This window comes from Gobio gobio (genome assembly GCF_949357685.1).
Source record: "Gobio gobio genome assembly, chromosome: 13".
NCBI lineage: Eukaryota > Metazoa > Chordata > Actinopteri > Cypriniformes > Gobionidae > Gobio > Gobio gobio.
Window position 1 is genome coordinate 48,920,856 of NC_137106.1, and position 72,089 is coordinate 48,992,944.

General features: G+C 39.1%; 1 protein-coding gene across 4 annotated transcripts; it reads right to left on the bottom strand.

Moving 5' to 3' along the window:
• Nucleotides 1–1,174: 1,174 nt before the first annotated feature.
• Nucleotides 1,175–60,606, bottom strand: ddhd1a (DDHD domain containing 1a). 4 transcript variants are annotated; one of them, XM_079833462.1, is made up of 15 exons: nt 60,453–60,569; nt 59,430–59,983; nt 45,781–45,957; nt 42,526–42,621; nt 29,000–29,128; nt 27,072–27,219; nt 24,536–24,645; nt 24,145–24,251; nt 20,869–21,131; nt 19,410–19,485; nt 19,180–19,329; nt 19,027–19,091; nt 10,934–11,100; nt 5,515–5,688; nt 1,175–1,477 (listed from the first exon to the last, which is right to left on the bottom strand). In XM_079833462.1, exons 2-15 carry the CDS (start codon nt 59,929–59,931, stop codon nt 1,299–1,301), a joined length of 2,343 nt encoding a protein of 780 aa, XP_079689588.1. In that variant the 5' UTR covers nt 59,932–59,983; nt 60,453–60,569; the 3' UTR covers nt 1,175–1,298. The 4 variants fall into 4 exon arrangements, with proteins under 4 accessions (XP_079689588.1, XP_079689589.1, XP_079689586.1 ...); XM_079833463.1 differs by lacking the exon at nt 42,526–42,621 and having other exon boundaries at nt 60,453–60,606; XM_079833460.1 differs by lacking the exon at nt 60,453–60,569 and having other exon boundaries at nt 59,430–60,154.
• Between the last annotated feature and the right edge of the window lie 11,483 nt (nt 60,607–72,089).

A 72,089-nucleotide genomic window follows, 5' to 3' on the forward strand; every position in this document is an offset into this window, starting at 1 on the left:
ATGGATAGATGATAGATAGATAATGGATGGGTGGATGGATGATAGATGGATAGATGATGGATGGGTGGATGGATGATGGATGATAGATGGATAGATGATAGATAGATGATGGATGGGTGGATGGATGATAGATGGATAGATGATGGATGGGTGGATGGATGATGGATGATAGATGGATAGATGATAGATAGATGATGGATGGGTGGATGGATGATAGATGGATAGATGATGGATGGGTGGATGGATGATGGATGATAGATGGATAGATGATAGATAGATGATGGATGGGTGGATGGATGATGGGTGGATGGATGATGGATGATAGATGATAGATAGATGATGGATGATAGATGGATGGATGATAGATGGATAGATGATGGATGGGTGGATGGATGATGGGTGGATGGATGATAGATGATAGATAGATGGATGGATGATGGGTGGATGATAGATGGATGGATGATAGATGGATAGATGATGGATGGGTGGATGGATGATGGGTGGATGGATGATGGGTGGATGGATGATGGGTGGATGGATGATAGATGATAGATAGATGGATGGATGATGGGTGGATGATAGATGGATGGATGATAGATGGATAGATGATGGATGGGTGGATGGATGATGGGTGGATGGATGATAGATGATAGATAGATAGCTGATGGGTGGATGGATGATAGATGGATAGATGATAGATAGATGATGGATGATAGATGGATGGATGATAATTTTGAGTTATTTTCCCCCAAAACAAGACACAATCTTTAGCTTGTCTAGTAAATGCTTCTTAATGTAAGATTTTTTAGATATTTGGACTGAAAACAAGAAAAAAACACTAAGTAAGAAAAGCATTTTTTGCAGTGCAGCCATCCACAATCATTCATAATCATGTGCGTCAGTCTCATAAATACATCTATTTGTGAGGGCTAACACAACAGTGCTAACGACAAACATTCAGTTAAACGTGTTATTGCATTAAACAGATGTTGAAAATGAAAGTACGCATTTAAAGAATGGGCGTATAATGTCCCGCTGACTACTCAAACACACTGATTTGACCCCTGCGTGTGTGTGTGTGTGTGTGTGTGTGTGTGTGTGTGTGCTGCATACGGCCTACGGCTCAGGGGAGATCTTTGGACTTACATTATATTAAAAAAATATGACATTTCTTAACCAGTGCGGCAGGTTTGCATAGTCCGGCCTGTGCGTACGGGAAGGCTTTGGAGAAACTCAGAGGCACAAGTGTTGTTTAAAGTGTGCAGAGTGTAGGCGTGGGTCAGTCTTTACTGCCTGTGCTACAGGGGCTTGGGGTTTCCTGCCTGCTCTGTGCTCTGCTGTCTGTATATGAATGTCAGGAGGAACAGGGCCACATCGTGCGAGGTCCAATAGGCCGTGTGCGAGGTCACGGCCGACCAATAGCGGCTCTCCACCAAACCCTCCCGAAGTTCAAAGTCCATGCGATGCTCCATCTCAACTGTGACAAACACAACACACACAATCATTACAACAGCAGGAAGAAAGTCATGATGGCAAAACTGTCAACTGAAATTCAATGGTTTGCGGTCAGTGAGACGCTCTTACGCTCACCAGTCGTGTTTATTTGATCAAAAACACAGTTTATGTGTTTATACACTGATCAGGCATTACATTATGACCGGTTAAGTGAATAGCACTGATGATCTCTTCATCACCTGTTAGTGGGTGGGATATATTAGGCAGCAAGTGAATATTTTGTCCTCAGAGTTGATGTGTTAGAAGCAGGAAAAATGGGCAAGCGTAAGGATTTGAGCGAGTTTTGCCAGATTGTGATGGCGAGACGACTGGGTCAGAGCATCTCCAGAACTGCAGCTCTTGTGGGGTTTTCCCGCTCTGCAGTGGTCAGTCTCTATCAAAAGTGCTCCAAGGAAGGACCAGTGGAGAACCGGCCACAGGGTCATGAAGGACCAGTGGAGAACCGGCCACAGGGTCATGACGGACCAGTGGAGAACCAGCCACAGGGTCACGGAGGACCAGTAGAGAACCGGCCACAGGGTCATGAAGGACCAGTGGAGAACCGGCCACACGGTCATGGAGGACCAGTGGAGAACCGGCCACAGGGTCATGGAGGACCAGTGGAGAACCGGCCACAGGGTCATGAAGGACCAGTGGAGAACCGGCCACACGGTCATGGAGGACCAGTGGAGAACCGGCCACAGGGTCATGGAGGACCAGTGGAGAACCGGCCACACGGTCATGGAGGACCAGTGGAGAACCGGCCACAGGGTCATGAAGGACCAGTGGAGAACCGGCCACAGGGTCATGAAGGACCAGTGGAGAACCGGCCACAGGGTCATGGAGGAACAGTGGAGAACCGGCCACAGGGTCATGAAGGACCAGTGGAGAACCGGCCACAGGGTCATGGAGGACCAGTCGAGAACCGGCCACAGGGTCATGAAGGACCAGTGGAGAACCGGCCACAGGGTCATGGAGGACCAGTGGAGAACCGGCCACAGGGTCATGAAGGACCAGTGGAGAACCGGCCACAGGGTCATGGAGGAACAGTGGAGAACCGGCCACAGGGTCATGAAGGACCAGTGGAGAACCGGCCACAGGGTCATGGAGGACCAGTGGAGAACCGGCCACACGGTCATGGAGGACCAGTGGAGAACCGGCCACAGGGTCATGAAGGACCAGTGGAGAACCGGCCACAGGGTCATGAAGGACCAGTGGAGAACCGGCCACAGGGTCATGAAGGACCAGTGGAGAACCGGCCACAGGGTCATGGAGGACCAGTGGAGAACCGGCCACAGGGTCATGGAGGACCAGTGGAGAACCGGCCACAGGGTCATGAAGGACCAGTGGAGAACCGGCCACAGGGTCATGAAGGACCAGTGGAGAACCGGCCACAGGGTCATGAAGGACCAGTGGAGAACCGGCCACAGGGTCATGGAGGACCAGTGGAGAACCGGCCACAGGGTCATGAAGGACCAGTGGAGAACCGGCCACAGGGTCATGAAGGACCAGTGGAGAACCGGCCACAGGGTCATGGAGGACCAGTGGAGAACCGGCCACAGGGTCATGGAGGACCAGTGGAGAACCGGCCACACGGTCATGAAGGACCAGTGGAGAACCGGCCACAGGGTCATGGAGGACCAGTGGAGAACCGGCCACACGGTCATGGAGGACCAGTGGAGAACCGGCCACACGGTCATGAAGGACCAGTGGAGAACCGGCCACAGGGTCATGGAGGACCAGTGGAGAACCGGCCACAGGGTCATGGAGGACCAGTGGAGAACCGGCCACACGGTCATGAAGGACCAGTGGAGAACCGGCCACAGGGTCATGAAGGACCAGTGGAGAACCGGCCACACGGTCATGAAGGACCAGTGGAGAACCGGCCACAGGGTCATGGAGGACCAGTGGAGAACCGGCCACACGGTCATGGAGGACCAGTGGAGAACCGGCCACAGGGTCAGGGAGGACCAGTGGAGAACCGGCCACAGGGTCATGAAGGACCAGTGGAGAACCGGCCACAGGGTCATGAAGGACCAGTGGAGAACCGGCCACAGGGTCATGGAGGACCAGTGGAGAACCGGCCACAGGGTCATGGAGGACCAGTGGAGAACCGGCCACAGGGTCATGAAGGACCAGTGGAGAACCGGCCACAGGGTCATGGAGGACCAGTGGAGAACCGGCCACAGGGTCATGGAGGACCAGTGGAGAACCGGCCACAGGGTCATGGAGGACCAGTGGAGAACCGGCCACAGGGTCATGGAGGACCAGTGGAGAACCGGCCACAGGGTCATGGAGGACCAGTGGAGAACCGGCCACAGGGTCATGGAGGACCAGTGGAGGACCAGTGGAGAACCGGCCACAGGGTCATGGAGGACCAGTGGAGAACCGGCCACAGGGTCATGAAGGACCAGTGGAGAACCGGCCACAGGGTCATGAAGGACCAGTGGAGAACCGGCCACAGGGTCATGAAGGACCAGTGGAGAACCGGCCACAGGGTCATGGAGGACCAGTGGAGAACCGGCCACAGGGTCATGGAGGACCAGTGGAGAACCGGCCACAGGGTCATGAAGGACCAGTGGAGAACCGGCCACAGGGTCATGAAGGACCAGTGGAGAACCGGCCACAGGGTCATGAAGGACCAGTGGAGAACCGGCCACAGGGTCATGAAGGACCAGTGGAGAACCGGCCACAGGGTCATGAAGGACCAGTGGAGAACCGGCCACAGGGTCATGAAGGACCAGTGGAGAACCGGCCACAGGGTCATGAAGGACCAGTGGAGAACCGGCCACAGGGTCATGGAGGACCAGTGGAGAACCGGCCACAGGGTCATGAAGGACCAGTGGAGAACCGGCCACAGGGTCATGAAGGACCAGTGGAGAACCGGCCACAGGGTCATGGGCGGCCGAGGCTCATTGATGCCTGTGTGGTCCGATCAAACAGACGAGCTACTGGAGCTCAAACTGCTCAAGAAGTTAATGCTGGTTCTGATAGAAAGGTGTCAGAATACACAGAGCATCTCAGTTTGTTGTGTATGGGGTGGCACAGCCGCTGACCAGTGCCCATGCTGACCCCTGACTCCGCCCAAAGCACCAACAGTGGCACATGAGCATCAGAACTGGACCACGGAGCAATGGAAGAAGGTGCTGGTCTGATGATCACGTGTTCTTCTACATCACGTGGATGGCCGGGTGTGTGTGTGTCGCTTACCTGGGGAACACATGGCACCAGGTGCACTATGGGAAGAAGGCGTGGCGGTGGAGGCAGTGATGCTTTGGGCAATGTTCTGCTGGGAAACCTTGGGTCCTCCATCATGTGGATGTGGACTTTGACACGTCCCACCTACCTAAGCATTGTTGAGCCCATGTCCAGCCTTTCATGGAGACTGTATTCTCTGTGGCTGTGGCTCTTTCAGCAGATAATGCGCCGCCACAAAGCACAAATGCTTCAGGAATGGTTTGAGGAGCACAACAACGAGTTTGAGGCGTTGACTCTGCCTCCAAATTCCCCAGATCTCAATCCAAACGAGCATCTGTGGGATGTGCTGAACAAACAAGTCCGATCCAAGGAGGCCCTTACAGGACTTAAAGGATCTGCTGCTAACATACCAGATACAACAGCACACCTTCAGGGGTCTAGTGGAGTCCATGCCTCGACGGGTCAGGGCGGTTTTGGAAGCAAAAGGGGGACAACACAATATTAGGTCATAATGTTATGCCTGATCAGTGTATAGTAAAGTGTAATGTGTTCCTGTGATCAAAGCTGAATTTTCAGTATCATTACTCCAGTCTTCAGTGTCACATGATCCTTCAGAAATCATTTTCTGCTCAAGAAACATGTATGATTATAATGTTCTATATTTTTGTGGAAACGGTGATGCATTAGAATATACTTACTTTTCTGTCACTTTTGATCAATTCAATGCATCCTTGCTGGATAAAAGCATTCATTTCTTTCACACTATAGCGTATACTTCATCATCTCAACACATTAAAGACACAAAGCGTGGGCTGTACACACCTGCTGCATCGAATAAAGAGGAGGAAGATGACGGAGATATGGCTGAATATGAAAAAGTGCTTTGGCTGTCCTCGCTGTCACACATCCCAGAATCCCCGATGGATGGCAGGCTGGGCGAGCGAGAGAAGCGGGAGAATAAAATGCCGCCGATGCCCTTGCCAATACTCGCAGCACCTGCACAAACACCAGGTCAAAGGTTAGCGGACAACGCCGGGTCATTCAGATTATTACTGTGTGCCATTTACAATGTTAGTCAAAGTCACAGCTTCTCTCTCTAATCCCTTTATTACCGCTGCCTACAAACCCCCCATGAAATTAAAATGGACTATTCTTATTATTTATGGAAAATTGCAGTATTTATTATCAATGATTTATCGGTGCACATCATGTGCCTCATAATCTTGAATCAGAGTAACTTCCCCCTCTTCAGCTCATCTCTGATGATGAGGGCGGGGCAACCTGTCACTCAAATGAGATCCACAAACCACAACCATCCAATCAACTCCCCACAGACAAAATCAAGCCCCGCCTACAGTTGTTCTTGTTCCAGACGCTTTAGATAAAGTGTATTTGGCAATAAAGATGAAGTGTCAAAGGCAGATGCATACACTGGGCCTCATTTACAAAACGAGTGTATGACCGAAAACTGGCCGTTATCATGCAAAACCTGTGGGGATTCGATCAAATCTCACCTCAGGTCTTTTTAGGCTAGCATTTTTAGGCTAGCATGAATTTACATGCAGCATTGTAGCCTAAATCTGGCGGAGAATTGAAATGAGAGCATTTTGATTATTTTCCTGGGCCTGTATTCATAAAGATTCTAAGAGTCCTCTCGGAAAACTCCTAATTTAGCTTAAAAACTTTTACGTAGGAGTCTTAGCTTAAGAGCTATTCGGGACCGATCTGAGAGCAACTCTGAGCAAGGAAAATACAAAAACGCTTTCTACGGGGCGATAGTGTCAGATACAAGGTAATGGAGCCTTTTATACATTGTCGTGTTTGTTTAGAAATAAACAATGGACGAATGGAGTCTTTAAACGCCTCAGATGTAAAGTTATTCGCTGTCAAAGTGAGGCCAAAATGAATGGGAGTCAATGGGATGCTAACAGCAGGTGATGGCTTGGTTAGCAATGGCTGCCCCTATGGTAGGTACGCTTTCCTGGTGCTGGATTACCCCCTTGCCGAATATCCAGAAGTTAAAGCCGGAGTAAGAACTATCTTGAGTTTTGTTGGTGGTCTTGATGTTGTGGCTCTCCTCTCCACGGGATTCGGGAAAAGTTTGATTTTCCAGCCCGCTCCGTTAGTGGTGAAGGAGTTGGCTAAGGCGAACGCTAGCGATGCTAAGGCAAACGCATGCCATACGTCATGACCAAACGTTAGCGATTGGTTATGGCAGATCCAGAGCAGCTCTGGGCAGATCCAATTGTTTTAAACTTCAACAGAGTTCCCGCCTTCAGAGAAGTGAACGCTTGTCAATGGAGACGCTGAAGAAATGAAATACGAGAGTCTGGTAAGATCAAGCTAGTCTGTGATGTAACTAGGGATGAAACGATTACCGGTTTCACGATAAAATTTAGTGACGGTTAGTAATATTGTTTAAAATTGAATTATCATTAAAACCGCGTGTGATTATCAGGATTTTGAAAACTGGCGGTAAATCTTGTCCAGTCAGCGTCAGTCTGACGCAGCGCAGCTGTTTTCTGAATGAGAAGAAATGGCAGAAGGCAGTGACAGCACTCGGGGGATTGTTCAGCCTCTAAAAGGACCAAATCTGAGGTGTGGTCATATTTTGGCTTTTACAAAAGTCCTGAGGGAAACTTAATGGAAGATGGTCACCCTGTCTGCAGAACATGCCAGAAGAAAGTCGCTGTAATAGGGGAACGCTTCAAAACTGCGAACACAAGGCAAGTGGACTTTGACCTCAATACCAAAACTACGTCTGGGAAATAATAACGTGAAGTGAACGAACAAGTTCAGATAAAACTAGGGCGACATTAAGGGATAATAATCAGGGCTTGACATTAACAACCGCCATTTGCGGGTGTAACGTTATTTATACGGTTGAACTTATTATAGTCTTCTCAAAAGCCATCTGTTATAATCGCGTTGCGCATTATAACCACTCACACGTGTTTCTATTGACTTTATGGAATGCAATGTCTCATAATCAGAGGCTTTCAGATTAGCAGAGTTTTGTTCAGTGTGCTCGCCGCTCTCACGCTGAAATCTACACTAAAAGCAGAGATAAACGTGGGTTGTATGCAGGAGATTCACTCATCATACAGTGATCGACTGTTTTTGTTCTATTTCAGCAGCGAGAATAGTTTCAAACAAACACAGCAGAACCACAGAGCATCTGATATGACTGCCATAACGCTGGCGAATTTAGGGACCGTCTCTAAAGTTACACACAACATTGGTAACGTTATACAGGTTTCTAACTTCAATAGCATTTGAAGAGAATGACTTTGTCATCGAAACTGACTGTAAAGTGTTCATTTAGGTGTCAGGTATGATGCACACATTTTGATATTTAATCAAATAAACTGTCAAATCATTTGAAAATATGGATATGCATTATTTCACTAGGATACTGTTTGGGTTCTTACACAAAATATGCTAGATTTAAATGCATCATTGCTGAACACTGATGAGAATATTGCTTGAGAATATATTTACAGAGATAATATTAGAGATTATATTTATGCGTTGCTATTGACGACGGCCATTATAAGGAAGGAAATCCCACAGAATCGAATCTAGCTTAAAGTGCATAGAGCTGCTTGATTTATTTGTTGTTTGTTTATTTTCAAATATAAAACTTGTTGAAATGTTTTAAGTGTGTGCATCTGTTCTTTTTGAACACTTTCATCTCATTTGAACAAAACCGTGATAATATTGATAACCGTGACAATTTGGGTCGCTATAATAGTGATGTGAAATTTCCAAACCGTTTCATTCCTAGATGTGACCCATTAAAAATACCACAAATGATTTTTTCAAATTAAATGGTCCGCCTTTAAAGGTCCCATGGCATGACATTTTCATTTTATGAGGTTTTTCAACATTAATATGAGTTCCCCTAGCCTGAATATTGTCCCCAAGTGGATAGAAATGTTGATCGGTGTAAACCCGAGTTCTGGCTGTCTTTCTCTGCCTTTGAGAAAATGACAGGCCCGACGAGCCAATCCTGAAGTCTCCTGGTTTGATGTCCAAGCAGGAACGGTTTCCTCCCTTTCCTCCACCCAGAGAATCTGGCACGCCCATGCAAACGCTCGAGAGATCATGGCTTGTGAACGAGTGAACGCTGGCAGTTTCTCAGTGTTTGGATGTACAAATGAAAACAGAAGTCTTTTTTCAGTTCCTTCTGATCTGTGATCAGTAATTTCTTATGTGTAGCTAATTATTTATTATTCGTGCACACGCAGCGGCTTCTCTCTCTCCTGACAGAACAGTGTTTTCTATCTTGTGAGTCAGTGTTTTTGTACGTCCTCGTCGCGTCTATCTGTTCTTAAATGTGCATACAGTCATGAGTTTCTGCTCAACATCGGCAGAGTCACATCTGTAGAGATAAACCTCACACACGCCGAAGCTCGGCCTTCAACATCCCCGACCCCCAGTACTGCATCTGCCCACAGCGGAGGCACCAAACGCGGCGTGAGATTAAGCAGAAGGAGGGTAAGCGTGAGGGTTTCCGGCTAGGCTAGCCAGCTTTCCCCACAATAAACTGGATTACATTCGATTACTGCTGTTGTGTCTTTGTTTGCGCTGTGTAAGTTACTCAATGCGCGTCAATGACGCTATTCATATGATTGGAACATATCTAAAAAATAATGCTATCAACACTTACTCGTAACTCGTTCATCTCGCTGTAATGGTACATTGCGTGTGTTACAAAGTTGGTAATAATGATGAAGACGGACTCGGCGTGACTGGGACTCGTGTTTATTCAGAACTCTCAGATACAAACACAATAAACTCGCGCTGACTGACAGCGCTCTCATAACTCAGTAGTTACTATAAATAACTTTGTTAGCAATCGCTCCGTCTCCATGATGTCCGGTTCGCGAACGAATCATTCTTTTGAATCGGTTCTTTTTAGTGAACCGAACCAGTTCACCAAATCGGACTGAATCGTTCTAAACGGTTCGCGTCTCGAGTCAGCGCTGATCCATAATTTACTAAAGTTACTAACTTTCTGACATGAGTGACAGTCCCTCCGACTAGAAATAGACTAATAACCTGAAGTATATGCTGTAACTAAAACAGTTCACTGAACTGAGACTGACAGAACTGATGTGAAGTGAACTCGGGTCCATCGTCTCTCTGGCAGCAGCTCGTGCGTCGTAGACCTCGTTAAACCACGCCCCCTCCGCTCATTTCAAATGCAAAGATGTCAGCCAATCACAACAGTGGGCGTTTTTACTGAAGTCTCACAGCAGACACGCCTCTTGAAGCAGGGCAGTCAGCCAAAGGGCAAACATTACTATTGAAAAAATGCCTTTTATTTCTAAATTATGACATTTTATGATGTAAAAATCATACTAACAATATAAGTACACCTCAGGAAACATTATAAAATAATAGAAAAATGCCATGCCATGGGACCTTTAAAATCAGCCTGGAAGCGCCCAAGCAAACACATTTTTGCACATGTGAAGGACGTTTTACGTGGGAATTGAAACATGAGGAAAGCACAAAGCCTTGTTTGCATAATAGCAACCAAATGTTACGTGGCAGATATAGAAACATACAGCATTCTTGCCGAATGAGAGGTGAGCCCTTTGCCGTTTCAGTTTCGCTTTAAATACACTAATCTTGGCTTGATGTTTGTATGTTGTTTATAATGAATGCCACTATAGCCTAATTTGTGTTTTCTTTTATAGTTTAATGTATAATTTATAGCTATTTTTCATTCTTGTTCTGTTCTGAATGACGTCGAATTTAAAGGATTTGTTGTGGAGTGAGGGGAAAACAGCTTGGGCTATAGTGTTTATAATGTTTAGTTTTATTACCGGTATTTAATATACATATAAATGAATGCAATTGTTTGCAATTACGAGGTTAACAGTTGTTTTTGGAGTAAGATCAGTTTGTCTTTCATGAGATACTTCCTCTTCTTGTGCCGGGTTACGTTTCTCCATGTCCTAAAGGCTTGAAAACCGTGAATTTTTAAGGGTGTGAATTCAAATGACGATAGTTTTCAGCCGCCACATTTATGAATGTGTGATGGGATTGTACGGTGGTATACGAATGTTTCATGAATCACACGTGAACCCTGTTGTGAGATGATTTCTGCGCTCGTTAGATTGATAAATGAGGCCCATTGTCTAAAAACGAAACATCAGGAATCGTGGTGGGAGGATAGAGTGAATCAGATCCTGCAAGAGAAGCTTATTCATGCCCTTGTCAGATGTACCGAGTATGCTGGCCTTGCCCAGGTTGGTGATGGACTCTCCGTAGTGTCTGCTGGCCAGGACAGGTGAGGTGCTGGGACCATTCTCTGAGTCGGACACCACGTCCTTACAGACGTTTATATATGTGGGTCTGATCTCATCATATGGAGTGGAGTTGATGGTGTTACACCTTCAAAACAACATCAAAATCAACATTCAAAATCGTATCAGGGAATCCCAACATACAGAATTATTGCAAATGTGATTCTCAACCGGGGGTCTGGGCCCACAGCAAACTTCCAAACATATTTACATTAATAATAATAATAATATAAATGCACTTCTGGTCAAAAGATTGGAATAATTATGATTTCTGCTCACCAAGGCTGTAAAAACTTGTCTGGCTATCACCAGCCCAAGCTCAATTTAAGATTGAACATTAGTCTGCTCTGTATTTTCTACTGCACAAGAGGCGTGATAAACGAGCATAATTCAAATGACTCTGTATGCAAATGGTTAGTCCTTCAACCAATCAGACCACAAGAGGCGTGATCAACGACCCATCGCTTCTCTATCCGTCATCGTGTTAAACCCGCCAATAGCGCGCCAGGTGGATAAGCCAGTCTGTGATTGGTTCCCGCAAAAGTGTAACAGAAGGAGTAGAAATGAATGTACAGGTTTCCAGACTGAGTTACAGGCCGAAATCAAATCGCCGGCAGATCAGGCTGGGTTTACCCAGTCTATGTAAAAACAGTAATATTGTGGGAAAAAAAATATTACCATTTTAAATAACTATGTGAATATATTGTAAAATGTAATTTTCTGCATCATTACTCCAGTCTTCAGTGTCCCATGATCCTTCAGAAATCATTCTAATATGATGATACGCATTAAGGCGAGACATGGCACGTGAAAACATTGTTTTTTCATGCAGTGGTCAATTTTGAGATTTTGGTCCAATTTGCTCCCTTAAAATGTCAACAAAAATTATGTCAACATTGCACATTGGGTCGAAAGTTTACTTGATAAAGTTTTAAATATGGATATTTTTCTTACACAAACGCATCGATTCGCTTCAGAAGGCCTTTATTAACACCCCAGAGCCGTGTGGAGCAGTTATATGATGGACAGATGCACTTTTGATGGACTTCAAAAACAGAGCAACTATGAATCCAATTCTAATGCTTGGATTAGCCTGGACTTTTGTAATATAACTCAGATTTTATTCGTCTGAAAGAAGAATGTCATAAACACCTCGGATGACTTGAGGGTGAGTAAATTATGGGCTAATTTTCATTTTTGGGTGAACTATCCCTTTAAGGTGGTTATTTCATTATAGTTTGTCAACTTGCGCCTTTAGATTTCCACCAGAAATCACCAAAAGTTAGCATTCTAACCCGAGCTCTCATGCCGTCTCCATTCACAGAAACATGTCACGCCTGGTCTCATTGTAAAGCTCTCAGTCTCATACACAGCCCAAATATGGGCATTTCCTTTGTAAAATAACCAACCGCAAAAGTTTGCCGGGGAATCTACAGCCGAAAAACACATCTGGTTGGTCATTCCGACTACGTGATTGGTTCTCACGCTTCCTTGTTTATTCTACGCCTGAGAGAAAATGCGAAAACGCTGATATCAGCTCATAAACGTTCACAGAAAAGACGGCAACAGCTTGCAAGAGCTAGTAAAAAGAAAGTAAACAACAAAAATTTTAGACGAATTAGATTCAGTTATAGATGGACACACAGCAAACAGGGACAGTTCATCTGCTGTTGTTGTGGTAGTTCTCTTCAGCTTAAGGCTATTGCTATTAATAATTTATTCATTTATCAATTTCCATGTGTTTTAAATATTATACACTACTGATATTAATGAACTGGGGGTTTCAATAGAAATGTATGAAATTATACAATATAAAACTTTAAAGGTCGTTTTCTCAGAATGAGTTTTTTCCTCACACTCAGAGTCAGATTCTCCACTTCAGTAGCACCAACTCTTCCAGTCTTCCATACTCTGAAGGCTTTTACAGGGGGATTTGTTGATATATCATCCTATCCTGAGTTATAGGTCCTTTTACTTAAAGGATTTTATAAAGGCTATTGTCAGGATTCTCTAATTTACTAAAGCACAAAATAAGATACCCAGAATCCCCTCTGTAAAAGCCCTCTCATCTAATATGTCAACAAATACAACCAAGAATTTTAAACCGGGTCCTTTCCAATGTCCAGATTTTGTTTTTGGAAATGTATGCAAATGAGGCCTTATATGACTCTCATTTGCATACATTTCCAAAAACAAAATCTGGAAATGAACTATTAACTCACACAAAACTTGTTTTTTCTTATGTTTATGCCAGTAACAAACTGGAGACGTTTCACAGTGATATCTTAAATATATTAAAATCCATATTCACAATAAAGACATTTATAATGTTAGAAAAGATTTCTAAATCAAATAAATGCTGTTCTTTTGAACTTTCTATTCATCAAACAATCCTGAAGAAAATGTACAAAAATATTAAGCAGCAAAAACAGTTTTCAACATTAATAATAAGAACCATTATTCATGATTGATCAGCAATAATAACTGATAATAGTTGCGTATCAAATCCTCATATTAGAATGGGTTCTGAAGGATCATGTGACACTGAAGACGGGAGTAATGATGCTGAAAATTCCAGATCACAGGAATAAATTACATTTGAGAAAATATTCACGTAGAAAACCGTTATTTTACATTGTAATAACATTTCAAATATTTGCTTTTACGGTATCTTCGATCAAACAAATGCAGCCTTGATGAACTTCAAAAATATTTAAAAAATCATAATTATTCCAAACTTTTGACCAGTAATCTATATTCAAAACTCGCAAGAATACAAACTTTTTTCTCTTTAAATACAGTCATGGCCAAAAGTGTTGGCAATCCCCTGAAATTTTTCCAGAAAATGAAGTATTTGTCATAGAAAAGTATTGAAATTACATGTTTTGCTATACACATGTTTATTTTCTTTGTGTGTATTGGAACGACACAAACAAACAGGAAAAAAAGCTAATTTCACATAATTTCACACAAAACTCCAAACATGGGCCGGACAGAATTATTGTCACCCTTTTAAGATTGTGGATAAGTTTGTTTCAAGCATGTGATGCTCCTTTAAACTCAGCTGGGGCAATATATAAATCACACCTGAAAGCAGATAAAAAGGACAGAATTGAAGTTGCCACACTAAGCATGGAGAACAGAAAGATGAGAAGAGAACTGTCTTGAGGACTTGAGAACCAAAATTGTGTGAAAATATCAACAATCTCAAGGTTACAAGTCCATCTCCAGAGATCTAGATGTTCCTTTGTCCACAGTGCGCAACATGATCAAGAAGTTTGCAACCCATTGCACTGTAGCTAATCTCCCTGGACGTGGACGGAAGAGAAGATTTGATGAAAGGTTGCAACGCAGGATAGTCCGGATGGTGGATAAGCAGCCCCAAACAAGTTCCAAAGAAATTCAAGCTGTCCTGGAAAGGAAACGCTATGGCAGGAGACCCAGGAGGACCCCACTGCTGACACAGAGACATAAAAAAGCAAGACTACAGTTTGCCAAAATGTACGTGAGTAAGCCAAAATCCTTCTGGGAAAACCCCAAGATAGAGCTTTTTGGTAAAGCACATCAATCTACTTGTTTACCGAAAACAGAATGAAGCCTAGAAAGAAAAGAACACAGTACCTACAGTCAAATATGGTGGAGGTTCAAAGATGTTTTGGTGGTTGTTTTGCTGCCTCTGGCACTGGGTGCATTGAATGTGTGCAAGGCATCATGAAATCTGAGGATTACCAAAGGATTTTGGGTCGCAATGTAGGGCCCAATGTCAGAAATCTGGGTTTGCGTCCGAGATCATGAGTCTTCCAGCAGGACAATGACCCCATACTTCAAAAAGCACCCAGAAATGGATGGCAACAAAGCGCTGGAGAGTTCTGAAGTGGCCAGCAAAAGTCCAGATCTAAATCCCATCGAACACCTGTGGAGAGATCTTAAAATTGCTGTCGGGAAAAGGCGCCCTTCCAATATGAGAGACCTGGAGCAGTTTGCAAAAGAAGAGTTCTGGGTGAGAGGTGTAAGAAGCTTATTGATGGTTACAGGAAGCGATTGATTGATTCAGTTATTTTTTCCAAAGGGTGTGCAACCAAATATTAAGGTAAGGGTGCCAATGATTTTGTCCGGCCAATTTTTGGAGTTTTATGTGGAATTATGTCACATTAGCTTTTTTTCCTGTGTTTTTTTTTTGTGTCGTTCCAATACACACAAAGGAAATAAACATGTGTATAGCAAAACATGTGTAATTGCAATACTTTTCTGTGAGAAATACTTCATTTTCTGGAAAAATATCAACACTTTTGGCCATAACTGTAACTAGTTTTCATGTAAGCACGGTTCAACTAAATTGTAGTTAATTAATTTAAAACATCAAGTTTCATCCGTTTCTGTTATAACAAAGTTAAAAATTACAGCAGAAATACAGATAATATCTTCATATTTAGTGTTGGACAACGAGACAAAAAGATTGAGAAGCACTTCTTTAAACAATTCTATAATTAGGACAAAAAGAGAAGAAATATAGAGTACCATTTATGCATAAGCATGCAAATAAATCTTCCTGACTAGTAGAAGGGTGCTTTCACATCTCTAGCTCGGTTCATTTTGTCGGAACCAAGGGCAAACAATTATACATTGTAGCATTTTTCAGCTTTTTCGGTTCCTTTTCACACCACACTGTTGCTTTGGTCCGAACCAGTTGAAACGAACCAAAATGCGGTCACATGACAACATCCACATCACTCATTGGCCATGGCGTATTTCCTAAACTGCGACAGCGCGGGCTGGTTTTGTCCCTGGCCATAATCTATTACATAGTTTGTATACACCACAATATGCAAACAATACATTTCTATAATGAAGCGCGGCTGAGGCTTGAAAAACAGCGCTTTAATGCCCTGCAAACGGCGAGCACATCGCTCGTCACTTCAGGCGAAGATCGCACTGTTCTTGTGAGTCTTCGAAAGTTGGGACCTAATATGGTCATCAGACCAAATGTCTATGAGGCTCCGCACCTCCTCATTAGGGCTCAAACGATTAGTTGACATTGTCGACAAATATCTTTGTTGTCGAGTCGTCGTTTGATCTCGTGACCTAATGTAAGGGCCTGCAATATCGCGATTTGACCGCTCCGGCGCTGTAGCGCTAGAGTGTAATGCAGCCCTTACAAATAATCAAGTATAAAAAAATCAAGTGTCTAATCCAAATCCAAGTCTGAGAGAAACAACATGAGAGTGAGTAATATGGGATGATTTTAGCCTGATCTAAGCTCTACAAGAAAGCATGTCAAAATGACTATTCTCAAACTGTAAATGTTTGCTTCTGCATTTACTCTATGGGATGATTTTAGACTCAAAATGATTAATAAATGCACACACACACTTATCCATGAACTTGGTAAATGTTGCAGACACGTTTTACTATCCAAAAACAAATGCCTTTTAACTTGTGTGTGCAAAATACAGAATTACATGAATATGCAGCGATTTGTACAAATAGAGACATAGTTGTGAACACAAAACTTCGATAAGTGTGTGTGCAATTATTAATCATTTTGAGTCTAAAATCATCCCATAGAGTAAATGCAGAACCAAACATCTATTAGTTTGAGAATAGTCATTTTGACATGCTTTCTTGTAGAGCTTAGATCAGGCTAAAAAAATAAAATAATCAAGGCCGACCCGAGCATGTGCACGTTGTGTCCGAGCCCGGCCCGACACATTAACTATAATTATGAGCCTGAGCCCGATTTAAACCCGACCATTTTTTAATACGTGGGCGTTCTGATGAGAACGAGCCTGTAATGAGTGAAGCGGACCGGTGATGTTCAGCTCAATGCCTCATTAGGGCTGAAACGATTAGTCGACATTGACAACAAATATCTTTGTTGTCGAGGAGTCGTTTGATCTCATGTGACCTAATGAAAGGGCCTGCAATATCGCGATTTGACCGCTCCGGCGCTGTAGCGCTAGAGTGTAATGCAGCCCTAACATATGTTGCAGTAGAAGAAAACTGAATGACAGAGTGCAAACAAATCTGAACTAGCAAGATGTGGGAACGTTTCACAAAACTTTAAACTAAGGCTGAGTCTCATCAGCTCCTGGTTCAGTAGTCAGGGCACTGATCAGGGATCAGCCCATTGACTCGTGTCCTGATCAGTGCCCTGAGACCACTGATCCAGGAGCTGATTGAGACGTGCAAGGCCAAACTTTTCACGGGAGCACAATGTGCATGTTGGAGCACTTAAAGAGGAAAAAACTAACTAATAACTAGCAGGAAATCTCTTTATTAGACAATGCAATACTACTAATAATTGTAATAATATTAACAATAATAATATAATTACAGTAATGTGATGATTTATTTAGCATAGAATAAAGTTTGATCGAGCTTGGAGTCAGGACTGTTTTTATTATTATAACACTATTAGGTATTATAGTCTCATCACTTGCCTGTATTTTGTTCCATATGCATGAAGACTCACAAGAGGCGATGTTAGGAAGAAAATCATGTCAGGTACTTTTTCATATTGTTAATTCAAAGGTGAATGAGAATCTGTCAGCTCAATTGTCATGTAAGAGATTCATATTATGTAATTTTGTCTGCAATGTCATTTGCAGATTAATATTTTTACCATTCTTTGCGTCCTGAAGTAAATGTCCTCTTTTTTTGTTTTTTAGTTCTAAGAAAAGCTGTGGGGCCTGTTATTGTTTTACAAATGAAGCTCTTAATACTGCTGCCAAGAGATCTATTTTTTTGTTGTTGTCTGTAATGCAGCTAATTTTTGTTTATTATTATTTATTTTTTCAATTGAAAGAGAACAGAATATTTAAACGATGCTTAGAGAGCATCTGTGTGTGATTTGAGTTCTGAGAACTTGGCTCAAAGTTAATTAAAACAACCATTTCAAAAGCTGAAGTGATTTTCTTTTTTATATATTATAGTTAGAATATGTATAACTCAATATTTTAACAAATTGGAAAAGCGGAATAATCGGTAAAAACTTACTGATTAGTCGTTGATGGAAGCGTCAATAATCGACGATTAGGCGATTAATCGTTCTAATAATCGTTAGATTAATCGATTATTAAAATAATCGTTTGTTGCAGCCCTACTCCTCACTACTCCAAGTTTGTCCGCGAGCTGCCATGCTAAAGTGCAAACTGTCAACAAACACTTCCTCAACCCATAATGCACAGCGCAGCTGACTACGGCAGCTGGTTTAGTCCAAAAATTATCAGTACTTTTTGCAGTTGGGTCTGTTCGAGGTCGGATCATGTTCTCACCACAAATGAACCGCTCCAGAGTTCGTTTGAAAGCGTACTGAGTAGGGCTGCACAATATATCGAAATTATCGAAATATCGCAAATGTACATATCGCAATATGCATATCGCAAGGGCATGCAATATCTTTATGATTTTAATAGGCTACTTCAACATTGTGAAAAGTGTACGTTTTAGGTCGACGCATATATCAGAGAATACACTGAGCACACGACTGTTACTTATGTGACTTGCTTGACGTCAAAGAGTTATTAAACGCAATAACTTGCGAAAAACAGCTCCTTGCAGTCTCGCGCTGTCTGACACACACGCCGAAACGTGTGCACAAGCCGTTCTTTTTTTCGTGTCTTGTTACACACTCGAACGGTCAAATACACACACAGTTATGTCTTGATGAGTATTCATGTAAACACAGTCGGTTATGCTTTAAGTGAAGGATATCAGTTGGGGAAAGAAATAGATTTTACACACTTAAAGCAATATCATATTGCATATCGAATATCGCATTATTTAACAGGGATATCGCATATCGCATTTTTCTTCAATATCGCACAGCCCTAGTACTGAGACCACCTCAAGGAGCTCTCGTGTGCTTGTTTGGTCCGCTTTTGCTGCTTTCACACCTGACCAAACGAACCGCACCAAAGGGGAAAACAAACTCCAGTACGATTCAACCCAACTAAATGAGGCAGGTGTGAAAGCACCCTAAACTACACCTAAACAACAACATATCAAGACTCACCAGTGTATCTGGACAGGAGCGATGTTGCTATAGTGCTTTAAAACAAGAGGCTCCAGCCGATAGGCCTGCAGACAGTGAAATATACAATCACAAAGAATGCCAAATCAGTCCCCATGAACAGAGTGCAATGTAGTGAAGTCATCTCTCTCTCACCACGGGATCTGTCGGGTGGAAGATGTTGAAGAGGCGGCGGCAGATGGATTTGGGCATGATGTGGTCCTGGTCACCGGTGTTTCCGGGCCGAATCCCTCTCAAAGCCAGGAACACAGCCAGAGGAGAGCCCATGCAGAAGAAGTTCTCCACCTGCAGGCATGGAGGCTTTATTATATGGAGGCACGGATGTGTTATTTGAGCTGATCACCGTGTTAATGTCACTACATCACCTTGAACTTTAGCGTAGGGAAGGGTGCAGCTGTCGATGCCTTCAGGCCCTGAAGCTGATCTTGCAGTTCTTGTAACCTGTCACAGACACTGATTAACACTTTTTCTGAAGAGTGAGTCTATGCAAAATGCGAATGATTATCTCCTTGTCATCATAGTTTTCATCAGGGCTGCACGATTAATCGTGATTCGGCTTATGTGCGATTATAAAAGCGCAAAGACTGCGATTTTAATGAAATAAATAAATGTCCAGTGTGTCAGAGCTGATCTGTGATCAGGAGGAAACGCTGCTCCGTCTGAATGACTGAGTTTGAGTCGATTATATCCTGCGTTTGAAAAAGCCACACGTGTCAAACATCTTCACAAACTAGTGATGTGAAGCGTTCATAAACCTGTTCAACAAAATACATTTAATAACTCACTTCATATCGTCAGTCGAGTGTTTGAGAGCTGATGTGGCTTCTTATCACAGAATGTCAATCAGCACTGAATACTTTATTATTATGAAAATACCCGAGAAGGCTTAAAGTACTCAAACACACCTTATATTGATGCAGTCGTGTTTATTGTCTTCATGTTTAATCAGTCAAAGCGTTTCTTCTTTTTATTCAGCTACAGCGCTAGCTTCACTTTGCCCTCAGCCTAAACGATTTGCCAGGGAACAAATTATAGATTCATGAGACCAAAGATCGGCCGTTACATCTACACAAGACGAATTATAGCTCGAGTCACACCACAGAGACATCAGAGCCAGCGGCAGACGGCAGAAGGACTAGCCGAGGAAAGGCTGCTCTCGCCGGGGTTAATGAGCGCTGAGCGCCGCTGATCCACTGGAGCTCACAACTCCGAAAACGGCAGATCAAATGTTCAAATAGGCGCGCTTTTTTATAAATAAACCACAGATTTGAGCTTTAAACAACTACATTATTTCCTGAAAAAGTCTTAAAACTACGTTTTGTCACACATTAACAGTAGATTTGAACAAAAAAGACGTGTAAACACAGAACCTGTCAGCCATTTCTCCACGAGACGAGCCGGCCGGCAGAAGCCCCTCACATGACGCAAATTCGCATCTGTTGTGAAGTGAATGTCACACGCGAATGAAGCGAGTAAACTCCAAATGTTCAAGCGCCCAACTTTGCACGAACAACGCAAATTATTCGCGTCATTCACATTCGGTGTGAACGCTACATTAGATTATTTTTATTTAGCAATAATAATAAATCATAATAATTATTATTAGTCATATTAATATATAAACACAAAATGTTATATACACACACACACACACACACATTTCATTTGTAAAAAAATCACAATTTTACCCAGAATAATCGCAATTCGATATTTTCCCCAAATCGTGCAGCCCCAGTTTTCATCAACAGTGTAACGCTGCAATGAACAGCGCTATATAAATATGTTGGACTTGACATTCCTCTTAGACGTGTCAAGCGGCGGCACCTTTGTCTGGTTAGTTGCACTTCCTCCAGCAGGAGGCGCTCTTCATAACTCGTCCAGGGCAAGTCTTCCCCCTGCAGCTGATCGTGATGTTCTTGCAGACAGAAGCGCACGGGATCCCAGCCGGTCATGATGTCGAAGGTGATCACGCAGCCCAGCGAGTGGGAGATGATGGACACTTTGCCGCCATTCCTCTCGAATTCAGGGTTTCGTGAGCAGAAGAGAGAATACAGGCGGTTGAGCTCCTGCGTCAAACCTTTAGTGATCTGGAAAGATGAACATTGGCATATTTATAAACAAATACTTGATTTGTCAGCTATAGAGTAACACTATATATATTTATTAGGGGTGTGAGGAGACCCTTAGCTCACGAGATTGGGTTCACGAGAACGAGACGAGGCAAGATTTTTGCACAGTATTTTTAAGAAATCCTCAATGACAAAATTCACGGCTGGAAAAATAGTCTGCAGGTGCATTTTGAAATGTTTGAACTACTCATCTTGTAATGAATGTCATTCCAGATCTACTTTCTGAGTGTGAATGATCCTGTGCATTGAAAGACAATAATACTCAAGCACTATAAAAGGTTTTGCCACAATCTCAACTTGACTGGCTTCTCTCCTGTATGATTTCACGAGTCTCTTATATGAATTATGAGCTTCCGGAACTTCTGATTGAGGCTGTGTGTGACCTCCTAATTCGACTCCTTTCCACAAATTGAACATAGAAATAAAAAAAATGTCCAGTCTTATTAAAGGAGTAAATCACTTTCAAATGAAAACTAGCCCATGATTTACTCACCCTCAAGCCATCCGAGGTGTATATGACGCAGAAAGTGTAACACCAAGCTAGATATTGTACTTTATAAAGTTGTAAATATGGATATTTTTCTTACAAACCTCGATCGATTCACTTCAGAAGGCCTTTATTAACCCCCTGGAGTTGTGTCGAGTATGTTTATGATGGATGGATGTGCTTTTTTTCCCTTCAAACTCAATGGACCCCATCACTGCCATTATTAAACTTGGAAGCGTCAGGATATTTATTAATATAATGTGTTTGTGATTGTGTTCATCAGAAAGAAGAAAGTCATACACCTAGAGAGTGAGTAAATCATGGGCTAATTTTCATTTTGAAGTGAACTACCCCTTTAAGTGCAAACAATAAGTGCAACCACAGTCAAAGTACTCTCTCAATATTCAAAGTGTAAACAGAGACCAGAGCTAAGAGGTGGTTAAACTACACAGCCCAGCTTAAGATTGTGTTAATATTGGCAGACAGGCTATTGTATGTCGCCTCATTTGCGCACATCAGGGAGCTTGTGTTTTACTTTCACTTTTACTCAGTGAAGATGAGACATTTATCAGATGCTTAGGCTCTGCTGTGTACAAATCCTCCGCCATCTCTGCGACTGCATTATATATATATATATATATACACACATACACTGTATATACACACACACACACACACACACACACACACACACACACACACACACACACACACACACACATCATGGCCATATTCCAGAATGACAATGTCAAGATTCATCAGGCTCAGATTGTGAAACAATGGTTGGGAGGGAGCATGAAGAATCATTTCAGAGTCCAGACCTTAAATTCATTGAAAGTGTTTGGGATGTGCTGGAGGAGACTTTACAGAGTGCTGGACTCTTGCATTGGCAATACAACATCTTGACCAACAACAAATGTTGTGATGTTATTCACATCCAGAGGTGCATACATTTTTAGTCAAGATCTTGTACTGACAATACAAAAGTAGGAGCTGGTCTTTTCCATGCAATAAAAGTATATAGTAACCAGAGCTCCAATAAATGCACCATGCAAACTGTCATTAAAGCTTCATAGATTTTTATGAGGTTATTATTTGCGCTTGGTAGCCCCTGTTGACTACTGTATATGTAGGGTTTTTGCTACATCGAAATAGCTTTCTGATATTTCACATATTACGTTAATCAAAATCAAAAGGTCGCGTCTGCTAATGTCCGATTCGCCACCTAATGACTCCTTTGAACCGAATCATTTTAACGACTGGTTAGAACAACTGATCTGTCCAACACTGAACTAACGAATCAGTTTAATCCTTTACATCTGAAATGAGAACACAAGTGTGCCAATTTAGCAAGAGTGGATAGTAAGAGTTAGTTTTAATTACCCACAGTCTTTTTAGTTTATTTATGTTGACAATGTGTAGTAAAATAAATAGCCTAAAATAATTTAGTTTAGACTGGAGTGAGGTGAAACCAGAACAAAGTTGCTATTAGCTAGCTGATCATTTTATGAAATTGTATATGGCAGAAAATTAGGGTTTTTGTAATTTTTTTTAATACTACTTTTTAATATTGATGTGATTATATACCAAAACAATTATCTGTAAATAGTGTAAAACATGAGGAACAAAAGAAACAAACATCAAGGTATCAAGATAAGCAGAAATTACAAACTGTTATTTATTTAAAATTTATTGTCAGTATTGCGCTTGCAGATCACATGGGTAAGGTACTTTTTACTGTGTGTGTGTGTGTGTGTGTGTGTGTGTGTGTGGGCATGTTTTTGTGAAATATCAGGACACAAATGTGTATAATGACATGGGTATGTCATAGGTATTACAAAAAGAGGGTGAAATATGAGGACGTTCCCCATGTCCTCACTTTTCAAAATGCTTATAAATCACACAGAACAAGTTTTTATTTCACAGAAAGTGAACTGCACAGTCTCCTGTGAGGGCTAGGTTTAGGGGCAGGGGCAGTGTAAGGGGATAGAAAATACGGTTTGTACAGTATAAAAACCATTACGCCTATGGAATGTCCTCACATTTCACAAAAACAAACATGTGTGTGTGTGTGTGTGTGTGTGTGTGTGTGTGTGTGTGTGTGTGTGTGTGTGTGTGTGTGTGTGTGTGTGTGATGGGTAGGTTTAGGGGCAGTGTAAGGGGATAGAAAATACGGTTTGTACAGTATAAAAACCATTACGCCTATGGAATGTCCTCACATTTCACAAAAACAAACATGTGTGTGTGTGTGTGTGTGTGTGTGTGTGTGTGTGTGTGTGTGTGTGTGTGTGTGTGTGTGTGTGTGTGTGTGTGTGTGTGTGTGTGTGTGTGTGTGTGTGTGTGTGTGGATGACCATGTCTGTCAGCCACCACAAAGACCCTTTTTGACCCAGGAAAAACCCTGATATGGATTTACAGTGTGGAAAAGAGCAGCACATAATTCTATACAGTGTGAAAAATGAATCAAATGTAAAATGTCGGTCACCTCGTCTCTGTAGAGAGGGCTGGTGTAGTACATGATGTCCATAGCGCTGCTGTTGAGTAAATCTCTCAGGCCTCTCACCTTATCTGGAGTGATAGACTCCACAGTGTCTACATTTAAAGAGGAAAACACTCTCAAAACATGAACACAAACCATGATTAAACAGCTCACTCATCATTTCTTTATTAACGTTAATGCATGTCATTGTTTGAGCGGCTTTGTTTGCGCAGCTGAGAGAAGGATGAACTATATTATATTCTCTTGCCATCATCTAAAACATTATGTGTGTGTGTGTGTGTGCTTGTGAACAAAAGGTAAAAGGACCGAGTCTGTGATGAGAGCAGCTGTTCAGAGAGTAAACACAGACAGACACGTGGTGTGGCATCTGTCTTACCGCCGTCCAAAGCCAGTTTAGAGCGCCACTCGACCGGCAGGAACTCCACATGCTCCTCTGTTTGCTCAGCAAAGTGCTTCTCCTCCATCTTCCTCACGGCTTCCCGCAGCCTGAACACACACACACACACACACACACACACGTGAACTAATGCACTAAATTGCAATATCACATAAAACATTTGCGAATAAAGCACCGTTTTCATCTACCTACCGCTAAAAAAATCCATATATAGCCACCATATATAATCATTTTCGTATATAATAAATGATTAAACTCGTGCGTCTCAATAAACGTAATAAAGTTTGGGAACGCAATTATGTGACAGTTCTAGGAGAGAAATATATTGAGCATCTTTGACTTCTGAATGAGCAAAACAGCATTTCAGATGCTTTGCAACCAAGATTTTTCTGCTGGTTATAAAGTTATGCTGTTACATCGCGAAAGTCACATGATTTTTTTTTATGCTCATCAAGGAATTTGCATTTCCATCGTAGTTTATGCACATGTTTTCCTATCGGATAGAACATTTATCTGACTCAAACAAGCACATACGTTTTTTTTATAATTTATGTGCATCTTGGCGTTTCCATTCAGCATTTTTTGATGCGATATCCCAAAATGCGCATAAAAATAGGTGGATGGAAACATAGTTACATTCCCCTTCAAACTGTGCACACTTTCAGTATTATTTAAAAAATGGTTATTGTTAACTAAAACTAATTATGAATTATTAACAACTGTTCTAGTTAACTGAATAAAGCTGAAATAAAGTTTTAAAAAAAACTTAAACATCAACATTTCTAATTGGAAATGTCTTGTAAACTAAATTAAAGTTTAAGTTGAAGCACTAAAATCACTAAAACTGAAATTAACTAAAAAATTCATTAGAGCTAAGAAGAAATATTAAACTAATAAATAAAAGCACATGACAAAATTCCTAAAACAAACTAAAATAACAACTGAAAATATAAAAATAAAACAACTGTTCAAAATGTTACTAAATACTATAAAAGTATATAAATAAATAATACTTGATAAGCAGCTTAACATGGATTAGTTTTGAAAAGAGCCACATTTCCAGAGATGATCCCTAGAATGTTCTCAACACAAATTCATTATTTTATTGTTTCTCTATTCTATAAAAAATATACATCATTACACATATCAACTCAATATTTCATAATATAAATATATATATATATGTACATGAACGGAGGGGATATTACTTTTTTTTGACCCTACGAGTTTGATTAAACAATCAAAATATGAGGAAAATATTTAATATAAAACGTACATATTTTAAAAATAAGAGGGAGGAAGGAACATAACTTGGTTAAGGTATTAATCTGACAAAATGATTTGGCAAAAAAAGACAAACTACAACTACAGTTTTTATATTACTGCCCCAAATGCATTGGGGGAAAAAAAGCATATATTGACTACAACATAATCGATTATTCTCTTATTTTTGCATGTGTTTTCTTTGTATGACACCCGGGCCAAATATCATCTCGGCACAGTTTGATGCTTCACTGCATTATCACAAATAAAACAATTGGCTTTAAGCACAACTACGCTAACACATTTTTAATCATATTTGAATTAAAGGTGAAGATGTCAATTTTCCTTGACCAGACATCACTTTCACACTGACATTACCACATATATTGTGGAAAAAATTATCTGAATATCTTTAATGAACCTGAACACATTCATCTAAAAACTTTCCCAATTTATGGGTCAATGACAAATAAGAATAATTATATATTTTTTAAAGAAAAATAATAATAATTTGAAGCAAAAGAGTTTTAAAATGCATTTTTTTATGTCCAAAAAAATGCATGGTGTTGATTCATATTGGTTTTACAGCTTTCAAGACAGTATTAATTCATTATTAAACAAGATTTCTGATTTCAACGCCCAAAAAATTTCATTTAAAATAATATACATATACAATATACATATGAATCATTGTAAAATGCATATCACATGGTAAATTCCCTTTCCCTTTTCTATGTATTGCCCCTTTAGTCCAATGCATATAAATGAACACTTTTCTATGTATTTATTAGGGCTGTCAAAAGATTAATCGCGATTAATCGCATCCAAAATAAAAGTTTGTGTTTACATAATATATGTGTGTGTACTCTGTATTATTTATATATAAATACACACACAAGCATGTATACATTTAAGAAAAAAATATTATTTTTATATATAAAACATTTATATTTATATATATTATAGATTATATAAATGTATATACATGCAAATATTTCTTAAATATATACATGAATGTGTGTGTATTTATATATAAATAATAATTAACAGAGTACACACACATATATTATGTAAACACAAACTTTTATTTTGGATGCGATTAATCGCGATTAATCTTTTGACAGCCCTATTATTTATAATTTTTTTTTTAGGAAAATAATGAATTCGGACACGTTATGTCATTGACCCTCATACACTATAGCTCATCACCAAGGCATCTGATTGATGATCAATAACAGCACTGAGGACTCACATGCCAGTGTTTTTGATGATGCGATCCTTGTCCATCTTCTGTCCAATGCCATGAACCACGAACACGATGTGTGTGGTCTGAGGGGGTTTATCGTCCAGCGAGGCCTCCTCCACATAACCGCGGTGCAGTCTGGTGCCACTGCTGGAGGCTGAGGCGATGACAGGACACATGTTAAGAGAGTCACTGCTGTTTCATCAACACAGGCACAGCTGAAGGCCACGCTCACCCTTGTTGCAACCTCCTCATTTAGTCACGCACCGAAATGTCCTAGTGTGGGTCTCCGCACATCAGCAGCACGCCGAAAGGGCTTTACGATGGACTACTTGCACTGAGCTTTGTGGCGCTCATTTGTTTTGAAACCGTACAGCTCATTTATTTCCGGTTGTGTATAATTTTCAATGTGCTGCAGTCACCTGGGGCCGATACCATGAAGCCGGTTTAGCTGGCTAGCAAGATATGTTTAAGCTTAATTTGTGCCAATCCTTGGTTTTAGGTACCATTAAAGTGGTTTGGCTTTTAGCAGTGTTCATCTCCATAGTAACTCACGCTCCAGGGCAGGTTATGTTCTGGATAAGAGATCTCAAACTGAAATTAGACCAATCAGCTGTGAGCAAAGTGACACACCTCTGATACAATAAAGTGGAGTTTTCTTCTCCACATTTAAGGTCACTACGTAGCAAAAGGTTTTTAAAGACTAAAGTGTCTGGCTTTTAACAATGCTTATTTATTTTGAATGACTTAAGATATAATTTATGTAATTATTACACCCTTAATCAATTACACACGTATCATTTTAGTTAATCAATCATTAATAGGCACATAGTTAAAATTAATATAAATAGCCTATATAAAAGGTCATACAAATAAGCTTTAAAATCAATAAATAATGCTATAAAAATGACTACGTGTGAGTTTAAATGTTCAATTCTCTCTATGTATCTACTAAATTAACTTTATAACTTTTACTTGCACTGACTAAGTAAGATTTTTCTTAAAGTTGTCCACTTTCATAGACAGCTTTCTATGAAAGTGGACTTGGAAAGCTACACTTTCATTCTTCCTGTGTAAATTTGTTTAAATTCTTAATATTTTCAATCATGTAATATTCTGCAGAAGAGAGAAATCAATTTATTTTTAGTTATCATACATTATGGATGATAACAATTTAAAATTTACAATTTAAAAAAGGAACATTTATTGAACTAAAAAAAAACAATATTTAACAAATAGTAAAAACAGCTGAGGTAGAAGAAAAAAACAAAAGAGTTCAGTGGTGAAAATAAATTCTGAAAATAAATATTTAAGCATAAATAAAATAATTACACTATTGCACAGTATCAACAAGCAAGCAGCATAATAAAGTGCACACTGACTGTACTATACTTCATTTTAAAACTATTTACAACCTAGTCATTTAATGGTTACACTCTAAAAAATGCTGGGTTAAAAATAACCCAAGTTGGGTTGAATATGGACTAACCCAGCAATTGGGTTGTTTTGACCCAGAGGTTGGGTTAAATGTTTGCTTAAAACAACCCAATTGATGGGTAAGTCCATTTTCAACCCAACTTGGGTTATTTTTAACCCAGCATTGTTTAGAGTGTAGGTGCACTTCACTTAATCTCTTGTAGAGCAACACCAGCGGTAATTCAGGAAAAAATCACCCAATGCTCCACGTGAAACTTCAGTCTTTCCACCTTTTACCATCGTGTTAATTCTCAATTGATTTTGATTAATATGCGCGAGGGAGGGAGAGCAAGACAGTTTGAAGACGGTGAGAGCTGCCCTGTGGACGCCTGTCTGTAAATAATGCAGGGAAAACAATATTTGATGCCGATACACGTAAAAATCGCAAATATCGGCCCGATATATCGGTCTAACACTAATTAGCACATGCACAGTTTACCAGCTCCAGTGGATCCACTCACCTTTAGAGAAACCCAGCTTCTGTGTGACCGTGCGAGCAATCTTAGACGTGGTGGCGTCACTGTATAGATACACCTCGTCGTCGCTGTACCAGTCCACATGACTGCGGCTCAACTGCAGACTGTGAATGGCTGAACGGTGAACAAAACATTCATTACGTTCACTGACACACACATCACTGTTCACATCAGAGTAAAGGACACAAAACTACAGGAAGCAGTGCTTTTCAGTGCAGACATGCCTGGTTTTCTCAAAGGGTCTGATCGGAGGTATTTTAAGAGTGCCATGGCACTGAATAGGCAGTAAAGTATCCCGTAAAGAGCACACTGAAAAGCCGCCTGTCATTCTCCCTTACAAACAGAGAGAAATGAACAGAGAAATGAATCTAGCTAGTGGATCAAATCAGCAAAATGTTCACCTGATGTTAAGAACAGCCCTGCTTCATACTTCACATGTACAGAATATCTAATTTCACCCCTCAGTTTGTGTTTGATGATCACTTACATTAGAAGTCTATAGGAAAAGACATTCTGGACGCTTTTAAATGTGCAGCTTGCAAACATATGCGTCTTTTACCATGTCCATTATCCTCGCACGTATAAGACAAAAGTAACCGGGCTTTTCATAGTTTTCATGAAATATTAGATATGAATAGACATTTCAGGTTAACAAATATAATCTTTAACCTCTTAACTGTCACCGTCCCAAAGGTGGGACGCCTGGTGCTCTTTTTTTGATCGCCTTTTTTTCGTATCATAAATTTAAGTAATTATCATAAATTAGGTATCATTTGAAAGCTTACAAACTCATAATTCATCCTGCGAAAACCGTTTTGAAATCGGACATTGTGTTACCATGGAAACGTTACTCTAAATTATTCTAGCGGGCTCCTCCCCTAGTGGGCGGTGTCATGTTTCATATTACAACAATTATTTTAACTACTTTATATTCAAAATCTTTTCCAATCTTGACAAAACACATATTGTTGGAAAAGTCTGAGTCTCAAGGGTCCATATTTGGTGAATGTTTTGTGATGGAAGTGATATTTGGACAGAAATTTACAGGAACAAAAACAATCAATGCAATGTGGATGACACCCGGTGGCTATTTATGGTACAGCGCCCTAAACAAAATCTCATGGGAACTTCAATTTTTGTGATGTCAACTTCAAATTTGGAACACAACTTGGTTAGACATATAGCTTTGATTTTATAGTCATTTTAGAGTACTTTTTTTTTTTGTAAAATATATATTTTATATGAAATAAAACATATTTAGTACAGTATTTTTCATTTACTGTAAATTTAAATATCCATAACTTTTTCATACTTTGAATTCACTTCAGCAATAATCTGCAGAGTGTCGTCTTTAAAACGAGACCAAAATTTGGTCTATATTCCAAAGCATTGTTGAATTACAGCCCTTTAAGTTTGGATAGTGCATTTTCATGTATATTCTCAAAAGGGGGGTGACAGTTAAATGGTGATGTGTGTAATTTCAAATATTAAAATACTTTCTCCCATGTCAAATTTTTGAATTAATAAGGTCTTTTATTTCTACTGCAGTTAGGATTTTAACAAAGTTATGTAATTCTTTGCATGGATTGATTGTGTTGTTTGAATGTTCAATTGTTTATTTGTGTTGTTAATGCTGGCAAATGAGTTTCCCTTCACAGGGATTAATAAAGTTTTCTAATCTAATCTAAATTTAATAAGCAAAAACAATTATAAGAAAGACATCGGTATGCTGCTTAACCCAAACCGCGTAACACTGCAGCTCTGCTATAATTGATTAACACTGATGTGTTTGATCATCCCAACCAGTTTGTACAGCCAGGATAAGTGTGTTTACATGTCCAGTTTGAGTTGGATTAGAGCAATAATTAATCAAAAGTGTTGTGGAAACTCTTTAGTCAGACTGAACTTGTACTAGCAGAGACAATGCGATTATAACTCGAGTTTTCCTGCATGTGAACACATGTCTAGTCTTGATCTCGCTGTGAAAGACAGTGATGACATGTGACCTTTAGGCCCAGATTTACTAACTTTTGGCTCTTTTGGTGTTAAAAAAAAGGGTTTACTAATAGAGTTGGGTACTGTTCAAATTTTAACCGATATCGGTACAGCCTGAAATTCGGTATTGGTACCCAACGGTACCTTTTTTTGGTCCTTTAGCGATGTTTACATCAATAACTGTAAAGAACCTGTAAGTCGTTTATAGAAGTGTTATTGACATTATGCCCTGGTCTCTGTCTGCCATTGTCTGTAATGTTTGTTTACTGTAGTATTTACTCGTAAATAGTAAGCTACTAGGCACTTAATTTAATTCATAAAAACAACCATATTATTAATTTTTTCTTTTTAATTTAATTTCTATGAAAAATTACCCACAAATTATGTGTTGTGTATTTTCTGGTAATCAAATGAAGACATTAATTTAATTTATCTTTTAATTTAATTAAACTTTTTTTATCAAACAAAGCTGCACAACTGAGCTTTATACGGTTAACATGAAAACATGAAGAAAATTTTTAATTTATTACTTAAAAAATAAGGTTTTGATGATTTATTATTATTACATTAGTGTTAGTATTATTATTACCCTGAGACGTATCTAAATGCTGCTGTACAACAGGAATATATTTGTCAAGTTAAGTCAAACTTTTATTTTGACAGGTTGCCGTGAAGACCTTTGAGTTTCTGTGTGTTTATGACATGGTGGTAATTTTTCACAAAATAAATGGTAAAATGCTGATTAAGTGACTCTCAGTGGCTCTGGAGATGACGTTTGTGCGTTCATGTCCTCATATGAGACAGAAACATGCGACCGCCACACGCGATTCTAAGTGTGTGTGCGGTAAACCGAGCGTATACACAATTCATTCGCACAAAGACATGCAGGATTCGTATTTAAATAGTCTTTTTGTGGATTAATATTCACACACACTAGTCTATACCAGCAGATGCGTTCTCACGTACTGAAATTTGGCACTGATTGATTTAATGTGAATCGGTACTCGGTAGTAACGACGTAATTCGGCCAGTGCCCTTTAAAGTACCGAATTCGGTACCCAACCCGAGTTACTAAAGACACGCAGTGAAATATAAGTGCTGAAAAGGCGTGGACAGGGTTATTTTTGAGGCTGAACTTATTGCATATGTAGGAGTTTCCCTTTCAGAAGGAGGAGAGTATTTAAATGATTCACACGAGGTGATTTACAAAGGTTTGTGCTCGTCAATTTATTGGTGTTTGCGCCATTATTTACCGCCTCAAAAAGCATGTCTCATCCCATTTTACACCAGTGTTGTAGGCGGATTATCTGTGCTGATATCAGTGGCTTTGCTTGTTTGTGACCCTAGGCTAATTTTGCTTTGCTTTGGTCATTATGGAAATGATCCGGCTGCGTCTGTGTTCTTTAATTTGCACATTGTCAGTAGATCATGCACACAACTTTACACTCCCATCTGCGTTTTTTGGGGGATTTAGCTTGCATTTATTTGCCCTGTTTAGTAAATCTGTCTTTGAAATAGTCAATTATGCACTGTGTCTATACACCAATGGCAGAAGGGGGGAGTGTTCAGGAAACCTCCAGAAAACAATCATTATTTTTGCAGTTGTTTGGTGTTCCACATTGCTGTATTTTAACAGTTTTACCACATAGACATCTGCCATCTGCTGTAAGCGTATTCCCATAAACATGTTTTTCTTTGTTTTTACAAACTGAGGGATGACTGAAAATGATTCTCTGTGGTAACTGACAGTATGCCACAGATGTGTTGTATTGACCATAAGCCTTCCTCTACTGTACAAAGTTAAAAACCACCAATTTTGCACATCTCTAAATTCCTTATTATGATGTGAGTCTGAACTCAGAGCTGCTCTTGTGCACAGGTGTCTAAGGCTGATCGCCATAGAAAAGCAAACAAAGGGGGGCTAGAGGCCTAGAGCATCATGCCAAACTACAGAACTGTTCACAGTAACAGGAAGTCCTTTATTGATGGGTTTGCACAGGAACAAGGGACAGATGATTGACAGGTTCTGTTCTCTTGAACCACAGTTTCCATAGATTGGTGTCAAGTGAATCAATCTTCAAAATTACATTTCATAATCACATCTATCATCTCAATAACAAGGCAACAAAAGACTTAATTTGAAAGAAAAAAATTGAGCGCACCATATTAGCACCATCTTATTAAATAGTGCAAACACATCTTAACAGATATGCTGTTTTTTAAATGCAACAATTGACCTATCTATTTAGTATATTTAGACTATTTAGTAGGGGAAAAAATACTATGGTAGTCAATGGTTGCTCTATTTGCTTTAGAGCTGCAACTAACGATTATTTTTTCTGTCGACTAATCTAACGATTATTTTTTCGATTAGTCGACTAATCTAACGATTATTTTTCCGGGTTAATCTTATGATTCTTTTTTACTGATTATTGTACTTCAAAGAGGGTAGTGAATTTGTATATTATTTTAACATGAAATCAATGAATGATGACAATATTTATTGTATTTCAGGAAGGGTAGTGTACATAGTAGGCTATGCCATTTTATAAAGAAATATATGAACACAAGAAGCTTTTTAAACATAATATATAATGATACTATTCATCATAAAATGTATACAGAGTAGGCCTAATTAGGAAAAGTTGTTTACTATAGTAGTTGAGTATGATTTACTTATCGATTTGTGTCAATAGTAAACGAAAATGCACTTGTATTTATCTGCAAAAGGTTCACATACAGGAGCTTTCAGCAGTGTTAATATAGTATAACTAGTTGTCTATTTTGAAGATACATGTGCATAAACAACGACTAAAGCTGCCAGAAGTTTTTGCCCAAACTTCAAAGACACATTTAAATTATTAAAGCTAGAGGCATATCTTAACTTTAATGTTACGTTAGTCATGTAAACTACCTATATACAGCATGTTATTATGCATATGTGTTTGGGACAGAGCGGAACCAGGTCGCATTAACAGGAGATATATGCAGCCCATAATAAATAAAAGCACGAGACGTACTGGGGTCGGAGAAGAACCCCGGAAAATGTGACCGTCTGTTGCAATACACGCGCCACGGTTCAGCTGCGCGAGAGAACACTGGAAGGGTTGCCAGGTTTACACAACAAAACCCACCCATTCGTTACTCAAAACTAGCCCAAAACAAGCCCAACCGCGTTTCGGGGAGGTTCTCTGGTAAACATCGCGTTCGGGGGGTTAAATATGTGTGTTTTTTTGAAGGGCTGCCGGCTAAAATTCTCATTCCCGGGGCTAAATATCACATAATTGGGATCGCTTCAACCCGCGGACATGAGACACAGCCCGCGGCAACAGTGTAAAAAACCGGGACTTGGCAACACTGACTGCAGTGTGAAAGCTCCCGCTCTCCACGCGCACAGCACCTGCTCTGCCACCGCGCGCAATGTGAAACCGGCATTACAGAGCGAACAAAGCACAGTTTTATTCGGCTTCTGTTTAAAGTACTCCCACACTTTTGAATGTCGCGGTCTGGCTTTATATGATAAATGATCATTTTCACTATGCCCGGGAGCAGAAGCTGCCATTATTCTAGATCTTCTGTTCCATTCTAGAACGTAAATAATGTGCCGCCGACGCGTCGACGCATTTCACGCACGTCGACGTATTTTCGTAGTCGACGTCATCGACGACGTCGACGCGTCGTTGCAGCCCTAATTTGCTTTGTTACACACATTCTTCAAAATATCTTCTTTTGTGTTCAGCATAACAAAGAAACTCCTACAGGTTTGGAACAACTTGAGGGAGAGTAAATGATGACAGAATTTTCATTTTTGGGTGAACTGTCCCTTTAAGAGAATTAGCTCAATTGTGCAGTTTTATTTAGAGACACCATTGTTAGTTCCCAGCATGCTTTGCATACGGCTGGAAATAGAGAGTTAATATTGAAATGAAGTGTTATTTTATGTGTTTTTGAGTGAAGGGAAACATCTGTAAATGTTCGGTTATGTTTGACATTTGAAAGAGTTTTTGTTATGTTGAAGTTTTGACCGTTACCATTGTGCAGAAGAGAGCTGGTTAGGTTGTGATGTAAATAACTGCAAGTATTATTATTATGAAGCATGTTTCTCTGTTCAAGGAGCAATAACTTTGCTAATGCTAGTGCATTAACAAGTTTGTTTCTACTTGTGCTAGCAGCAAACAGTCTATATATAAACAGGTCATTTCCATTTACTCTAATTTATAACCTATTTTTTAAAGTCAACTCCAATAATAATATTAAATTCATCATGTGCTATAGACTAAATAATTTAGTAAAATTAAATTTATTCAGGTAGATTCCACAAAAAAAAAAAAAAAAAAACTAAAAACTGCTCACCTATTATTTGTAATATTGTTACCATAATTTTTTTTTAAGTAGATAGTGTGAAATATTTTTTTACAGTGAAGTTATGTGTAATGAAATTGTTATTAAATTACAAAATTCTGTGTGACTGTATGGAATTTCTTTGAATTGTCATGAATTTAATTCCACTTCCTGTCATTCCAATTCCAATTCAACTTCCTGTGGGGCGGAGTCAATTCAATTCAAATTCCAATTCATGAATTGAATGGAGGGCAATTCTGAAATTTGCACAAGCCTGCTAGACTGATTAAAACATCAATAACAAAAAACTAGGGAATCAAAAAAATGCAAGAATGATTCTGCATTAATTTAGCGTAAGTGGCGATCGATAGTGGATAATAATATATAGCCTAATGTATAATAAACTGACAATGTTGCGCTGTTGACGCTCGCACAGCCTCTCGAGGAGAAATCAATGTTACTGAATGATTCAGTGTTTGAAAGAGTCGTTTGTATCAAAGATTCAATTACCTGTTCATAAACGACTGCCTCATTCTAGAATGAATCAACCGTTTGAACGAATCGACTCAGTGACTTGCTCATTAAGACCTGCCGCCACCTACTGGTGGTTTACTTTCATGTTTAAACATTCTATCCAACTTTTCTTATTGGTATATTGAAAAATATTAAAAACAACCTCATAACATTTTTTAATGCAGTTGTAATTTTTCAGTGATAATTATTTAATTTGATTGGTAACAGCTCTACAGTGTCTTATTATTCTAATTTAATTTATTGATCAAATTTAAGAATATAAACTGAAAGCTGAAGCTATATTTGATAAGATTATGGGAAAAATGCCCTTTATAAAAGGTAAAAATATCAAAGATATGCATTTTTAAATATGTCAAAGCTGATTGAACACTGTTGAGAATATTTCTTCAGAATAAATTATATGTACAACACACACACAAAAATCCGGACAAGCACGTGGACAGGCTTAATGTCGAGGAGGGAAAAAAAGTGGCTGGTAAGAAGTCACAGTGGAAGGTGGTCAAAAAAGTTAATTTCAGGCCCTGGTGCCAAGGCAATAAAGGCCAAAAATTGGCTTAGTCACTGGATCTTGTATGACACTATTGCAAGAGGATCAACATATTTGGGTTTGAACACTCCTGAACTAACCGTTTCCCAGAGAAAGCTCAATGGAAGCATGCAGTACTACTCTTCTGACCTACATACACAACATAAGCCCATTATGGGGCCAGGAGCTAAACTAAAAGGTACTCAGAGGTCTAAATAAAGGACAGATATATACATATGGCGAGGGTCTCATGAATCTGTGGAATAGAAGATATTTTAAAGAAAATCATCCCAAAAACATAACGTGTTGTGTTATATGTGCAGCGGAACTGGAGAAGTGGCGTAATAGAGCAGGACCAACTTAACTCTGAGGGATTACGAAGCCAACTAAGGTTAAGAGGGCTTGTGTCAGAAAGCAGCCTGTCAGGATTTTAAGCAGCAATACGAACTAGGTTTTACGCATGTGTTTTGAAGGATATCACTCGATCTAGCTGGGGTTTCACCCGAGTTGAAATTTCATTTCTGTGAAAAACCAGAATAAAATCGCAGCGTTTAAATTACTAGCGGTTTACAGAACACAGACAAAACAGTCTGAAAAATCTCATATTTGTATGAAATTAGTGACAGAACTAATCTTTTACGTTTAGGCAAAATCACATGACTTTTAATTCACATCAATTAATTGATTTGGTAAATGTGTTTCCATTGTAATTCATGTATTTTTACAGAATATAGAGGGTGTCAATGAATGAGATCTGATACCTTGATCTAAAATGACCCAGTTTGCAGCATATCAATCGGACATGATACATTTTTAGGATAATTGTCTGTAAATTAAGTGTCGACGTCTGTAATGTTTATCATCAATTCATGCAGGATGAGCGATATATAGAATCATTTGTCAAGATGGGTTGTCTACTGTACACTGCCGACAACGTGAATTGACCAAACACAAAATATACACTATATTGCCAAAGGTTTTGGGACGCCTGCCTTTACATGCACATGAACTTTAATGACATCCCATTCTTAATCTGTAGGGTTTAATATGCAGTTGTTCCACCCTTTGCAGCTCCAACAGCTTCAGCTCTTTCCACAAGGTTTAGGAGTGTGTTTATGGGGATTCTTCTAGAAGCTCATTTGTGAGGTCAGGCACTGATGTTGGACGAGAAGGCCTGGCTCTCAGTCTCCGCTCTAATTCATCCCAAAGGTGTTCAATCGGGTTGAGGTCATGACTCTGTGCAGGCCAGTCAAGTTCCTCCACACCAAACTCACTCATCCTGTCCCCACAAAGTTGGGAGCATGAAATTGCCAAAAATGTCTTGGTGACGCATTAAGAGTTCCTTTCACTGGAACTAAGGGGCCAAGCCCAACCCCTGAAAAACAACCCCCACACCATAATCCCCCCTCCACCAAACTTTACACTTGGCACAATGCAGTCAGGCGAGTCCTGTTCTCCTGGCAACCGCCAAACCCAGACTCGTCCATGGGATTGCCAGACAGAGAAGCGTGATTGGTCACTCCAGAGAACACGTCTCCACTGCTCTAGAGTCCAGTGGCGGCTCGCTTTACCCCACTGCATCCCACGCTTTGCATTGCACTTGGTGATGTAAGGCTTGGATGAGCTGCTCGACCATGGAAACCCATTCCCTGAAGCTCTACACACGGTTCTTGAGCTCATCTGAAGGACACAGAAGTCTGGAGGTCTGGAGCTGTTGACTCTGCAGAAAGTTGCCGACTTCTGTGACCCTCAGCATGCGCTGACCCCGCCGCTCTGTGTTTTTACGTGGCCTACCACTTCATGGCTGAGTTGCTGTTGTTCCCAATCGCTTCCACTTTGTTATAACACCACTAACAGTTGAGCGTGGAATATTTCGTAGTGAGGAAATTTCCCGAATGGACTTGAGTTCTCTGAGCTCCTGAGAGCGGCCCATTCTCTCACTAATGTGTGTAGAAGCGTCTGCAGGCCTAGAGCTTGATTTATACACCTGTGGCCATGAAGGGATTGAACACCTGAATTCAATGATTTCGGCAATATAGTGTATTTCTGTACGCATGTAATTAGGCAGAAATTTGTAAATATGAGTATATGAGATTAATTAAATGGACTTAAAGCTACACTGTGTAACTTTTTTAGTCTATTCTAAGCTAAAAACACTTAGTTCTTTCAAAAATATATGTGCTCATTAATGTATATTTACTTCTTTCAAGTAATAAAGTATTCTCGTAAGTTTATAATATGCCATTGAAAATACATAAGGTAATGGGATCTAACGGTGGTCGCCATGTTGCCCCTCCATCTTGAAAGTACATTAGCCAAAGAGGGACATACCCGTAAATTCAAGCTTCGCCTTTGGCGTTTTAACCGGTTTTAACACTTGATGGCACTGTACAAAATTCTCTGCCTCGCGCATGTGCGCGTCAACTTGTTCAGACTTGTCTGGTGCATGTGCAGAGAGTTTTCATCTCAGCAGCTCCAGTAACAGAGTTATATGGAGTTTTCCTGGCTTGTTTATTCCTCAAAAGTCTGTTTTTCCTTGTGTGGTATTTCTGTGCGTTAATAACTCCGTAAGTAATAATAGTTATTGTCATTGTAGATGTGTTTCAGAGTGTGTCATCACGTAATTCAGTTGATGTCACCTCAGAAGTATTTTTGTGTCAACATACAATAGCATAATGCTCACCTATTTTGTTATCAACAATGTTTATTCGTTTATAGAAAATATTTGCTTGTAATGTATGTTGATGGAAATATGCATCAGGTCTGATCGGCATATTAACAATTGTTATACAGAGCGCACTGACTGCAGTGCTAACGTTAAAGCGGCGCACACACTTTTGTAACCGGACACCGCTTGTTAGCAGCGGCAGCTCCGCTCCTTTTAATGCAGCTGCATTTAGCGCCTATATATGGTACAATAAGCTCCGGTTTACGGTTACATTATACAAATGTAACTTATAAGTATACCGGTAGTTATACAGTTCTTAACTGTGTGTGTATATTTACCATCCTTATTTGTTCTCTCACAGAAACCACATTTATGTACATATCCACGCAAACCTGTTTATGCCTTGCAATTGGATGACTGAATAAACATTACTATCATCAAAGTTCACTCTGGATTAGCTGCAGTTCTTTCTAGCCGAATAATTAGGCCAGTTGAGTTCCAACCATCCCACTGCGCACAGAATATCCCACAATGTGGACGAGGTCGAGCTGGAATTCATGTTAATCTTGGACTAAATCGGCCACCGTAGGAGTTAAAACGAAATCGGAATTGAGAGGAACAGAAACTAAAATTCACTGGATGGTCATATACCTTTTCACCACTAGATGGGGGAAAATATCACACAGTGTAGCTTTAAATATAATATACAATTAATAACATTATACAAGCCCATAATACTATATTGCAGTCAACGTGAGAAAGTTGTGAAGCATAACTTTATTTTCTCGTGTTAATTATTAGTGGCGTTTGATGAAACTAAAGCTTCAATGAATGATTCCTCAAATAATGTCTAGAGTCAGCATGAAGTTGCAATCTTTTCTTTTGTATTGTGATGTATATCGAAGTGAAATGGCATCTTGAAAAAAAAAAAAATGTAGGGTGGGACTTGATTTCATCCATCAGGAATTGATTGGATCGTTGTCATTTGCTATTTGCTGAGATCTTCTATGAGTGAGCGGATGTTGAAAGAGAGGGATTTTGTCTCTTCATCAGAAAAGAGATGTCGTTGCGAGAGGGAGGAGAACTTTGATTAAAGATTACGAGGCACGTGAATTTAAAAAAAAATAATGTGCACAGATAAATCATTTCTTATAAACACTGCAATATTCCATAAAAAAAAAAAAAAAGAATTCTCAATTTTAAGTTTGTGAACTATTGGCATTTTCTTTTGTTTCAAAGTTGTAAAAGAAACGATTGGAGATTGGAGTACATTTTACAAGAAAATACTATTTCTGTTTTTCTACTTTAAAATTTGCCGCTACTTGCCGTTTCTTTGTATTTATTTGGGAAATTTACCAGAATTTTCTGAGTGAAAATTGTTTCAAACTAAATCCTACAATCCTATATTTTTAGTGTATAACTGGGCTCAATTCAAAGAACTTTTGACACACTGTATGCATCCAAAACATTGCCGGGCTCAACATTAAGGGCTGTCCGAGGGCCCGGGGCCAGCTCAAACGTCACTCGGGACAGATGATACTGTCACTTTCCTGATCGGGCCAGTGCTGCATCACTAAAGTTTATCATTTGCATGTGTTTTTGAGTAGGGCTGAACGATTTCGGAAAATAATCTAATTGTGAATTTTTTTTTTTACCAATATTGCAATTGCAAATTAATATGCAATTATTTTTTAAACAAAGACAAGCAATAAATCATTGCATGGTAGGGGTGGGAATCTTTATGCACCTCATGATCCGATTCCAAAACAATTCTTGATCTACTTTTTTTCTTATTAATTAAACTTGAACTTTCTTTATTTAATTACATACGTAATAAGTACTTTTAAAATAATTACACATAAAAACAATTACTAAAACAATTGTATATTAAGAATTTTAAATATATAAACTCATATAGCTTCAAAACATAAAAGCTAGTAAATAATAAAGAGGAGCAAAAATTTATATTACAAGCAATAAACAAAGTGTTTTCAGTATTTAATCCGAAGTGTGCGGCCAGAAAGTGTGTGTGAATGCTGAATTGAGCTCTCTTTCAAGTCTTCTTGTGCTTGAACGGACATATTCACACAAAATGACATCCAAAAATGTAGTATCGTAGTAAACATAGTCTGTTATATCTTAAGAGAACAAACAGTCGAGAAATAAAACGCATGTGTATCAGTGTATTGGATCCATGCATTCACTCTTAAAGTGACAACAGCCTATTATTCCTGCTGCTATCTGTGTTTTAATGTTAATCAAACAACAAAGGACAAAGAAACAATTCTCACTCGCTGATCTTGAATACCTTATGTAACATTAATAAGGATTAATCTACATTTAATTTATACAGAGAAGACTATGCAGTGCGATTTTACATTTGATTATTAATTTTCTCTACCTGAAAATTACTGTTAGACTCGCCTGAAAAACATGAAAAGCAGTGATTGTTTTATTTGTATGTTTGTTCTATTGTATTTGTTGCTGGCGTCCCATGAGTGCAGCGGCGCAATATTACACAGCGCTTGAAAATAGTCCCAGCTCTCTCTGTGTGAGCAGGTTGTCACGTTGGTTATGTTGACAGACGTTAGCCTATTTTCAGGCGCTGTTATGTGTAATATCATTGCGCCGCTGCACTCATGGGACGGCTCACAGCTCTTGATTATAACGCAGGAATGAGAGAATAGTTCCTAGCCATATCAGCCTAGAAAATCACAACTTTTAACTTTTCGTCGGTAACTATACACATCACAACATGTAAATAGGAAAATGTTGGCGTTATTTTGTCACTTATTAAGCAGTAGGCTAGCTGGAGCCATTTACCTCCAGTCTTTGTGCTAAGCTAGGCTAGCTGGAGCCATTTACCTCCAGTCTTTGTGCTAAGCTAGGCTAGCGGTGGGTGTGTCAGACAGTTATGGCACGCACAAAGATGGGAACAGTGTGTATGGACTTATCTAACTCTGGGGGATACGTGAATAAGATAAAAGGTCGGCGTGTTCCTTCAACAATATTTGAAATTAATATGAGTTAGACTACTAGTTTTTGATATCACAACCCTTATTTATTAAAGTTATGGGTCAAAAGCAAAGAAGATAATAACTAGGCCTATTTTATTTATTTATTTATTACTTTTTTCCTGGTGGGAAGTGAAAATTTTGGCAGGGCAAGTACAAATTTGAACCACAGGCCTGACCGGGCCAGTGGAAAAACCCTTAGCATTGAGCCCTGCATTGCTTTGAATGTTTTGGAAACATCATATTATAATAATAGTAACATAATAAGGAAATACAGCAGGGAAAATAGGAAAAGCGGGCACTTTCAAACAACATGAGAGTCAAAAAGAACACTTTTGTGAAACTATAAAACTACCAGGAGGGTTTCTAATGAGCAAAAGGCGGAAAAAGATGATCAGCATCTACAAGGAGTAAAAATGGAGGGCTGTAGTACCTTGACATCGCTTTCGCTTGTGACTTTTAGCACTCGTCTGATATCCGCTCCATTTGAATAGAAAGGGGAGGTAGAATGGGGGGAAGTGGGAAAGAACTAACAAACCAAAAAACAGGAAATGGTCACATTATTGGCAATGTCACCTCTCTATCACCCTACACAACAATTATCAGTAGAACACAAACTCTTAGTTTTAATAAAAACCAATTACGAGACTGTGTTGTACTGTAGCTCAAAATACCAGTAATACCACCATATTGTGTTGTTATTCCAACAGCACAGACTACGGCAGCACACTTAGGCTTTTATAAGGGTCTTTTTTAATTGAAAAACATGTGATATAACCCAGGACACATTTCTCATTTATGTCTCAAACCGATAAATGTTGCGATAGTAAAGACACAGAAAACACAAAATGTTGTCTGCAGTCATGTAAATTACAACGTTTCCATAAACCCATACATTAAATCCATTAAAATAATTGGCCTTTTATCAATTCAGTGTTCAAGGGAGCTGTTGTTTTTGATACTTCAACCATTCACTGACTAACATATTGCTATATTAATTGGATATTGCCATTTCAATGGTCATATTCCAATTATGAATCCATTGTGTAAATGTTAACACAACTACCTAAACTAGATCAAGCCATTAGCATCGTTAAAGTTCACTTTTAGTTCATTGTGCTTGTCTGACATGAATAAGAATGAACGGGTTCATTAAATTACAGCAGCGAATTGCTGAATATGCAGTGAAATATATGGCAAGAATAATATCTCCAGCATTTCCATCAGAATAATTGCAGATAATATAGAGAGCAGTGGAGCATGTAAACCTTTTTATAGAATACAGACCATAATCAGAAAATGATTTAAACATGGTCCATTTCTAAATGACTCAGTAAATCAAATGCTATTGTATAGAGAGCAAACACTCCTCTGTGAGGCTGTATTATTATGGTCCTTCGCTCCCTTTATTTCTTACGGACAAACCAATACTGAGCTTTTCACTACATTTCCAATAAACTCAAGCACTCATTCCTCTCTCATCAGATTGATCTCCACCTCCAGTCCAAGACACTATAATGTCTCAAACACAAGAAGTGTGGCATTTAAGAGAAAGATGTGTGGCGTACAATGAAAAACGTTTTGCATTATTATTTGAATGTTACATAACTTTCTCGCATCTCATGCAAGCCACCGACAGATTGAATTTTTGAAGAATGCAAGCACTTGGATTCCTTTGAACACGGATCCACGCCAAAAATGTGTGTCATGTGATCAAAAGTGTAACACTCGGCGTGGAACTGCAGTTTGGACTAAAAATAAAAGAAGCTACAGCTGAACGATGTGATTTAGACTGAGAACAACAGAGGTCCCAGTACCGAACCCTGTGGGACTCCAAGACGAATGGGGAAAATCAGTTTAACAGCTTATTTAATCAAATCGGCTTTCCTGATAGGACTAAAACTGTAAAAATGCAGATGAAGAGTCTTGGACAGGCTGACTGGAGTGTCTTAGACACGTTTTTCTGGTTCTTTACGTGTGATTAAAAGTTACATTCCAGTGGGAGAAAGCATTCATGTGACTTAAGTACACATTGGGTGTAATTGTGCATGACCTACATTCAGCTCCTCAAGAGAACTCTTAAGCTACAAGACGGTGAGAACAAAATGAATAGAAACTACAAATGTAGTGTAGCTTCACAGAGATGAGGAGATAGATAATGACGGCTAATCTACTCAAACCCTGGTGTAACATCTCAATGTGAAGAGTCACAATGACTCAACATTTTTTATTTTCGCAAAAGTGTAATTTGAAGACATTCTCAGTATCAAAATCATCTCTTTAGCCGTCAAGATGAGGGCTTCTATCTCTGCCAGACTAGAGTATTTGTACAAATTCTCCTTTATATTCAAGTTGACTTTTGTCTCATTGAAAAATCTGAAGACCCAGTCGTGTTTGAACTCATTTTCCTCCCTACGTCCATTATCCTATACCTTATTTTTGTGGAATGTGGAAGAAAGCCGATTTTTGTGAATGTGAAAGACTTTCGATTCATGAGCTGCCATGATCACCATGATGGGTACTCAGTTGTGTGTGAGCCGAACTCTGTGGAGAATCCGTTGTGGAGCAACTATGCTCGAAACAATCAGATCATCAGGGCGGGCTTTACACGATGATGGACAGATGATCAACAGTAGCATAATCATCACATCACCAAAGAGCGCTTGGGTTGAGTTCGGTCTAATCCTAAACGGAGAACTTGTTCGCATATGCATTCACCTTTACTATTTCTCTCACAATTTTCTTTTTCTTTTCTTTTTCTATTTCTTTTACAAAACCGGCAAAGATCGTTTACACTCATCTTCTTCTTCTTCTTCTTCTTCTTCTAGTTGAGTTCTGTTGACAACTACGCGTCGCTCAACACTTGCTCTGATTGGTTGTAGGTTTATCCAATTGAGGCATTTTCTTTCCTGGTTTGGTTGAAACGGCCCATAAATCACAACCGAAATGTGCACCCCTGATTATAGAACATTTGAATAACTGCATCAGCGTTGCATCACAAGCTGCATTTGATGCAACCGTCAGAATGCATAATGAATATAATTCACAGCAATCAATGCGCATATGATATTTGTAATTAATTTCATTTTATTTTGCATTAACAAGGACACTGAAGTGACTGAAGCTGCTGTGATGTGACATTATGTAGTTTTATCTATCTAGTTGTATGCATTCTAGTGTTTTGTGTGTAAGTTTTGACATTATCTCACAATATTTGTTGATCCTGGACTGAGACAAGCCAGTGTTAGGGGAGCAAATCTTTCCAGCCCAGGCAGATTTTCTGCGATGGAAACACACTGAGCGTTTTCAGATCATACACAGGCTTTGGCACCCGTAAGTGGAAAAGTGGCTTGTGTTTTTATAGATAGATAGAACTGAAAAACGAAATGTCTTTGATGCAAATGTTATCTTGATGTTTTTTAAATTGCGTGAAGATCATGTCACAGTCACGAACGCAAATAACATACACACAAAACATACACACCGTCATACACAAACAGTCATTTTTCAACAGATAATAAGGGCAGGTGTGACCTTGTCACGAACAAAGCCTTTTGCTTATGGGTTCTTCATTTGCTTTTCAAATCCGTCTAAAATAACAAACAGCCTCACATGCAGGAGGAATGCTCTCTCTTTACAATGAACCTTTATTGACCAATTTCCAACCAAATGTTGTGAATCCTCTCACCATCTTTCCTGTCCACAGTCTTGGCCAGCGCGTCAGTCTCAAAAGCGTCCTGTACCTGTTGTCCTCGGAAACAAGCCAGGTGTTCTTTCTCTATGAGGTCGCTCTCATCCTCCTCTACAGGTGTCCATGTGCCGTCAATGAACCACTGGCCTCTCATGACAGGGATGCAATCCTGTTCTACAATATAAAGACAGAACAGAAGATAAAACTAATCAAACATTTAGTAAGCTTGGGTAAATTGCATTTTAAGAATGATTGTTCAATGTTGTAAATAAAACAAAGATTTTAATCGTTCTACTTCAAAATATCATGATGAATTTAATGTGTTATTTCCATTCCCTTGTAATCGTTTGTTTTAAAGTAAATACTACATAGTGTACACTGAAAAATAAATTATATTGCCAAAAGTATTGGGACACTCCTCCAAATCATTGAATTCAGGTGTTCAATCACTTCCATGGCCACAGGTGTATAAATCAAGCTCTAGGCCTGCAGACGCTTGACATTTGTGAAAATTTGTGAAAGAATGGGCCGACATTAGTGAGAGAATGGGCCGCTCTCAGGAGCTCAGAGAACTCAAGTCCATTCGGGAAATTTCCTCACTAATAAATATTCCACGCTCAACTGTTAGTGGTGTTATAACAAAGTGGAAGCGATTGGGAACAACAGCAACTCAGTCATGAAGTGGTAGGCCACGTAAAATCACAGAGTGGGGTCAGCGCATGCTGAGGGTCACAGAAGTCGCCAACTTTCTGCAGAGTCAACAGCTCCAGACCTCCAGACTTCTGTGGCCTTCAGATGAGCTCAAGAACCGTGTGTAGAGCTTCATGGAATGGGTTTCCATGGTCAAGCAGCTCATCCAAGCCTTACATCACCAAGTGCAATGCAAAGCGTGGGATGCAGTGGGGTAAAGTGAGCCGCCACTGGACTCTAGAGCAGTGGAGACGTGTTCTCTGGAGTGACCAATCACGCTTCTCTGTCTGACAATCCCATGGACGAGTCTGGGTTTGGCGGTTGCCAGGAGAACAGGACTCGCCTGACTGCATTGTGCCAAGTGTAAAGTTTGGTGGGGGGGGGGGGGGGGGGTTATGGGGTGGGGTTGTTTTTCAGGGGTTGGGCTTGGCCCCTTAGTTCCAGTGAAAGGAACTCTTAATGCGTCACCAAGACATTTTGGACAATTTCATGCTCCCAAATTTGTGGGGACAGTTTGGGGACGGCCCCTTCCTGTCCCAATATGACTGACCAGTGCACAAAGCGTCGCCCCATAAAGACATGGATGAGCGAGTTTGGCAATAACGTTAACCTCCCCAAACGTTTGGCAATATAGTGTACTTGTAAAAGATTTACACACTAAAATTACTGGCAACACACGCCCCTCGCCTGACAGACTGAAGTGATTCACCTTCACCTGAGATGCTAATACAGTTAATCATTATGCAGAAAACTAAACATGTAGCCTTTAAAACTATGCACAAAATAGAGGTCCTTATTTTCTGTGAAATAAACTACGCTACTTCGCTCTTACAAACATGGTTCACTTGTTTTTGTTATAAAATAGAGTGGTTTAAAGCCATTTAATCCAGATGGAAGAATTAATACAGGTTTGATGTATTGTATTTATTTGCATAAATTGTTTGCAATGTTGAGAACTCTCAATAAAACGTTGTTTAGATAAAAAGAAAGAGATCTTACTTCACACCTAACTCCAGGTGTCACAGACACCAACGAATGTTAATAATTCAGCGGACAGGGCAGGCACTTTTCATGGAGTGATGCGCATGTTTACAAGCATACAAGCTCGTGTTCACTAACACTGGAAGGACGAACGATTCTTAAAATCAAACTGTGTGTGTGTGTTTGTGTGTGCGTGTTCATTTTCTGGCCCTTTTTAATGTTTATATGAATCAATTGTCAAAACAATTAAGTAAGACTGAAAGTATGCTTAGTAATATCTTGATCAATCAACTTATGTATGCCGATGATCTGGTTATTTTTTTCTCAGAATAGTGCTGCTAAATGTGTGCTCTGATTATGGGATTAAATATGATGATGTGCAATATAATGCAAAGAAGATGGTCGCTATGTCAAACATTAACATAGGACCTTAATTTTCCAGATTTCTATCTGTCAGGGCAATGACTAAATGTATGCACTAAAACGAAATATTTGGGGCATATCATTAATGATGAAATGATGATGATTATGATTAGGACTGGGTATCGATTCAGATGTTCCGATTCGATTCGATTTAGATTCAATTTCGATTCAACTCAATGAATATAGATTTAATTCAAATAGCCTACTATATTTATTAAAAAGAACAGTTAACAAGTTTACAAGTGGGTAATTAAAAAGAAATTAAGAGCCACAAACCTGTATATTAAACTCTTTTTATTTTAGGTACACTTGGGTACATTAAAACAGAACCCATCTCTATATTTCAAATGCATACAGTTATGTTAAATACAAATCAATTTTGTTTTTATGGATATTTTGATACACTTATTCTAAAACATAAAAAGGATATTGGATGATTTTCAGCAATTTTCAGTAAAGGACAAGCATTTCTTGCGATTTAGCCGACCGTCATTCATTCAGTTTGTTTTTATGGAGGCTTTTTCCTCCAGGGGCGTCTGAGCTTTGATTCATGCCCCGATTATATTTCGTCACTATCTGTTATTTGCGTGCCTTCCTTAGATGCGATTGCCATTCGATTTTATCTTAACGACAAGCATATATGCGATACCGGGCAGGATCGACTGGAAACCCCCGGGGAAAAAAAATCGATTCTTGGCCTTGAGAATCGATTTTGAATTGACCACATTTTAAAAAACGATTAATCGAAAAATCGCTTTTTTTTTTGCACAGCCCTAATTATGATATGTATAGGCAGCACCGAATGTTATGCCCAAGCTAATAAATTGGTGAGAAAGTTTTACATGTGTTCAGGTCTAGTTATGAGGATTATATTGAAAAACCTGAGGTGGAGCAGTGCAAGTAATCCATTTTGTATGTCAAGAGTAAAAACTAATATGGCTTTAATGAGAAATTTTGATGTATAAATGTCAGCTGGATAATATAATTCACAGAATGTTATTATGTTGTCAAACCCTAGGCAAAGTGTGGCGCGATACCAGTCACATGAGAGAGTATTGGTGTAATTCTCTTTTTAATGTTTTGTATTGTCTGTAATTTTGTGTTAGTTGTTGTATGTTTTCTTTCTAATGGACCTTGAATCTGGAAATAAGGTTGAATTGATAATTTATTGGAATGAAAATGACTTATTTTCCTTGCGCTTGTAGTGCATTTTATTGTTGTTTAATCCTATGTGTGGTTTCAAGAGATATTTCTCTTCATCTGAGAATGTCTGTATTGTAAGATTTTTAACCTCACAGGATGTTGTGAAGCAGTAATTTTGGCCACACTTTAGTTTAGGGTCTGATTCTAACTATTAAATATGACTTTTACCCCAATAAACTCCTAATTACTGCTTATTAATAGTTAGTAAGGTATAGATTAAGGGATGTAGAATATGATCATGCAGAATAAGGCATTAAAATGTGCTTTATAAGTGCTAATAACCAGCCAATGTCCCATTAATATGCATGATAATAATCAACTAGCGAGAACTGAACCCTAAACTAAAGTGTTATCATAATTTTTCACAGCTCTGGCTTTGATAATCCGCTTGATAAGTTGTGATGTAAGGAACGCCGTTTCTGGGTTCAAGCCGTTTCACTTGAGAATGCCATCGACGGCCGTTTATGAGTGCTATATATTCATATTAAACATTTAAAAAAGTTAAACATTTTAAATACTTACAGTCACTACAATAGTCTCTGTGCTCACAGCGTCACAGATATTAATATTGTAACGATTTATAAAAGATGAATAACTGTCTGGCCATCTGGAATTTTGGTATGGAGATAAAGGTTATGATTTATTTTTTTTGTTGTAGTATTAGACCACATTATGTGTGTGTATATTAGCACCGTTTGTTGTTTTTCTTGTGGTTTGAGATCAGCTTGGTCAGACTTAACAACCGAATAACACTTGGATTTGTGCTGGTCAGACAAAGTCCAGGCGAAGTCTGGATAAAGTCTGAGCATTGAAACATATGCATCAATAAACCTTGCTCATTTTTATCATCACTTCTTCTGAGGATTACTGCCAATTCATGGCTTCCTCTGTCAATTTAGGCTGAGAGAAAACTTTTATTTAATACAGTTTGGGTTACCAGACCAGAGCTTGACATTAACACCCGCCCACCGGCCAAATGTGTGTGTATTTCTGCAGTGGTGTGTAACACAGCCCCTTTGGCGGGTTGAATTTTATATAATATATACAATACATTCTTTAAATTGAAGTCTTTTTAAAAGGGCATCTGAAATAATAAACTAAGTGCAATGTAGTATTGCCAAAAAAGTTGATTTTTCGATACGGAAATATCTGAAACGCTTTCAATACAAATTTTCCTCAGAATAGACACAGATACCAGCTGCTCTCTCTCTCTCTCTCTCTCTCTCTCTCTCTCTCTCTCTCTCTCTCTCTCTCTCTCTCTCTCTCTCTCTCTCTCTCTCTCTCTCTCTCTCTCTGCGAGTGACACACAAACCCTTTTGTTGCTGTTACAGGGCTTAATTTTCTTGTGGGATTGCGCGTATTACCCATAATTTTATAAATTCCTGCAGATTTTGATTAAAGCTGCCTCTCAGCTCTAAATTAAGTTCTTCAGTCAAACACACACAAAATAATGTCAAAATGCTGGTCGTGGCGAGTATTCACATAAACACAGTCGGTTTTAAGTGAATGTAAACAGTTGAGAAAGAAAACGCATGTGTAACAGTATAATGGATCCGTGCATCAGGTCTTAAAGTGACAACAGCCTAATAAACGTGCCGCCAAATTATGAGATAATATTAATAATATCTATATGGCAGTTTTTCAAAATTGTGGCCAATGAAAATGCTGAGTGGCTAAAACCACTAGCCACTACATCGATTTTTTAAAGTCGACATTTATGTGATGAAAGGGGGGGTCGGCCAAAAAGGTTATTTCTCCTACATAACAGCTTTTGTTTATCAGTTATTTTGTCTTTGGGTCGTTATATTTCTCTGATTTCTTCTCGTTCTGAATCAGATACAGATGAAGTAGCCCAGTAAAGATTACTCTGCATGATGTGCGAGCTATATGTGTGTGTTACAATGTATGCAGTATGCATTAGGTTAGAACGACGATTAACTGACGTGTATATAATAAGATGTTTAAAACCTGCATTCTCCCGATCAAATTGAGCATCCAGATGGCATAATCAAACATGTCTTGTGGAGAGCTCTCTGAGTTTGCATTTATTTGTCATTTTAATTGTTGAAAACGGAGTGTGCATGTCAGGAATGGCTTATCCTGTTGCGCCCTCTATAGGTCAGCGACTAGTCAGCGTCAAGCTAAAGCGTCATGGCAGAGAATTAAAGTCGACTAGTCTGTGCAACCCCTACTAGCCACAGTGACCGGTGAGCAAAAAGGGGAATGTCAAGCCCTGTACCAGAAAAAAATTGTCTGATTTTGGGTATCAGACAAAACTCAGATTCTAACCTAATTCATTAATGAAATAAAAAAGCAGTCAGGTGATTTACTCAGTAGATACTGGGGGTGGAATGGTTTTCGGTAAAAAAAACGTACGGTTCTCCACCCATGGTTTGGCACGCACTTGCATCTATAATATGGTTTCTTGAATATAACAACATGTAAAACAGACAGACAGAGTAAGGTTAATGTGTGTTTCTGTCAATGGATACACACTCTTGTATGCGAACGAGTGCCGTCTGCTCGAACATGAACGTCATTTCCGCCGCCATCACCAGGTGCTGATAGGGCGAGAGCGCAGGTGAGACCTGAACAGCACACGCTGCTATTGGTATTTAAACTAAACTCATTTAAGCCTTGCAAACATTCAAGAGCAAGATGCGAAAGAGAACTTGCACACGCTGAGAGGAGATGCGTGTGTGTGTGTGTGTGTGTGTGTGTGTGTGTGTGTGTGTGTGTGTGTGTGTGTGTGTGTGCTCATCTGAAGTGCGCACATGACGCATCGTTCTCTTTCAAGTCTTGCGCTTGAACGGATAAATTCACACAAAAAGTGTCAACATGCCCATCTTGGGGAGTAATCCTACCAAACATAGTAGGTTATGTCTTAAGTAAAGTGTAAACAGTCGAGAAAGACGTGTGTTCATGTGTAACAGTCAGTACGTTTACATGGACAACAATACTCCGATATTAATCTGATTAAGACCATACTCTGATTAACAAGCTTCCATGTAAACAGCTATTTATAATTACCTTAAATCAACTTCATGATAAAGTCATACTCGAAGTAAATGCAAATCGAATTAAGACATGTGGAGTGTGCCTATTTTAGTTGCATTATCGGAGAGCATCACAGACATGGACTATGGTTACATGGACAGCAGTAAACTAATTATTGAGCTTATTCTGAGTCAGTACGTTTACATGGACAACAATACTCCGATATTAATCTGATTAAGACCATACTCTGATTAAGAAACTACCATGTAAACAGCGATTTATAATTACCTTAATCCGGTTAAAGCCATACTCGAATTAAACAAAAATCGAATTAAGACATGTGGAGTATGCCTGTTTTAGTCGCATTATCTAAGTGCATTGTAGACATGTACACACCTTAATCTAACTATTAACGTCGTGAAGGAGTTTCCGCCGCGTTTTGTGACAGGTCACACACACACACACACACACACACACACACACACACACACACACACACACACACACACACACACACACACACACACACACACACACACACACACACACACACACACACACACACACACACACACACACACACACACACACACACACACACACACACACACACACACACACACACACACACACACACACACACCAGGCAAGTGCAGAGGGGAGGGCTTTGGGGGCTCGTATCAAAAGTATATAAAGTGCCCCTCTAAACAATCATCAATAATATTGTGACAAATAAAACAGAATTTGAATTATAATTAATATAACCGCACGTACAAAACAATGCGCTTAAATTCCCGTTTATCTTTTACGTACCTTTCAGTCTGAAATGTCGTTGCCATGACGTTGCTATGGTGCGTGACTGCGTGTCTTGCTCATAGACCGTAAAAACTCTGCTCACTCGGACACGGCCTCCTCTATATTTTTTTTTCTTTGTGTTGCAATAATGCTCATTTTAAAAGTAAAATACGATCATTTTGTATCTGTAATCCCAGATTCATATTTGTCTGCTTACAACAGCGGTCGGGAACCTCTAGGCTTGCGAGCCATATGCCATTCAGTGAACGCTTGTGGCTCGATAGCAGAAAAAAAACAATCCAAACAATCACGATTTTGAAACCTTTTCATCACATTTTCATCATTTATCAAAACTATTATTCGAAATGTAGGCTGTCAAGAAGGAGGCAAGATGGGCAGTGTCTCTTAAAAAAACCTGATAGACAATATTTAATATTACACAAAATAAAACTATATATATATATATAATATAATATCATAATATCATAAAAAAAGTATAAAAATCACTCGTTTTTATAAAGTCACACTGTCCAACAGCGACACCCGCAGGTAAAGTTACAGTGGGTTGCCTGAGCCCATTGATTTGAACACACCCACGAAAGTCGCGCTATGATTGGACGCCGGACAGCGTAGCGTGGCATGGGGACGTAATGACGTACCATTAATCAAACTATGTTCTGTAACATGTAAAACGGGAACATGAACGTAATATTCTAAAAGCAACTCATGTAAACACCTTAATCAGATTATTGCCTTATTCAGAGTAAGGTCAATAATTAGATTACTGCTGTCCATGTAAACGTAGTCATGGACAGCAGTATTCTAATTATTGACCTTATTCTGAATAAGACCATATTCTGATTAAGGTATTTACATGGACAGCAGTATTCTAATTATTGACCTTATTCTGAATAAGACCATATTCTGATTAAGGTATTTACATGGACAGCAGTATTCTAATTATTGACCTTATTCTGAATAAGACCATATTCTGATTAAGGTATTTACATGACAGCAGTATTCTAATTATTGACCTTATTCTGAATAAGACCATATTCTGATTAAGGTATTTACATGGACAGCAGTATTCTAATTATTGAGCTTATTCTGAATAAGACCATATTCTGATTAAGGTATTTACATGGACAGCAGTAATCTAATTATTGACCTTATTCTGAATAAGACCATATTCTGATTAAGGTATTTACATGGACAGCAGTATTCTAATTATTGACCTTATTCTGAATAAGACCATATTCTGATTAAGGTATTTACATGGACAGCAGTATTCTAATTATTGACCTTATTCTGAATAAGACCATATTCTGATTAAGGTATTTACATGGACAGCAGTATTCTAATTATTGACCTTATTCTGAATAAGACCATATTCTGATTAAGGTATTTACATGACAGCAGTATTCTAATTATTGACCTTATTCTGAATAAGACCATATTCTGATTAAGGTATTTACATGGACAGCAGTATTCTAATTATTGACCTTATTCTGAATAAGACCATATTCTGATTAAGGTATTTACATGGACAGCAGTATTCTAATTATTGACCTTATTCTGAATAAGACCATATTCTGATTAAGGTATTTACATGGACAGCAGTATTCTAATTATTGACCTTATTCTGAATAAGACCATATTCTGATTAAGGTATTTACATGACAGCAGTATTCTAATTATTGACCTTATTCTGAATAAGACCATATTCTGATTAAGGTATTTACATGGACAGCAGTAAACTAATTATTGAGCTTATTCTGAATAAGACCATATTCTGATTAAGGTATTTACATGGACAGCAGTAAACTAATTATTGAGCTTATTCTGAATAAGACCATATTCTGATTAAGGTATTTACATGGACAGCAGTAAACTAATTATTGACCTTATTCTGAATAAGACCATATTCTGATTAAGGTATTTACATGGACAGCAGTATTCTAATTATTGACCTTATTCTGAATAAGACCATATTCTGATTAAGGTATTTACATGAACAGCAGTAATCTAATTATTGACCTTATTCTGAATAAGACCATATTCTGATTAAGGTATTTACATGGACAGCAGTAAACTAATTATTGAGCTTATTCTGAATAAGACCATATTCTGATTAAGGTATTTACATGGACAGCAGTAAACTAATTATTGACCTTATTCTGAATAAGACCATATTCTGATTAAGGTATTTACATGGACAGCAGTATTCTAATTATTGACCTTATTCTGAATAAGACCATATTCTGATTAAGGTATTTACATGAACAGCAGTAATCTAATTATTGACCTTATTCTGAATAAGACCATATTCTGATTAAGGTATTTACATGGACAGCAGTAAACTAATTATTGAGCTTATTCTGAATAAGACCATATTCTGATTAAGGTATTTACATGGACAGCAGTAAACTAATTATTGACCTTATTCTGAATAAGACCATATTCTGATTAAGGTATTTACATGGACAGCAGTATTCTAATTATTGAGCTTATTCTGAATAAGACCATATTCTGATTAAGGTATTTACATGGACAGCAGTAAACTAATTATTGACCTTATTCTGAATAAGACCATATTCTGATTAAGGTATTTACATGGACAGCAGTATTCTAATTATTGAGCTTATTCTGAATAAGACCATATTCTGATTAAGGTATTTACATGGACAGCAGTATTCTAATTATTGACCTTATTCTGAATAAGACCATATTCTGATTAAGGTGTTCACATGGACAGCAGTATTCTAATTATTGAGCTTATTCTGAATAAGACCATATTCTGATTAAGGTATTTACATGGACAGCAGTAAACTAATTATTGACCTTATTCTGAATAAGACCATATTCTGATTAAGGTATTTACATGGACAGCAGTAATCTAATTATTGACCTTATTCTGAATAAGACCATATTCTGATTAAAGGGGCTATATGCGTTTTTCTGAAATTTAAACTCGCGACTGACACCTGTGGCTAAAAAACAGAACTGCTCTTATTTTCTGCTCGCTCTCGCAGCGGTGGTGACGTCACATCCGCAGACAGCGCGGGATAAAAACGACCCACCAGAAAATAGGAAAAATAGGATACAGGCTTATAGGTGCACCCACTGTGAGCGGACAAGGTGTCAGTATGCTCATCAGGAGATGTTTGAGTCATAAATGGTAAAATAAAAAGGCTATCGTTACATTTATTTTGGGGAAAAAGTTGCATATAGCCCCTTTGAGGTGTTCACATGGACAGCAGTATTCTAATTATTGACCTTATTCTGAATAAGACCATATTCTGATTAAGGTATTTACATGGACAGCAGTAAACTAATTATTGAGCTTATTCTGAATAAGACCATATTCTGATTAAGGTATTTACATGAACAGCAGTAATCTAATTATTGACCTTATTCTGAATAAGACCATATTCTGATTAAGGTATTTACATGGACAGCAGTAATCTAATTATTGACCTTATTCTGAATAAGACCATATTCTGATTAAGGTATTTACATGGACAGCAGTAATCTAATTATTGACCTTATTCTGAATAAGACCATATTCTGATTAAGGTATTTACATGGACAGCAGTAATCTAATTATTGACCTTATTCTGAATAAGACCATATTCTGATTAAGGTATTTACATGAACAGCAGTAATCTAATTATTGACCTTATTCTGAATAAGACCATATTCTGATTAAGGTATTTACATGGACAGCAGTAAACTAATTATTGAGCTTATTCTGAATAAGACCATATTCTGATTAAGGTATTTACATGGACAGCAGTAAACTAATTATTGACCTTATTCTGAATAAGACCATATTCTGATTAAGGTATTTACATGGACAGCAGTAATCTAATTATTGACCTTATTCTGAATAAGACCATATTCTGATTAAGGTATTTACATGGACAGCAGTAAACTAATTATTGAGCTTATTCTGAATAAGACCATATTCTGATTAAGGTATTTACATGGACAGCAGTAATCTAATTATTGACCTTATTCTGAATAAGACCATATTCTGATTAAGGTATTTACATGGACAGCAGTAAACTAATTATTGAGCTTATTCTGAATAAGACCATATTCTGATTAAGACCATATTCTGATTAAGGTATTTACATGGACAGCAGTAGTCTAGTTATTGACCTTATTCTGAATAAGACCATATTCTGATTAAGGTATTTACATGGACAGCAGTAATCTAGTTATTGACCTTATTCTGAATAAGACCGTATTCTGATTAAGGTATTTACATGGACAGCAGTAATCTAATTATTGACCTTATTCTGAATAAGACCATATTCTGATTAAGGTATTTACATGGACAGCAGTAATCTAATTATTGACCTTATTCTGAATAAGACCATATTCTGATTAAGGTATTTACATGGACAGCAGTAAACTAATTATTGACCTTATTCTGAATAAGACCATATTCTGATTAAGGTATTTACATGGACAGCAGTAATCTAATTATTGACCTTATTCTGAATAAGACCATATTCTGATTAAGGTATTTACATGGACAGCAGTAATCTAATTATTGACCTTATTCTGAATAAGACCATATTCTGATTAAGGTATTTACATGGACAGCAGTAATCTAATTATTGACCTTATTCTGAATAAGACCATATTCTGATTAAGGTATTTACATGGACAGCAGTAAACTAATTATTGACCTTATTCTGAATAAGACCATATTCTGATTAAGGTATTTACATAGACAGCAGTAATCTTGAAGAAATCCTAGTTTGATTATTTGTTCTTATTTTGCTGTTATTATTTATCAGAACTTAACTGAACTTCCAGTCTTTCTCAAAGTTATATTTATGAAGCTTACCACCTCTAAATATACTGGTATATTTGATTTTTTTGTTTTGTTTTTGTTATTGTGTTTTCATCCAAAGGACTTTATGTTTCACATCTTAAGTTTGTATTTTTATTTATCAAAATTTGAATATATTTGTATGTTCCTCTGTTCTGTTGTGACAATAAAACAAACAAGTTTATTTTTAAACTGCATTATCATATTTTAGAGATTCATGAATAACTACAAATAACTAATGTTAAGGGAAAGTTTTTTTACAAGTTTCTGTTTATATATATATATATATATATAGGCAGATATATCGGAATATCGGATTTTTAAATCACCAAATATTTGTATCGTATCAGCCTTAAAAATCCTTTATGGGTCGGGCTCTACTCTTGACTGAAATCTGTATTTAATTTATGCAGTGAGGATTATAATATGCACAGTTATTTGATTACTTTCTGTATCTGTTAAGCACGGTTTTTTGTATATGCATCTTTTGCTCTATTATATGTATTTGTGCTGTTGCTTGCAATTTGATTATTTGTTCTTATTTGGTGTATTTTTATCGGACAAATGTCCTAATTTATAGCACATACCGAACCAAGACCCTAAAACCAGTCATTTAAACCCCTAGTAGATACTCAGTAATTAGTCATAAAAGTCAGGACTGGAGATTAAAAGCCCATTAATATTATCGATATTATGAATTAGTTTGATAATTGATGAATTTAACAACATGGCCAGTTATTCTCCCGTTGCTTGGAAACAATCTGCACAGTATGAAGAGCTGCAGAAATCAATGTGACGACTTTAAAGGATTAGTTCACTTTTAAATAAACTTTTGCTGATAATTTTCTCACCCCCATATCATCCAAGATGTCCATGACTTTCTTACTGCAGTCGAAAAGAAATTAAGGTTTTTGATGAAAACAGTCCAGGGTTTTTCTCCATATAATGGACTTCAATGGGCTCCAAACGGTTCAAGGTCCAAATGACAGTTTCAGTGCAGCTTCAAAGGGCTTTAAACGACACCAGATGATGAATAAGGGTCTTATCTAGCCAAACCATCAGCTTCTGCGAGAAACCGAGCAGTATTTATGCTATTATTTTACCTCTTATCAGACGAACGTGATCGTCTCTGAGCTCCGCCATAACTTCCGCTGAGTGAGGTCAAAATACGAGCGTGATCATCTCTGAGCTACGCCGTAACTTCCGCTGAGTGAGGTCAAATACGAGCGTGGTCATAGATATATCGATCATAGATGCCTCATTCTATTGATCCGTGCAGGCACTAATGAGGTATCTACGTATTTATCTATGACCAGGCTCGTATTTTGACCTCACTCTCCGGAAGTTATGGCGGAGCTCAGAGATGATCACGCTCGTCTGATAAGAGGTAAAATAATAGCATAAATACTGCTGGGTTTCTCGCAGAAGCTGATGGTTTGGCTTGATAAGACCCTTATTCATCATCTGGTGTCGTTTAAAGCCCTTTGAAGCTGCACTGAAACTCTCATTTGGACCTTGAACCGTTTGGAGCCCATTGAAGTCCATTATATGGAGAACAATCCTGGAATGTTTTCATCAAAAAACGTAATTTATTTTCGGCTGCAGAAAGAAAGACATGGACATCTTGGATGACATGGGGGTGATTAAATTATCAGTAAAAGTTTATTTAAAAGTGAACTAATCCTTTAAGCCACCAATGAGCAATACTTACGATTCCAGTACACCGGATAGCACTCTTTGCCTCTCACATCCACTTCATAGAGTCCTCCTCGGACACACACTGCTTCTATAGCGAGGTCCGATCTCTCCTCGCTGGGCGCGGGATGGTCCGGCGCCGCTTCACCTCCATCCTCCTCTCCATCCCGGCTCAAGCCCCTTCCCGGGTTCAGCTCACAGAACCTGCGATACATGATTTCTATCCTGAGAGAGTCGTGGCCCATAAAGGGCTTCCATGTCTTTTTGTCCTCTTTGTAGAACCACCGGACTTCCTCCGGTCCCAGCTCGGTGACCACCTCGAACCGGCGTCTGGAGGAGCCGGGCCGCTTCCGAATGTTGCGATTCTTCTCCTGGTAGTCCGGGACAGGGGTTGTGCAGTAATTGGTATCGCTGGTGTGGAGGAAGCTGACCACGGAAGACGTGCTTAGGTCCAGGTGGCTTCTGGGAAGGATGTCCGTCATTCCGTCCTGTGCTGAAGGGTGTCTGTCCTCATCCATCCCTCTCCCAATGGACCCATCATACAGGCTGATGAAGTCACCGCTCCAGTCTCTATTGCCAAAAGACAGTTTATTGCCAGGATTGTTAATAAAGCGTGTCTTCTTAGTGAGACTGCTCATAACTTGCTTGTGGAGCTGGCCTCTGAGATGTCATTTAACCAGGGTCATGGCCTCATATCGCTATTATTTAACAGCTAAACTACACACAATGTTAGGTTTTCCCGCGGGTTGTCTCAAAGTTCTTTCCGTAACGTCAATAGAACGTCCGTTCAACGTTATCCGGGCTTTAATAATGCTCTCAGCATGTTAATACGTCACACATAGAACGTTCAAATGTAACGTTTGCAGGACGAGCAAATAGAACGTTCACACAAACTAGACGTTTTTTTAGAAGAAAAAAAAAAAAAACATATGACGCTTTCAGAATTTTTAAAAAAAGCGACCGTTAGCAAAACGATTTTTCAGTTAGCTGGCTACCTGGCAATATGACGTCACACCACAATAATAAAAAGTAAACTTACCCCGCTTAAACGCACATTAAACGACTCTATGTCATGCTATTTAGCGGTGTTAAAAACAAGATAAAGAAGAAGAAGAGGAACCGGTCTGACAGACGGCACTGATTCCTGCCTGAGATCTCCACTACCGGATTGTGCTCGTGCAAACCTGCCGTCCACCGGAGCGCGTCATTTCACCGAATCACGCTCTTCCGCTCTGTAGTGTTTATCCATAAATGAGTCCGTGTCACAAATAGAAACATAAGTCCGTGCACTATTCCAGCCAGTCTGAGGGCGGTAGGGAAATACACTGACCTGCCTGGCTCACTGACAAGTGCGGGATGTGCGACCTTACGTCACAGCCGACGTGGTGCGTAAGCGGGCACGTATGAGCGCGTCCCGCTGTTGTTACTGGGCAACCGGGGGGGGCTGTTTACCTGCCAGAGCGCGCACGTACTCGTGAACGCGCTCGAGGCTACACGTGTTCTGTGGATTGTTTTGAATTAAGGAATTTGGTTGAATGCAATCTAATCTATGTTATTTTCTGTATTAAAGATTAAAGAACTGCTAATGTGGGAGTTAATGTTATTTGTGTTAAATGTATTTAATTAATTCGATTTTTAATTAAAGGAACACTCCACTTTTTTTGAAAATAGGCTCATTTTACAAGTCCCCTAGAGTTAAATAGTTGAGTTTTACCGTTTTTGAATCAGCCGATCTTTGTATCTGGCGGTAGCACTTTTAGCATAGCTTAGCATACATCATTTTTTGAATGAGATGCTAATAGACTGATCTGAATCAATGATGTATGCTAAGCTATGCTAAAAGTGCTACCGCCAGATTCAAAGGTCGGCTGATTCAAAAACGGTAAAACTCAACTATTTAACTCTAGGGGACTTGTAAAATGAGCCTATTTTCAAAAAAAGTGGAGTGTTCCTTTAAATATAGTTTGAACCTTAAACCTTAATACCAACAAGCATCTACCAAAATGCGTTACACAATCCCATAAGTGACTATACAGATCATGATAGTTTCAATGATCAGTTTTACCAGATATTGAGTGAATTTATTATTAGCTCAAACTTTGATTTGACACATTTCTCCAAATGAATAGTTGCTCTCAAAACAATTAACATAGCAAAGTAAACACAATCTGTTGGTAAAACTAAATTCTTAGTTCATTAGAAATGCACTATTACACTACTATATTATATATAGTATATTATATATATTTTATTATAAAGCTGTTTTTTCAGTATTCAAAATGGTATAAAAGTGCAAATATGTTAAGAGGGACACACACACACTCTTTGAAATCTAGAAAAGTTTAATATAATATCTGTACAATAAAAAATAAATACCTAGCGTATATTAAAAAAGTCAAGCAGCACACATAATCTCTTGATAAATACATTATAATAAATGAAAGATGCTATGGCAGAGCTATTTTTATCCTCTTGAAGAACATTTCCATTATACCCATATTACTGGAAAGTACATGAATATGACATAATCGAATAAATAAGCACCACAATGCAATTTTCTTTGGATACTGGGAAAAGTTACTGGAAAACCAAGTGCAGAAGTGATTCATGCATTTTTCCCCAAACTTTAGCGTGCAAACGGCCAAACCAAACTAAGAAACAGAAGAGTTTAAATGCCACATCATCTTCCAGCATGACTTGCATTTTCTGCAACTGCACTGTAAAATCCAACAATGATTCTAACTAACAATTTTTAGTCTAACTTTACTTAGCGTCTTAATTTAAATCTAGTAATCTGTACTATTCACATCCTTGTTTACTCATAAAACCCAAGTTAAGATTAATTGATTGGTTTGAGTGCCATTTTGTCAAGCAAAAAAAACAAAAAAAAAACAACAACAAACAAAATCACCATTATGGTGATTAATGTTCACTTTGGTTGGCCACTTGGAACATTTATATTATTATAATTCTCTTTCTGATGCAGCGATGCAACAAGAAATCACAGTTATTTGGTTTCAAAGGAAGAGAAGTAATAAATAAGTTGCTTTTAAAAGTTGACCTAGCTTCTGACTGAATAATTAACTATTGTTAATGATTTAGTCAGAAATTAAGATCATCTTTTAAAATTAACCTACGTAATATTTCCCTTTATGTCATATAATGATCGTTTACAATTTTATTGCTAACACTTGCGTCATAAACACCTGTGGAACTTTTAATCGGGTTTGTAACAATATCTTGCAGCTGATCATGCTTGAGTCACACACACACACACACACACACACACACACACACACACACACACACACACACACACACACACACACACACGTTTGTTTTTGTGAAATGTGAGGACATTCCATAGGCGTAATGGTTTTTATACCGTACAAACCGTATTTTCTATCCCCTTACACTGACCCTAAACCTACCCATCACACACACACACACACACACACACACACACACACACACACACACACACACACACACACACACACACACACACACACACACACACACACACACACACACACACACACACACACACTGCCCCTGCCCCTAAACCTAACCCTCACAGGAGACTGTGCAGTTCACTTTCTGTGAAAAAAAACTTGTTATGTGTGATTTATAAGCATTTTGAAAAGTGAGGACATGGGGAACGTCCTCATATTTCACCCTCTTTTTGTAATACCTATGTCATACCCATGTCATTATACACATTTGTGTCCTGATATTTCACAAAAAACATGCCCACACACACACACACACACACACACACACACACACACACACACACACACACACACACACACACACACACACACACACACACACACACACACACACACACACACACACACACACACACACACACACACACACACACACACACACACACACTTCAACATTCAGCAAAACACAACAATGGTAACATCCATGGTAGCTATAAGTCAAGAGTAAACCTAAAGTAAAAGATCAAGTACTCTACAGTTCTTTTTTAGTTACTACTACTCTTGTGTAAGGTAACTTTACAAACTAAGCATTTGTTAGCAAAATATACTATTCCTATTTCACTTTACTTGGTTTTTTTAAAGCAATCGGTTTGCATGCTTTTTTCAAGTAAGTCTAACTAATTCGATTTTACAGTGTGAGGGCTTGCAATTCAGACCCTGTAATATTTGAAGACTGCTTTATCACAGGATCTGTAAAGGGGGAAAAAATATGTATATATAAATTAACCAGCAATTAACAGTTTGCATCCATGTTTGAATATATGTATTACAATATGCATAGATATGCATTAGAATTTCGTTATCTGTCGTCACTTTACAGCACTCTAATGAACATAAGAAAAAAACAACAACAACACAGAGCAGAGATTAATCTTTTTTTTTACAATTCAAAAAAGAATTGAACAACAATATCAACAACAACAAAATTGTTTAAAACGGTAGACAGAGAAGTAGTACAAAAGAACAAACAAAAAAACAACAACCCCAAAACAAAACAAACATTGAGCCAGGGGCGACATAAAATTTTAAATAAAAAATTAGGTTCAAGAGAGCGAGACGGAGAAAAAAAATGACGATGCCTTTTTTTTTTACATTATAAAAAGGCATAAATATTATACTTTGTCCATAGCATTTGTCATCTCGTCCCTCGCGGTCCTCCATCAGGAACAACACCAAGCACTGCTCGACCTGAGAAGCGACCAGGAACGCCGTTTCCAGGTGATCGTCCAGGCCCAGCAGGAGGACCGCGAGAGATTCTGGAGCTGGATGGACCGGGAGGTTCGGGCAGAGGTCTTAAGCCACCTGGCCCTAAATAAAATGGGGCCGCTGGATGATCCAGAGGATTTCCTGGATCTGTTCGAAAGGGCGGCCGAAGCTGGTGGACTTATTCGATGACTTGAAGAGGGCCATATCACAGCGGATCGGCCGAAGCCCTGAACAACACCGTCAACGACTCAACGGGTGAAAGTGGCCGGCCCTTCGTTATGGCCCATCAGCTCCGGGACTCCTGTGGCAAATGGCTGCTGGCTGAGGGAAGCGACGTCCAGAAAATCATCGACCTGGTGGCATTGGAACAGTTCATCACCCGTCTGCCCAGGAAAAGGGCAGAGTGAGTCCAGTGCCACCGTCCAACGTTGCTGGACATAAAACTGGTGGAGGATCACATGGTGGCATGCCCAGGGGTTGACAGACCATTACCATCAGTCTCATCTGCCCCCCTCCTCTTCTCCAAAACCTGTCCCTCTCCCCAGGTCCCGGCCTGTTTGTGTTGTGGGAACCCGGAGCATTTTATTGATAGGTTTCCATTGATGAAGGTGGAGACAATGATCCGTGTCCCGGATGTCCAACTAGCTGCCCCCGGTCAGGCTGGCTAGTACCAAATACCTGTGAGTATTAAAGGGTAACTTCAGTGATTTAGCATTAGGCTTTGTATCAGTAGAAACCTGGAAGTATTTTAAAATTATGGTACTTTCCCCCCTCATATCCACCTGAGACGAGAGAATTATGCATTTTATTTCTGGAAAAAATCCTCCAATGACGCAAATATCGTCATTTTGCGTCATCAGAGGATTTTTTTGAACAGAGGCTAAAGACTACAGCCACTAGATGGAGCTGTTCCACATGTTATCAACCCGCCCATAGGGGAGAGATCTCACGCACAGAATGTAAGACACAGACGGCCGCTCGGACAATCATCATAACGGAGCGGTGCAGAGTAAAGTGAGTGTTTCAACTTTTCAATGAATTCCTGTGATAGTTTAGCTTCCACATGCGATCTGAAAACGTGCCAGACTGGCGCTTAACGTTACCTCAGTTCCGCTCAGCTCTTCGTGATGATGGAAATCTGACTCCCGCTGCGTCTGTGACGTGACTTTCGTTTGGCTCACTCACACTTTATTGAAAAGACACGTTCAGTTTTTAATGGTAATGTTTATTCTCTAACTGAATGAAATGATTGTATTACTATGAAGATCAAAACTACGGTGTACGGAGTGGCCTCGTAGGGCAGCGAAGCAAGTGCATTCTGGGAGTTGTTGTCTTTCATCCACATGAGACAAAAATACATTTTCTTTCTTTTCTCAGTCTAGAAGGCACCAAATTCAAAAATAATTTCACATTTCTACTGCATAAATGACCCAGTTTAAATACAAAGCTTAACGCTAAATCACTGAAGTAACCCTTTAATGTTGAATATTAAAGTGAAGGGCTGTCAAATGAAAATTTTAATTTTGAATATTCGTCAAATAAAAAAAAAACTGCACATTCCAAAGCAAAGAGGCACGCGAGACATGATGATGCGATGTGGCTTTGTTGGTTTTTAATTCTAATGACAGCCCGGAAATGAAAATGAAAATTGCAGTTGATCTCCAAAGCCGTTACCCTGATAAAAAGCCGGCCTTCATGCTACTTAAAACAGCAAGATATTTCCATTTACATTTATGCATTTAGCAGACACTTTTATCCAAAGCGACTTACAACTGAGGAGTACAAGAAGCGATCCGTCCCAAAAAGTGCCTGAAGTACTAAGTTTTGGATATTACACAGAGCATCACACACTAGGGTAGGGAGGGAGTAGAGGAAAATAGAAGGAAAAGAAGGAAAACTATTTTTTTTTTTAAGATGAGGTTAAGTGCTCAAGGAAGAGGTGAGTTTTCAGCTGTCTTTTGAATGTTGTCAGTGATTCCACAATTTGAATGGAGCTGGGAAGATCGTTCCACCAGCAGGAACGGTGAATGTAAATGTTCTGGGGCCGGTTGCATAAACCGTTAAGACTAGTCTTACAAGTTAGACATACATTTTTTTCTTTAATACTGTTCATAATTTGTTTTAATCAGTTACATAAAAACATAGACTGGCCTAATTTGATACGAAAAGTAAGACTGAATGCCACTTGCCTAACTGCTAGTGGCTCATACTAAATCTTAAGACACTGTCTTAATATAATGGCTTAGTTTATGCAACTGGCCCCTGGAGAGGGATTTTCTGCCTTTCTGTGATGGTACCACAAGCCATCACTCCTCAGCTGAGCGAATGCTTCTGGTGGGGGTGTGGACTCGTAGGAGCGAGTCGAAGTATGAAGGAGCTGAGCTCGTGGTGGCTCTGTAAGCAAGCGTCAGCACCTTAAACTTGATGCGAGCAGCGAGTGGTAGACAGTGCAGAGAGATGAAGAGTGGTTAGACGTGGGCCCTTTTGGGTTCGTTGAAGATAAGACATGCTGCTGCGTTCTGGATCATTTGAAGTTTTGACCGCACAGCGCAAACCTGCATGAGTCTTTGAAATCTGGTCTTTGAAGGACAGCTGGTCATCAAAGATTACACCAAGATTTCTGACCGACCCTGAAGGGGCGATCAGAGATTAACCTAACTGGATGGTGAAGTCATGTTGTATTGTCGGATTGGCAGGGAAGACGAGAAGCTCAGTCTATGCCAGGTTAAGCTGCAGGTGATGTTTTTTCATCCATGCTGAGATGTCTGCCAGACAGCTTGAGATTCGTGCAGCTACTGTGGGGTCGTCTGGTTGGAATGAAACGTAGAGCTGAGTGTCATCAGCATAGCAGTGGTATGAGAAGCCATGTGCCTGTATGAAGGGTCCTAGTGATGCAGTGTAAATTGAGAAGAGGAGAGGTCCAAGCACTGAGCCCTGAGGCACTCCTGTGGTAAGTTTATGTGCTTTGGATACCACTCCTCTCCAGGCAACCTTGAAAGACCTACCTGTGATATAAGACTCAAACCAGTGGAGTCCCTGTGATGCCCAGTGATGAGAGGGTGGATAGAAGAATCTGATGATTGACCTTGTCGAAGGCAGCAGATAGATCAAGGAGGACGAGGACTGATGATTTGGAATCAGCTTTAGCTAACCACAGGGCTTCAGTGACCGACAGTAATGTGGTCCCTTTTGAAACCTGATTGGTTGATGTCCAGCTGATTATTCTGTGAGAGGAAAGATGAAACCTGGTTGAAAACAACTCGTTCAAGTGTTTTCGCTATGAATGGTAGGAGAGAGACAGGTCTGTAGTTATCCACAGGTGATGAGTTTGATGTGGTTTTTTAACCCTCTAATGCATGAATTATGTTTTTGCATAGAAATTTTTTTTTTTATCTTATTTTCTTGAAGATTTAAGATAACAGATTAACAAACAAAATTTTTTTTTTTTAAAAACCCACCCCCTTAGCAGATTTTATTTTGTTGCCTCAGGGCAACGCTATGCAGTATAGGTAGTAAATCACAGAGAAAAATGTAATATTGTCTCAATGTTTATTAGGAAAATCAAGAGGGAACTGGCACTCTTTTCAATTAATAATGGGTTTCAAATATTTAATTGTAGCATTTGGTCCATTTACACACATCAAACAGTGGTAATTTTCCTTTTAAAAACACTTCAAATATGTCTTAGCAAGTAAAAAGTATTTAATCTGACTAAAACTTATTTGTCAATCCATCAAACAGAGGTAGTTTTCTTTTTTCAAACACTGTAGAACCTGTTTGAACAGTTCACTTTCTCACTCTAGAATGTACATTTCCTGAAGAAAATGTGAGTGGTGCTTGCCGTGGCAAAAAAAATCCTCTCGGATGCTACTGGGATGCAAAAAAGCCAAGCAACATGTCTGTAGGATGTTCTGGGGCTGAGATATGGCTTCTTTATGTTGCAATACGGTTGCTAGAGTGCTCTAAATGGTTGCTAGGGTGTGGCTATACAGTTAATGGGGTGATATTGAAAGACTATTGGACAGTCTGAGTCAAAAGAGCCAAACTCTGTATTTCTACAATGCTCTGGTACTGAGATATGGCTCGTTAATGTTGATATATGGTTGCTAGGGTGCTGTAACTGGTTGCTAGGGCGTGGCTATGAAGTTATTATTATTATTTTACCATATTGTGCACAAATAACATGTAATGATGTGTGATAACATCCAAACACATTGTCAGCAAAGACCTCCATAAAAAGTACCCCTTATCGCATAACGTTGCCCTGAGGCAACAAGAAGAAAAACTGAATTTCTAAACATGCTGAATAAAAAAAAAGTTAATAAAACTTGACAAACAACTTCTCTACACCTTCATGCACATACATATATTTTTTATTTACAGTTCATGTCATTGTAAATAAGATTACTGAAGCAAATAATCTTACCTTCTTCTCACACCATGTGCTCATGTGACCACATGTCAGAAAAGGAAGCCCCGCCTTCAAATGATGCTTGATAGTGACTCCCACACCTTATTGGACCATTCTATAGCAATCATTTGACCATTTTGATTGGTTGCAATTATTTAAAGAAACATGTACTGGAAATTAAACTTAAAAACACTTTCCGTTGCCTGAGAGCAACGCTATGCAGTAGAGGGTTAAGCAGTGGGGTTACCTGAGCCTGCTTGAATGTGGTAGGGAAAATGCCAGTGCAGAGAGACGTGTTGATGATGTGTGTGAGTGCTGGTAGGAGTGTAGGAGAGATGGTTTGAAGGAGATGTGAGGGGATGGGATCTAGAGGACAGGTGGTCGGATGGTTGGAGAGGAGCAGTTTAGATACTCCTGCCTCAGTGAGTGTAGAGAATGAGGAGAGATGATGGTTGGCTGTGGGTTTGGCTGATCCAAAATCCTGTGTGTTTGGGAGTGAGAACTGACTGCTAATGGTTGTTGTTTTTTCTATGAAGAAATGGGCAAAATCATCTGCAGATAAAGAAGTGGTGGGAGGAGGTGGAGGAGAACAGAGGAGAGAGTTGAATGTTCTGAAGAGCAGTGTTAATTTCGTTGACGAATAATTTTCGTCATAATTTTCGTCAACGACCTTTTTTCACTGACAAAAACGAGACGATTGGATGACAAAAACTATGACGAAAATCAACTGTCATTTTCGTCAACAAATAAAAACGAGACGAAAATGTTGGGAGGGACGATTAGGGAAGAGATCCAGTCAGAACTGATGTTCTGTGTAACAGATGCGCACATTTGATCTGAACTGATCTAACCGCTGGAAAACACGGCGCTGTTGTGCTTCTACAGGCTCACTCAGGCATCCCCAATCCAGCGCTCCAGAGCGGCTCACAATCAATGAATAGCGCACATTTATGCCAGGCAATTGTTTATGAACTAATGCTGATGAATAATGACAATGTTTACTTTACGATGTTTATATAGTAATGTGTTTTAGACGGTTGTAACAATGCATATTTTATCTCCTGAACTTAAATGAGCTCCTGCAACTGCAATAGTAAGGCGCAGACATTTCAAAATAAGAGTCAATGTGTATTTCGAGCTTGTTTGTAATTAAAAGTCACGCATTATATATTCTTTACACAATAAACTGTATTTAATTTAATTCCCATTTAATTCATAGTCAGGAGGAAAGACCAGTGTGTGTGACATATTCAATAAAGTATAAAAGTATCAGGATATCAAAGTATCATACAAAGTTATAAAAACTATATAGATGTTTTTAAAAAACAAACAAAAAAGTGAATTGAGCTCTGTTTCGTGTATTTTTAATGTCAAAAACAAAATGATGTCAAAATGTCAGTTCAAGTGACAGTCGGTTATGTAATGCTTAAATGTTTAATGTATTACAATTTACCTAAACTCATTAGATTTTAGGAGACTAAATCTACTATAGATTTAGTCGACTAAAACTAGACTAAAACTAAAAGCAATTCAGGTGACTAAAATATGACTAAAACTAAATGGCATTTTAGTCAAAAGACTATGACTAAAACTAAATAAAAATGTGCTGTCAAAATTAACAATGCTGAAGAGTGTGCGTGAGTTTGAGGTGCTGTTGTGGAAGTATGAAGATTTAGCCGCATGGACTTCACCTGAGAAGGATGAGAGCAGAGACTGATACTTACTCAGGTCAGACGGGTCGGTTGATTTGTGCCATTTTCTCTCTGCTGCCCTGAGTTTGGTCCGGTGTTCACAAAGAACATCAGACAACCAAGGGTTAGAGGGAGTAGTGCATGCTGGCCTAGAAGATAGAGGACATATACTATCTAGACAAGAGGAACATAAAGTGTCTGTTGCAGTGTTAACATCCATAGAGGAGAATTGTGTGGATGACGGAAGATAGGATGATACAACAGAGGAGAGATGAGAAGGAGAAAGTGAGCGCAGGTTTCATCTGAAACTAACTGGTAGAAGGACTTGTGGTGCACGAGTAGTAAGTTGTAGAAGATGTAGATTTAGATCCATGATTCCACCGTCTAAACCAGGGGTTTTCAAAATGTATGATGCCAAGGTCCCCAAATATGATGAACCTTTTATGAGGGACCCCCTTCCTAAAATCCATCTCTATATTTTTATGGAAAAAACATTTAAACTGTTATATAAATAGTAAGTGTGGCATTATAAATGCAACATATTGTTTCCAAACTTAAATTGGCTATTCTTAATATTGGATGTATAAACCTGAAGAAGAACATTTTCAATTAAAAATGATTTGTGTAAGCAACTTTCACAATAAATGTACGTAAGCATGCAGCCTTACAACGCCTTAGAACCCCAGTGAGCGAGATAAAGGGGACTATATTGAGAAAAACTCACTAGAAAGATACAAAGCAAACACACAATTCTTCCCCTGTGGGTCCCCGGACCCCAGTTCGAAACCCCCTGGTCTAAACCATTTGTCAGAGGAACACAAGGCACAAGTACGGGGCGAAGGTATTGTCCGAGTTAACGACTAGAATGGAGAAGTCGAAAGTGAGCGCACTGATGTTGTAAAACAACCAGACACAAGAAAAAAGACTGCGCTGTGTGCCATGGACAACCTGTTCGATGCTGTATACAGTCAGATCCAGAGCAGAAGGCATCAGGACTTTGGAGCCTGAAATGGATATGTCTGAACGAGAAGATACGCTACCTGAAAACCCTCTCAGCTGGTGGCAAAAATCGCGTGGTATGTATGCACATATTGCGCAGCTGGCAAAGACATATTTGACATACCTGGCACATCAGTCAGAGCTTTTTTGCACATGGTCAGTGCACTTTTGTTGCCTATTTTTCCTTACATGTTCATTAAGGAAACTATATATTATTTAAGAACAATTGTTTGAAAAGTTAATGCACTTTAAAAAGTGAATGTCATTTCATTTTAATAAAAGATGTGATTTGTGGTTTGGTTTATATTTGCTTATTGCGCCCTCTTGTGGGCATAGGAGACAATTCAGTACTTGTTCCCTCCAACATTATTAAGTAATATTATCTTTAGAATATAATACGAATTTTGCTAATATTTAAAATGTTTTTGGTAATATTTTATGATTTCGAATTGAGCTTTTTTGACAGCCCTATTGAAGCGTCTCCATCATCAAGCCCCTGCTCTTGGACTGTTTACTACAGGCTCTAATAGACAGCTATCATGAAATCTACTTTGGGGCAACAACTCGGGCTCATGTGGGAATGTCAAGGGGCCCCAACCAGGCCCCCGGTACAGCATGTCAAGCAGTCGTTGTTCTTTTAGCCATGTTTCCAGGGAAGCTAAAGTTATGCCTGTGTGTTGCTCCTCATATATATTACTCTGCTGTGATTTGTGTTCAGTCAGACCAGGGCTTGTAGATCTCGTGATTTCCATGCAGAGAACAAAATGGATGTGTCTGCTTATAGTGTTTACATGGACTGACTTTAGTTCCACTGTCCAGCTAATGTTCTACAAGTGTGCAGCTGTTATCAGACT

Bases quoted from the DNA above. Each gene is read 5' to 3' on its own strand.
- ddhd1a (XM_079833460.1), bottom strand. From the start codon at position 60,051: ATGAGCAGTCTCACTAAGAAGACACGCTTTATTAACAATCCTGGCAAT. The intron at 42,622-45,780 runs GTGAGAGGATTC...TTGGTTTGTTAG, and splicing joins GACTGTGGACAGGAAAGATG to TTCTTTCCCACTTCCCCCCA. The intron at 1,478-5,514 runs GTGTGTACAGCC...TGTTTGTCACAG, and splicing joins CTCTTTATTCGATGCAGCAG to TTGAGATGGAGCATCGCATG.